The following is a 60,948-nucleotide window of genomic DNA, read 5'->3' on the forward strand; positions in this document are numbered from 1 at the left end:
ACACTGGTAGCAATCCCGAGATTACTACTTTTGGGGTCCTACTTTTTAATTTAGCTCCTAGCTCCTTAAATCCGTTTCGTAGGACCTCATCCCTTTTTTTACTTATGTCGTTGGTACCAATGTGCACCACGACAACTGGCTGTTCTCCCTCCCTTTTTAGAATGTCCTGCACCCGCTCCGAGACATCCTTGACCCTTGCACCAGGGAGGCAATATACCATCCTGGAGTCTCGGTTGCGGCCGCAGAAACGCCTATCTATTCCCCTCACGATTGAATCCCCTATCACTATCGCTCTCCCACTCTTTTTCCTGCCCTCCTGTGCAACAGAGCCAGCCACGGTGCCATGAACTTGGCTGCTGCTGCCCTCCCCTGATGAGTCATCCCCCCCAACAGCACTCAAAGCAGTATATCTGTTTTGCAGGGGGATGACCACAGGGGACCCCTGCACTACCTTCCTTGCACTACTCTTCCTGCTGGTCTTCCATTCCCTATCTGGCTGTGGACCCTTCTCCTGCGGTAAGACCAACTCGCTACACGTGCTACTCACGTCATTCTCAGCATCGTGGATGCTCCAGAGTGAATCCACCCTCAGCTCCAATTCCGCAACGCCGCTACAAAGCCGCTCATCACGCCTCCTGTTGGCCAATAGATCCCGACCACACTCGCTCACAGGGGTTCCACCCGCAGAGCTGTTCATGAAAACGACACTCAAAACCAGGTTATCCCTTATACACTCTACTATGAAAGAAATTTTTGAGAGCAGGTGTCAGTCACAATGTGACTACCATGACAGGAATGCGAGGGCACGATGTATTGATGTCAATGACCCTGGTTTTATCCTTAATTATGTTGCAAGGCCCAAATGGCTTGCAGTCATTGTGATTGCCAAAGAGGGGAATAGGGTTCTGGTAGTTAAACTTACCAATGGACAAATCTGCCGCAAACACGTGGATCAAACTAAAAGGAGGTTCAGCAATCCCATAGAAGAAGCAGAGGAAGAACACGACGTAGAGTTTACTCCACCACAGGTGACCGAACGCCAGAACCAAGTGGAGGAGAGCCCAGTCACTGTGGGCCGTCCGGACAGACCTGAGGCACCGCAAACAGCAGACACTCAGGCCAGCGCCCAACAACCGGAGCCCCAACTCAGGCGCTCTACAAGGGAGCGTAAACCACCAAAGAGACTTAACCTGTGATACCAATAAGACTTTGGGGGCGAGGTGATGTCATGTATTCAACTATCATTGTAACCCATGTATAAGCTGACCTAAGTTGTACACCTTGAGAACATTGACCACAAGGGGGTGAACTTGTGGGAGACACTCCTAACCTGGACTTTCAGGTATAAAAGGGGAAGTTCCACCCACCTTCATCACTTGAGGTCTTGGTAATAAAGGTAATTGGTCACAGAGTGACCTACTTTCAAGTATGGGCCTCGTGTGAATTTATACTGTATCGTAAGGACATATCAGTTTCCTTAAAGGGACCATGCCCAAATTTATTTTGACAGTTGTTCTGTCAGTGTTCTACAGCATTGAGGTGCTCTGCTGCACCCAGGTTCTCCCATGACTCCCGCCATATGCTTATGGAGAGAGTCACAGCATATAGGGAGGTCCTCTTCCCTTCCCAGGAGATAAACGCAGCCTGGTTGCACAATGCATAGGAAGGCACAAGCAGGGATGTGGTCAGGAGGACCTGGGTGCAGTGATGCAAACCTTTCAATGATCTCAGTAGATCCTGAAATATTAGTACAAAGCCACACTCAACTTCATCCTGCTGCGCCACTCATCACATGCCCATCACTCTGCCTTCTCTACCCTAATCCTGCACATCTTTACTCATGCCAACTTACCTTGGACCTCCACCCAACCGTCTCTATCTATATTATCACATCCCTATCTCACTAACCACCCCTCACACTCACCCTCATCCTAATGCAATCATACCAACTAACAATACACAAGGGTAGGCACTTGATTGTTTTATCCAATGTTCATGTAAAGTTTCTGTTCATGTGGTGTCAAACATTTAAACTTTTTTTATCAACACTTTGCGTTCTTGGACAGGTTTGTGTGCACTTTTGGAAGTGGCTTAGTGAGTTGCAATGAATGGTGGGACATAATGGTACTCCCCTAAATGATGAGTGTGAAAGGAATCACTTGGGCATTGTAGGGATGCTTTATGGTGCTTGTGTGGGGTGTTGCCAACCTGGTGCATCATGTGGCAGCAAGGGTGTACAGCATCAAGTGAAGTAAATCTGGCCATGGTGAGGTCATCCCTGGCCTGTGACCTGCGCAGCATCAGTTGATTGCGGAGAAGACTGGTGTTGTTGGTGCTGCTGGTGTGCCTGGTGCTGTTGGTGTTGGGGCTGATTGTGGTGGGATTCTGAGGACCAAGGTGAGACAGTATAAATGACATCCATGCTGATGGAATAGATGGCAAGTGAAGTAGAGATGACAGAAGCGATCTGTCAATGGTGAGAGAGGTAATGAGGTCAAACTAGATGGAGACTTATATAAAGACTTGCAGCATGGTGAATCTGTTGTGAAAATGCAATGAGGAATAGCTTGTGGCTGCGGGAAGATATCTCTGTAAGGTGGGAGCTTTTACTTTACATTTGAAGCTGTCAACTCAACGGCTGATTCAATGGCCACTGAACTCTTTCCTCAGCTTGATGGACATGGTCCATGACCAGCGTGGACCCTGTGGATGAGCTGTTAAATGCAAAAGGTAAGCTGAAAATCATTGTTAAGTGGCTCTAAACACGCCACTAATGACCTGACTTGGGTCACCCGCTGCTGCCTGTCAGGTCTGCTCAGCGCTGACAGACCCGACATTGGGAGCGTTCCTGATCCGTTGTCAGAAATATCAAATTTCCCACCCGACCCACCAGCAATCCTGTCCACTGGCCCCTTGGAAAGTTCTGGCCACTTCGTTCTTCCCAATACTTAGTTGGAGGAAATTTCTGGTCATCTAATACTGGATGTCGGACAAGCAGTGTGACAATTTAGACTCAGTAGAGAGGTCGAGAGAGGTGGTGGTGAGATAGAGCTGGATGTCATCAGCGTACATGTAGAAGCTGACACTGTTTTCAGATGATGGTATAGCATAAGTAATGGCATTACTCACTCACACCATAATTTCCTGGAATTTCAGCACCATAATAATGGCATACGCTGCAGATACGCCATTACTATGGCGCATGTTTCCAGCAGATTATGGCCCACTATAAGTCCTCTTGTTCTCTCCACAGATTCTGATTGTCCTGCCCAGCAGTTTCTGTCTCTGTGCCACCATTTACTGTTTGGAGATCAGAGGGCAAAACACAACCACCACCAGTGTTGGAACCTCAGTACTTCGGATATACATATATCCCCATATCCCTTGATTCCCTTAGTGGCCAAAATTCCAGCGATCTCAGTCTGGAATATATGCAATGATTGAGCATCCATAGCCATCTAGGGGAGAATTCCAAAGATTCACACCCATCTGAGTGATGACATTTCTCCTCATCTCAGTCCTAAATGGCCGACCCCTTATCCTGAGAATATGCCCCCTGGTTCTAGACTCTCCAGTCAGGGGAAATAGCCTGTTAGCATCTATCCTGTCAAGCCCTCTAAGAATGTTATACTTTTCAATGAGGTCACCTCTCCTACTAAACTCCAGCGAATATGGACCCATTCTACTGAATCTCTCCTCATAGGACAACACTATCTTCCCAGGAATCAATCTAGTGAACCTTTGTTGCACCCCTTCTGAGGCAATTTTTATGGTAAGGAGACTAAAACTGTACACAGCACTCCAGGTGTGATCTCACCAAAGCCCTATATAATTGCAGCAAGACTTCCTGGGGCTGAAATTCGGTGCCGACAGAAAGCTGGCAAACTTACCGTCTTTTTACCGTGATTACCGCTGCTATGGATCGACTTTCATCTTTTTTTTAAAAAAAATGTCCTTCAGTGCTAATTGCCCTTCCGAATTGGTATTTTGCAGCGGTGTGGATAGGTTGATTGGGGCGTTATTCACACGGGGAAATTCACCCTTATGGTGATTTCCAGCCAACGAGCCAGTTGCTCCCTGGCCTTCTTAAAGGCCAGGGTTTGCAGCTAGGCCCTGAGGAGGGAAGGCCTTGCAGTGAAGGTCACGGCTGGTGCTGTTGCTGATGTGGGAAGGAAGGCAAGGCAATTTTCTGATGCAGAGCTGAAGACTGTCATTCAGATGTCGAGGGAAGGAAGCGAGTCCTGTATCCGGACTCAAGGAGACCAACTTGCCAAGTCTTCAGTAATGCCTGGAGGGAGATCATAGTAGAGGTGTCGGGGACCTCTAGCTATAATCAGACGGTGACCCAATGCAGGAAAAGGCTGAATGACATAATTCGTTTGATGAAAGTGAGTACCTGTTGCACCAACTGCTTACCTTCCATCAGCCAGCCTGTCTTTCATCCTTCTCTTATTTCCCACCTTCACTGTTTAGTCACTGAAGCAGCATTTCATTGCTGACACCTCTATATATATATATATATATATATGCATGTGTTTGCAAAGGAGGCCCTCTCATCTCACATTGACAGCTGCATGTCACGGACAAACACTTGTGCTCTCATTTTTGATGCGTCATCACAGTGCTACAAACCAACCATTCTTTGTCTTGTAGGCCAAACTAGCTCATAATTGCATGGTGCAAAGGGGGACGGGTGGTGGCGAAGCCGACATTCAAATCCTCAGACCCTTGGAGGCGAGCGTCGAGGCGCTCGTGGGCAGTCATGCTGCCTTCCCTGTGGCCCACAGCACTGCTGATGCCAACGTTCGTAAGTGAAGGCCTCCTTTAATGCCATCTCTCCCTGAATGCTTCAGCTCCTGCTGTGCTTTTGCCTCTGAAAGTGTGCTACTTGCAGGCACCAAACATTAATTCCCCACCTCCGCTCACGGTAGCCTTTCTCCCATTTATGCTTGCAGATGAGCCCCTCCCTGTGGCCTCCGGTACTGGCGATGCCGATGTGGGCAGCATGAGTAAGTGAGGCATTCCTTTAATGCTATCTCTCCCTGAAAGCGAAAGTGCACACTGGACCTTTCCTTCTGTAAGTGTGCTAGTTGCAGGCTCTATGCGTAAATCTCCTACCTCTCTCTCATGGCAGCCCTTCTCCAATTGATGCTTGCAAATGAGAGGCTAATGACAGCCGAGGCAAGGGAGAGGATCCTCCTGAATCACTGTTGCAGGGCCTCGAGGGGACCTTTGCTGACAATGATAGAGATCTGCATCCTGGCAGCATTGCTGACATTGAGGGATCTAGCATTGCTGACACCCTGGATCTCACGCCATCTTTTGGGGACCTGTCCCATGAGGAAGAGGAGGTGGAGGAAACTGCTGGCAGCACCGCGTTACTGCTTCCACTCACACGCGCCAGCTCAGGTACTGGGATTGCGCGGTCCGATCTAGTTCAGATAGTACAGGAGTCTGCACTGGGTGTTGCACCGGGGGTTGCAGCATGGTGACGGGGCTAGGCAACCTCAGGTGCCATCTCTCCGGGGGCCGAGTCCACACCGGAGTTCTGCTGAGGAGGACTCAGACGAGCACAACGATATTGCAGCTTATGAAAGAAGGGTGGAGGCCATGCATTCGCAGATGTTGGGGGCACTGGCAAGGGTGCCCGAGAGCCTGTCGCAGGTGGTGAGGAGTGTGGCGGTCTGCCTCCTGCATTGTCGACAGCTCTGCGCGCACCATGGAGCCCATCATTGCCAATGGGCAGGCGATGGCGGACTCCCAGAGTGACAGTGTGGATCCAGCTGTGAATCCACAACCTCTAGGTGATGTGGCAGCTGCCATTTCAGCACAGGCACAAGGGAATGAGCGTATTGGTGCTGGATTGGAGAGGATGGCTGCGGCCCTGGAAGCTCAGAATGCTCTTATGCACTCTGGGAAACAGGCCACAGAGCGTCTAAGTGTTGTCATACCTGTTGGCTTTGAGACTCTGGCTGCTCCCAAGCAGTCTCAGCTCGATGCCACTGACACCTCAGTGTTGCGTTCACAGCTGGGTCCACCACGGGCCATGGGGAACCGACTGGTGTGGCGCCGCAGCACTGACCTGAGCTCCCTCAGATTGGTGGTGGTGGTATTGTGTCACCCCCGGTGAGTGACTCAGGCTCCTCAGACCAGGATAGGGATGATGTGCTCCCTCAGGATTGCAGCATTCCTGGTCCCAGACCTGTCCCTCTGCCAATGCCTCCACTCATGGCCTCGCCAGAGCCAAGCCAGACTGAACCCTCCCAGGAGGGTGCTGACCAGTCTGCAGCCGAGCTTTCCAGGCCCAAAGCTGCTTGAGGGCGTCCTAGAAGGACATCTGTAGCTTCCACACAGGAAACACAGCAGCCTTCCCAGACCCATGAGGCAGCCACAGGGGAGTCCCTGAGGTGCAGTAGTAGGGTAGGCATGCATAAGAGGGGTAAAATGGAAATGCACAGGGGTGAGAGATGATGTATAGCTGTTTTTTGTTGTGTTAGTTGTTTGTAATGATTTTAATGATGTATTAATCTTTATTTTTTGCACCTGTATCTGGGCAGGTGTATAATGTGATGGTGGGTAATTATCTATCAAGGCACTCATTGGGATGGCCATGGAAAGTAGAAGCTGAAGGCTCATGTGGGGCTGAAGTTATCTGAATCTAGCAGCAATCAGACATGTCTGCACTTCCTTTGCAGGGTTGGGATAGCGACGACGCCTCCTGGTCCTCCTGGTCCTCCTCCTCCTCCTCCTTCTCCTCCTGCTGCTGTGCCTCTTCCTGCAGTGGTACTGCTGGATCGATCCCCGGCTGCTGCCCCTCATGACAGCCAGGTTATGCAGCATGCAGCAGATGACCACAAAGATGGAAACCCGTTCAGGTGAGTACTACAATGCAGCACCAGAGTGGTCCAGGCAATGGAACCTTTGTTTCAGTATGCCAATGCAGTGCTCAATAATGCACCTGGTGCCGGAATGAGCGTCATTATAGGCTTGCTCAGCGACAGTCCTGGGATTGCAAAGTGGAGTGAGCAGCCAAGGGCACAGGGGATATCTCTTATCCCCAAGCAGCCACCCACAAACCTGGTTTAAAACATAGAAACATAGAAAATAGGTGCAGGAGTACGCCATTCGGCCCTTCGAGCCTGCACCACCATTCAATAAGATCATGGCTGATCATTCACCTTAGTACCCCTTTCCTGCTTTCTCTCCATACCCCTTGATCCTTTGAGCCATAAGGGCCATATCTAACTCCCTCTTGAATATATCTAACGAACTGGCATCAACAACTCTCTGTAGTAGAGAATTCCACAGGATCACAACTCTCTGAGTGAAGAAGTTCCTCCTCATCTCAGTCCTAAATGGCTTACCCCATATCCTTAGACTGTGACCCTTGGTTCTGGACTTCCCCAACATCGGGAACATTCTTCCTGCATCTAACCTGTCCAATCCAATCAGAATTTTAAATGTTTCTATGAGGTCCCCTCTCATTCTTCTAAACTCCAGTGAATACAGGCCCAGTCGATCCTGTCTCTCCTCATATGTCAGTCCTGCCATCCATGGAATCAGTCTGGTGAACTTTAGCTGCACTCCCTCAATAGCAAGAACGTCCTTCCTCAGATTAGGAGACCAAAACTGAACACAATATTCCAGGTGAGGCCTCACCAAGGTCCTGTACAACTGCAGTAAGACCTCCCTGCTCCTATACTCAAATCCCCTCGCTATGAAGACCAACATACCATTTGCCTTCTTCACCACCTGCTGTACCTGCATGCCAACTTTCAATGACTGATCTAAGGATAAGGGGTAAGCCATTTAGGACCGAGATGAGGAGAAATTTCTTCACCCAGAGAGTGGTGAACCTGTGGAATTCTCTACCACAGAAAGTTGTTGAGGCCAATTCACTAAATATATTCAAAAGGGAGCTAGATGAAGTCCTTACTACTAGGGAGATCAAGGGGTATGGCGAGAAAGCAGGAAGGGGGTACTGAAGTTGCATGTTCAGCCATGAATTCATTGAATGGCGGTGCAGGCTAGAAGGGCCGAATGGCCTACTCCCGCACCTATTTTCTATGTTTTTATGTTTCTATGTACATGACACCCAGGTCTCATTGCACCTCCCCTTTTCCTAATCTGTCGCCATTCAAGTAATATTCTGTCTTCACGTTTTTGTCCCCAAAGTGGATAAACTCACATTTATCCACATTATACTGCATCTGCCATGCATTTGCCCACTCACCTAACCTGTCCAAGTCACCCTGCAGCCTCTTAGCATCCTCCTCACAGCTCACACCGCCATCCAGCTTAGTGTCATCTGCAAACTTGAAGATATTACACTCAATTCCTTCATCTAAATCATTGTTGTATATTGCAAAGAGCTGGGGTCCCAGCACTGAGTCCTGCGGCACCCCACTAGTCACTGCCTGCCATTCTGAAAAGGACCTGTTTATCCTGACTCTCTGCTTCCTGTCTGCCAACCAGTTCTCTATCCACGTCAATACATTACCCCCAATACCATGTGCTTTAATTTTGCACAACAATCTCTTGTGTGCGACCTTGTCAAAAGCTTTTTGAAAGTCCAAATACACCACATCCACTGGTTCTCACTTGTGCATTCTACTAGTTACATCCTCAAAAAATTCTGGAAGATTTGTCAAGCATGATTTCCCTTTCATAAATCCATGCTGACTTGGACCGATCCTGTCACTGCTTTCCAAATGCGCTGCTATTTCATCTTTAATAATTGATTCCAACCTTTTCCCCACAACCGATGGCAGGCTAACCGATCTATAATTCCCTGTTTTCTCTCTCCCTCCTTTTTTAAAAAGTGGTGTTACATTAGCTACCCTCCAGTCCATAGGAACGGATCCAGAGTCGATAGACTGTTGGAAAATGATCACCAATGCATCCACCATTTCTAGGGCCACTTCCTTAAGTACTCTGTGATGCAGGCTATCAGGCCCTGGGGATTTATCAGCCTTCAATCCCATCAATTTCCCTAACACAATTTCCTGACTAATAAGGATTTCCTTCAGTTCTTCCTTCTCGCTAGATCCTCTGTCCCCTAGTATTTCCGGAAGGTTATTCATGTCTTCCTTCGCGAAGACAGAAAAAAACTATTTGTTCAATTGGTCTGCCATTTCTCTTACCCCATTATAAATTCACCTGATTCTGACTGCAAGGGACCTACGTTTGTCTTCAATAATCTCTTTCTCTTCACATACCTATAGAAGATTTTGCATTCAGTTTTTATGTTCCTGCAAGCTTCCTCTCATACTCTATTTTCCCCCTCCTAATTAAACACTTTGTCCTCCTCTGCTGGATTCTAAATTTCTCCCAGTCCTCAGGTTTTCTGCCTTTTCTGGCCAATTTATATGCCTCTTCCTTGGATTTAACACTATCCCTAATTTCCCTTGTTAGCCACGGTTGCGCCAACTTCTCCATTTTATTTTTACTCCAGACAGGGATGTACAATTGTTGAAGTTCATCCATGTGATATTTAAGTGTCTGCCATTGCCTATCCACCATCAACCATTTAAGTATCATTCGCCAGTCTAATCTCGCCATTTCACGTCTCATACCATCGAAGTTACTTTTCCTTAATTTCAGCACCCTAGTCTCTGAATGAACTGTGTCACTCTCCATCTTAATAAAGAATTCTACCATATTATGGTCACTCTTTGCCAAGGGGCCTCGCACAGCAAGATTGCTAATTAGTCCTTTCTCATTTCACATCACCCAGTCTAGGATGGCCAGCCCTCTAGTTGGTTCCTCGACATATTGGTTTAGAAAATCATCCCTAATACACTCCAGGAAATCCTCCTCCACCGTATTGCTACAGTTTGGTTAGCCCAATCTATATGTAGATTAAAGTCACCCATGATAACTGCTGTACCTTTATTGCATGCATCACTAATTTCTTGTTTGATGCTGTCCCCAACCTCACTACTACTGTCTGGTGGTCTGTACACAACTCTCACTATCGTTTTCTGCCCTTTGGTATCCGCAGCTCCACCCATACAGATTCCACATCATCCAAGCTAATGTCCTTCCTTACTATTGCGTTAATTTCCTCTTTAGCCAGCAACGCTACCCCACCTCCTTTTCCTTTATTTCTATCCTTCCTGAATGTTGAATTACCCCTGGATGTTGAGTTCCCAGCCTTGGTCACCCTGGAGCCATGTCTTCGTAATCCCAATTATATCATATTCATTAATAGCTGCCTGCGCAGTTAATTTGTCCACCTTGTTATGAATACTCCTTGCATTGAGGCACAGAGCCTTCAGGCTTGTCTTTTTAACACACTTTGTCCTTTTAGAATTTTGCTGTAATGTGGCCCTTTTTGATTTTTGCCTTGGGTTTCTCTGCCCACCACTTTTCTTCTTTCTATCTTTTGCTTCTGCCCCCATTTTACTTCCCTCTGTCTCCATGTATAGGTTCCCATCCCCCTGCCTTATTAGTTTATCCCCTCCCCAACAGCACTAGCAAACACTCCCCCTAGGACATTGGTTTCGGTCCTGCCCAGGTGCAGACCGTCCGGTTTGTACTAGTCCCACCTCCCCCAGAACCGGTTCCAATATCCTAGGAATTTGAATCCCTCCCTCCTGCACCACTCCTCAAGCCACGTATTCATCTTAGCTATCCTGCAATTCCTACTCTGACTAGCATGTGGCACTGGTAGCAATTGCAATCCTGAGATTACAACCTTTGAGGTCCTACTTTTTAATTTAACTCCTAACTCCCTAAATTCAGCTTGTAGGACCTCATCCTGTTTTTTACCTATATCGTTGGTACCTATATGCACCACGACAACTGCTGTTCACCCTCCCACTTCAGAATGTCCTGCAGCCGCTCCGAGATATCCTTGACCCTTGCACCAGGGAGGCAACATACCATCCTGGAGTCTTGATTGCGACCGCAGAAACGCCTATCTATTCCCCTTAAAATAGAATCCCCTACCACTATAGCTCTCCCAATCTTTTTCCTGCCCTCCTGTGCAGCAGAGCCACCCATGGTGCCATGAACTTGGCTGCTGCTGCCCTCCCCTGATGAGTCATCTCTCCCAACAGTACCCAAAACGGTGTATCTGTTTTGGAGGGGAATGACCGCAGGGGACCCCTGCACTACCTTCCTTCCACTGTTCTTCCTGCTGGTCACCCATTCCCTCTCTGCCTTTGTAACCTTTGCCTGCCCTGGGACCAACTCACTAAACGTGCTATTCATGATATCCTCAGCATCGCGGATGCTCCAGAGTGAATCCATGTGCAGCTCCAGTGCCGCAATGCAGGATACACTTCCTGCACATATAGTCATCAGGGACACTGGAAGCGTCCCTGAGTTCCCACATAGCACAGGAAGAGTATGACACGTGTCTGAGCTCTCCTGCCATGACTTAACCCTTAACTTAACTTAATTTGGCAACAATGATAAAGATTATCTGCTGATAAAGGAAAAGAATCCAGTTAAATCCAGCCTGGTGCTCCACCTGTTTCTCCCTGGTCAGGGAGACGGAGATATATTGGAGTCTTCTCTTGTATAGCGCATTGGTGACATGTCGGATAGAGCGATGGACAGAGAATTGTGAAATATAGAGTTATCATCAGTTTTGTCTCTACGCTGAGAGCTGTCCTCAGCCTTGTGTGAGGCTCCAGATCTGGCCGCAGGACAGTGCACAGCTCAGTCAGGATGTCCTTCATGAATCTCAGCCTCTGCACACATTGCTCGTTGCTGAGCTGTAGGAAGGAGAACTGATGCCGGTAGACCCATGGACGGTAGGGCCTCCTTGCCAGAGGTATCTGCTGGGCTCCTCCCATGCCAACTGGCTTAACTCCTTCTTCTTCTTCCTGCTGATGTTGTGGAGCCTGTGCAGACTGCTGGTGGCAAGGCTCCTTGCCCAGTATCGGGGAGGGGGGGGGGGGGGGGGCGGGGGAGGGGTCAGTGCACCTCACCCTCCTCTTCACGTCATCTCCCTCCTGGCCAGCCTCTCGACGTTGAGGTCTGCGGCCATCTGCAGGCTCTTCTACATGTTGGGTAGCCATGGCTGCTGCCTCCCTTACCCGCTGCCTCAGGACCCGTTGATGATGGCGACGCCTCCTCCTGCGTGCCTCCCTGACTCTGACAATGTGCAGCAGGCATCCCCTGCCAACGCTGAGCCCTATATGGCTGCAGGCTCGACCCTCACTTGGTGGCCTCTGTGGAGCAGAGAATTACGCCCACCGGCCACGACTAATGAGAGAGAGAGAAAAAGGTTTGCTCACTCAGCCAAAGTTCCCTCAAGGCTGCTGCCATTTTTCCAAAGTTCCACAAACATCCACGAACACCTTGCTCAACAACAACCTGATCGCAACACACCAGCTGGCGGTCTCCAACAATGCACCGACCCAAAAAGCTGTCGGAGGCACTGTCACTGACCAGCCAGCCTTTTTATTGCTGACAATAGGTTTGGGGGCGGAGCGGCAGCAGTGTGCACTTTGATTGCGTCATCACTGCCGCAAGCCCTATACCGTCACGGAAATCGGCCGATCGGGGCGGAAGTGGACAACGCCCCAAAAACTCCCGAGGTCAATTTTGGACACGGCGGCCAGTTGACGCATTCCACCGCATGGCCGCCGCAAACTGGCGTTAATGGGCCTTATCGGGACCCTGAATTTCAGCCCTCCTTATTCTTATATTCCAACCCTCTTGCAATAAGGACTAAAATACCATTTGCCTTCCTAATTGCTTGCTGTACCAGTATGTTCACTTTCTGTGATTCATGTACAAGAACACACAGAATCCTCTGAATACCAACATTTACTAGTCCCTCACCTTTTAAAAAATATTCTGCTTTTTAATTTTTTCTACCAAATTGGATAACTTCACATTTTTCCATGTTATAGTCCATCTGCCATGTTTTTGCCCACTCACTTGCAGGCTTTTGTGTCCTACTCACAGCTTATTTTCCCAAAACGTTTGTAACATCAGCAAAATTGGATACATTACACTCAATCCCCTCATCCAAATCATTGATATAGGTTATAAATAGCTGAGGCCCAAGCACTGATCTTTGTGGTACTCCACTAGTTACAACCTGCTAACCCGAAAATGACCTGTTTATTCCTACTCTCTGTTTTGTGTCCATCAACCAATCTTCAACCCATAGTAAAATATTACCCCAAATCCCATGAGCCTAATCTTGTGTAACAATCTCTTGTGTCTTATTGAATACCTTCTGAAAATCCAAATATACAAAATCTACTGGTTCCCACTTATCTACCCTGTCAGTTACACCCTCAAAAAACGTCAATAGATTTGCCTAATAATTGATTTGAATATTTCCCTACTACTGATGTCAGGCTAACTGACCTGTTCTCTCTCCCTCAATTCTCGAATAGCAGGGTTACATTTGCTACCTTTCAATTCATCGGGTCTGTTCTAGATTCTAGGGAATTCTGGAAGATCAGAACCAATGCATCTACTATCTCTGCAGCCACCTCTTAAACGACCATCAGGTCCAGGGGATTGCCGGCTTATAAATCTGTCACTTCCTTCCCTAAACGGTTAGGACCCTCCCACCTCACAACACAGGAAATAGAGTAAAAGTGAAACTTAAGACAAAGCACATCAGCAGAAGTCTACTTTTAAGGTGCCTCGTTTTGTTTTTATTTGATCCTTATTAGTACAATAGTTGATTTATTGCTGTGGCAATCCTTTGAGTGAAAGGTAAGGTGAACTAACGGAAGTGATGTGACATTGTCTGTGGTGCAATTGAATTGCAGATGGTCTGAAGTCGGCAGGTGCTTTGAAAGCTGGGTGTTGAGGTTTTTGGTGCGGGAGGGAACATTGTTCAATTCTGACTGCAGCAGGCCAGTAATGGGCAGCATCAACATGTTCATTGCAGCAGTGCGCTCTCAGCAGCTGCACACACAAGGGCCGCGATTTTACTCACCGAGGCTAGCTAAGTATGGCTGAGATAAGTGGTAGACTGCGACCCCGTTCCTACTTCCATGGAGCTTTCTTGATTTGATTTTACGTTGATGAGGCTTGTTAAGTCTGCCTTGCGAGGTTCCCGGCCAATTAACAGGAAGCGAGGCTGATGACAAAATCTGATGACGCGTCATCAACCGGTTTCCTTAAAGGGAACTTTTTTTTGACAGCTGGTCTGTCAGTGTTCTACAGCATTGATGTGCTGCAAGCACTGACAAGCACTGTACAAAGGTGAATCCAGGCTCTCCCATGACTCCCTCCAGATGCCGTGAGCGGAGTGAGGCCTGCATCACCCTCGGCGACCTCACGGGGTGCTACCGAATTTTCGCTCAGGGGCGAAAATGTGTCGCTGTGCACTGTACACGTTGTCATCGCTGGTGTAGCGGCCTGGGGCGCTACCAGTTTATGCCTCAGCTAACTGCCACGAATTTTGCGGGAGGCGGTAGCGGCGTCGTGCCCCAGCGAGAAGTCGTTTGCACCCAGGGAGGCGCAAACAATGTGCATTTCTTCTCCTTTATCACTTAAAACTCATCAGTTATCTTTATTTTGTATTTGAATTGTATAAATCTCTTCAGAAACCAAAGACTAACAACCTTTGATTTCACTACTGGACTGTTAGTAAAAGCTACAGAATGTACAGATTAAGAACTATTTTGGTGGCTAAATAAGCAATTAAATTCATGTCCCAAACACACAAGAGTGAGCTAATTAATAACATTTCCCAATGTAACCTAAGCGAGGCCATCCTAATGTTTCTATAGCAGGAATGGGGTACTGAAGTTGCATGTTGAGCCATGAACTCATTGAATGGCGGTGCAGGCTAGAAGGGCCGAATGGCCTACTCCTGCACCTATTTTCTATGTTTCTATGTTCTATGTTTCTAATATAATCCAACCAAATCTTTGAATTTCTTACTTAATACAATCATGAAAGTACCATGAGCATGAGGACTGCAACAGTTCAAAAAGAGGGCCCACTATCACTTTCTCAGGAAATCTAGGGGTGGATAGTAAATGCAGCATTACCAGTGTCTCTACATCCTCAGAACAAATAATAATAAAATAATGAAAAATGGAGGGATCAGTGCACTTTATCCATACTAACTTCTTGTAGATTCATCCCTCCCCAGGATTCACAGCTGTCAGTTCAAGAGCCAATATATGCACTGCTGGAATAGGAAAATTGGTGTATGTTTTTCAGTGCATCTCAGATTGGAGACTGGGCCATGTACCCTCAAAATGGCTGCAGGGCCAGACAAGAATCTTCAACTTGAATATTTTCTTTCAAATAACTTGAAACTGTCATAGAAATATGCATTCGTGTACCATCCACTTCATCACATTTCCACCAAAGGCCTGGTTCCTTCACTCTTACTCTAAATAGCTTCATTGGAATGAAATATTGCATGCACAATTATATCTTAACCGGATGAGAAGGAGTCTGGCATTTGTTAAAGGTACTGTCGATATTTTTGCAAACAAGATGTCATCTAGCCACAGAAATCTTGACATTTAGCTCTAAGGCTATAATTCATTTTATTCCATGACATTCACTTCCCTTCGCAGGCTGAAGAAACTTGCATATTGAGCGACAAAACTTCTTCCTGTTAGTGCCTGTTTTATGAATTTTATCAGAAAAGGGAAATCCTTGTCCTGTACAATCTGAAAAAGCTATTCCTTGTGTACCTGTAATAAAGTAAGACATCCAGGGTGGGTGTTAGCTGATCAAATTTGCTGCTTTCAAAGTTCATATATGATTATTCTAGGGCTTTCCTATGATTAAAAATGTTAATCTCAGTTAATCTTGTTTTAAGCAAGGCAACATTCTAGCCTGCAGGTCATGAATGAAGATTCATGGAACAGGCCTTCAGGGCCCCTTGGCTGATGAGGAGACGGCCTGCAGCTGGTCTCAGGCTCGAACACCACTGACAAGACACTGCAGCAGTCACACTCTACTTTCACCCTGGCAACAGCGCACAGGCACAGGAGGACATAGTGGCCACACATCTGCAGGACAGGACGTCTGCATATGATCAGAGATGAGATAATGTTTGCACATAAAAACAGAAAATGTTGGAAACACGCAGCAGGTTAGACAGAATCTGTGGAAAGAGAAACAGAGGTCATCACTTAGGGCCAGGGAAAAGGGGGCAGAACAAGAACAAAAGGGTGGATAGGGTGGGGCACAGGGGAAATTCAATGACAAAAGGGGTGATAGAGCAAGGCAACACAAGGTGATAACCGGACAAGTATAAAAACAAAAGATTGGTCCAGAGGAGGATTAAATGGCTATAGCTTATCAGAGGGAGAAGTAAACATGGACAATCTGGCAAAGAGGAAAAGCTTTTATGACCCGGGAATGTTTTTTTTTTAATTCGTTCATGGGATGTGGGCATTGCTGGCAAGGCCAGTATTTATTGCCCATCCCTAATTGTCCTTGAGAAGGTGGTGGTCTTTTTTAACCGCTGCAGTCCATGTGGTGAAGGTACTCCCATGGTGCTGTTAGGGAGGGAGTTCCAGGATCTTGACCCAGCGACGATGAAGGAACGGTGATATATTTCCAAGTCAGGATGATGTGTGACTTAGATACTCCCATGGTGCTTTAGGGAGGGAGTTCCAGGATCTTGACTCAGCGACGATGAAGGAATGGCGATATATTTCCAAGTCAGGATGACGTGTGACTTAGAGGGGAACATGGAGGTGGTGGTATTCCCGTGCGCCTGTGCCCTTGTCCTTCTAGGTGGTAGAGGTCATGGGTTTGGGAGGTGCTGCCAAAAAAGCTTTGGCAAGTTGCTGCAGTGCATCTTGTAGATGGTACACACTGCAGCCACGGTACGCTGGTGATGGAGGGAGTGAATGTTTAAGGTGGTGCATGGAGTGCCAATCAAGCAGCTTTGTCCTGGATGGTGTCGAGCTTCTTGAGTGTCGGAGCTGCACTCATCCAGGCAAGTGGAGAGTATTCCATCACACTCCTGACTTGTGCCTTGTAAATGGTGGAAAGGCTTTGCGGAATCAGGAGGTGAGACACTCGCCGCAGAATACCCAGCCTCTGACCTGCTTTTGTTGCCACAGTATTTATGTGGCTGGTTGAGTTAAGTTTCTGGTCAATTGTAACCTCCTGGATGTTGATGGTGGGGGATTCGGCGATGGAATGCCATTGATTTGTCAAGGGGCGGTGGTTAGACTCCCGCTTGTTGGAGATAGTCATTGCCTGGCACTTGTGTGGCACGAATATTACTTGCCACTGATCTACCCAAGCCTGAATGTCGTCCAAGTCTTGCTGCATGCGGGCATGGACTGCTCCATTATCTGAGAAGTTGCAGGTGGAACTGAACACTGTGCAGTCATCAGCGAACATCCCCATCGTATGATCGAAGGAAAGTCATGGATGAAGCAACTGAAGATGGTTGGGCCTAGGACACTGCTCTGAGGAACCCCTGCAGCGATGTCCTGGAGCTGTGATGATTGACCTCCAACCACCACAACTATCTTCCGTTGTGCTAGGTATGACTCCAGCCAGTGTTGAGGTTTCCCCCTGATTCCCATTGACTTCAGTTTTACTAAGACTCCTTGATGCAACACTCAGTCAAATGCTGCCTTGATGTCAAGGGTAATTACTCTCACCTCACCTCTGGAATTCAGCTCTTTTGTCCATGTTTGGACCAAGGCTGTAATGCGGTCTGGAGCCGAGTGGTCCTGGCGGAACCCAAACTGGGCGGCAGTGAACAGGTTATTGGTGAGTAAGTGCCGCTTGATAGCACTGTTGATGACACCTTCCATCACTTTGCTGAAGATTGTGAGTAGACTGATGGGGCGGTAATTAGCCGGATTGGATTTGTCCTACATTTTGTGGATCTGACATATCTGGGCAGCTTTCCAAATTGTCGGATAGATGCCAGTGTTGTAGCTGTACTGAAACAGCTTGGCCAGAGGCGTCGCTAGTTCTTGAGCACGTCTTCAGCACAACAGCCGGATGTTGTCGGGGCCCATAGCCTTTGCTGCATCCAGTGTGCTCAGCCATTTCTTGATATCACGTGGAGTGGATTGAATTGGCTGAAGACTGGCTTCTGTGATGGTGGGGACGTCAGGAGGAGGCCAAGATGAATCATCTACTCAGCACTTCTGGCTGAAGATGGCCGTAAACGCTTCAGTCTTGTCTTTAGCACTCATGTGCTGGGCTCCGCCATCATTGAGGAAGTAGATTCATGGAGCCTCCTCCTCTCATTAGTTGTTTAATGTTCTACCACCATTCACAATTGGATGTGGCAGGACTACAGAGCATTAATCAGATACATTGTTGTGGGATCGCTTAGCCTTGTCTATAGCATGCTGCTTCCGCTTTTGAGCATGCATGTAGTCCTGTGTTGCAGTTTCCCCAGATTGGCACCTTATTTTTAGGTACGACTGGTGCTGCTCCTGGCATGCTATTCTATACACTTCATTGAACCAGGGTTAGTCCCCTGGCTTGATAGTGATGGCAGAGTGAGGGCTATGCCGGGCCATGAGGTTACGGATTGTGGTGGAATACAATTCTGTTGCTGCTAATGGCTCACAGCGCCTCATAGATGTCTAGTTTTGAGCTGCTAGATCTGTTCTGAATCTATCCCATTTAGTACGATGGTAGTGTCACGCAACACGATGGATGGTGTGAAGCTGGGACTTTGTCTACACAATGACTGTGCGGTGGTCGCTGTTACCAATGCTGTCATGGAGAGATGCATCTATGACAGGTAGATTGTTGAGGACGCAGTCAAGTGATGGAAGAAAGGCAGGTAGATGTCAGGGGTCCGGACCATACCACCGGCTGTGTGCTGATTAGGCATCCCTACCCCAAGTACAAGGCCATACCGCCTCCACTACCACTCTGGGGCAGCCATTCTTGACTATCAGCACCTGATGTCCAAGAAAATGGGAGCAAATGGCCATTCAGCCTGTTATGTATGCAACCCTCTGTAACCTGTATCATACGACTACCAGAGGGCAGACCTGTTGGAGTCCCAAGGGATCCCAGCGTCCCTTGGGAGCACTGTATATAAGCAGGCCTCCCATGATGTACCAATACTCTGGAGTTCAAATAAAGGAGCTAAGGTCACACTTACTCATGTCTACAGTACTCAGTTATATTGCTTTATTCAAGACATTACAACTGGCGATGAGATAACGAACAATCACACGAAAATGCAGAGAACTGTTGGTATCCTGGAGAAATTCTTTGAAGGGGACGATTGAGAGGCCTTCGTGGAGCAACTCGACCAATACTTCATGGCCAATGAGCTGGAAAGGGATGAGAATGCTGCCAAATGAAGGGCGATCCTCCTCACCGTCTGTGGGGCAACAACCTATGGCCTCATGAAGAATCTTCTAGCTCCGGTGAAACCAACAACCAAATCAAATGAAGAACTGTGTATGCTGGTCCAGGAGCACCTAAATCCGAAGGAAAGTGTTCTGATGGCAATGTATCGATTTTACACATGTCAACAGTCTGAAGGCCAGGAAGGGGCCAGCTTCGTCGCTGAACTAAGGCGCCTTGCAGGACATTGCGATTTTGATGGATTCCTTGAGCAAATGTGAAGAGACTTCTTTGTATTTGGCATTGACCATGAGGTTATCCTTCACAAACTATTGACTGTTGAAATGCTGAACCTGAGCAAAGCCATAACGATAGCCATAATATTTATGTCCACCAGCCTGATGGACTGCATCCCAGAGTACTTAAGGAGGTGTACTTGGAAATAGCGGATGCATTGACAGTCATTTTCCAACATTCCATAGATTCTGGATCAGTTCCGATGGAGTGGAGGGTAGCCAATGTAACCCCACTTTTTAAAAAAGGAGGGAGAGAGAAAACAGGGAATTATAGCCTGACATCGATCGTGGGTAAAATGATGGAACAATTATTAAGGATGTCATAGCAGCGCAATTGGAAAGAGGTGACATGATAGGTCCAAGTCAGCATGGATTTGTGAAAGGGAAATCATGCTTGACAAATCTTCTGGAATTTTTTGAGGATGTTTCCAGTAGAGTGGACAAGGGAGAACCAGTTGATGTGGTGTATTTGGACTTTCAGAAGGCTTTCGACAAGGTCCCACACAAGAGATTAATGTGCAAAGTTAAAGCACATGGGATTGGGGGTAGTGTGCTGACATGGATTGAGAACTGGTTGGCAGACAGGAAGCAAAGACTAGGAGTAAATGGGTACTTTTCAGAATGGCAGGCAGTGACTAGTGGAGTACCGCAAGGTTCTGTGCTGGGGCCCCAGCTGTTTACATTGTACATTAATGATTTAGACGAGGGGATTAAATGTAGTATCTCCAAATTTGCGGATGACACTAAGTTGGGTGGCAATGTGAGCTGCGAGGAGGATGCTATGAGGCTGCAGAGTGACTTGGATAGGTTAGGTGAGTGAGCAAATGCATGGCAGATGAAGAATAATGTGGATAACTGTGAAGTTATCCACTTTGGTGGTAAAAACAGAGAGACAGATTATTATCTGAATGGTGACAGATTAGGAAAAGGGGAGGTGCAACGAGACCTGGGTGTCATGGTACATCAGTCATTGAAGGTTGGCATGCAGGTACAGCAGGCGGTTAAGAAAGCAAATGGCATGTTGGCCTTCATAGCGAGTGGATTTGAGTACAGGGGCAGGGAGGTGTTGCTACAGTTGTACAGGGCCTTGGTGAGGCCACACCTGGAGTATTGTGTACAGTTTTGGTCTCCTAACTTGAGGAAGGACATTCTTGCTATTGAGGGAGTGCAGCAAAGGTTCACCAGACTGATTTCCGGGATGACGGGACTGACATATCAAGAAAGACTGGATCAACTGGGCTTGTATTCACTGGAGTTCAGAAGAATGAGAGGGGATCTCATAGAAATGTTTAAAATTCTGATGGGTTTAGACAGGTTAGATGCAGGAAGAATGTTCCCAATGTTGGGGAAGTCCAGAACCATGGGTCACAGTCTAAGGATAAGGGGTAAGCCATTTCGGACCGAGATGAGGAGAAACTTCTTCACCCAGAGAGTGGTGAACCTGTGGAATTCTCTACCACAGAAAGTTGTTGAGGCCAATTCACTAAATATATTCAAAAAGGAGTTAGATATAGTCCTTACTACTAGGGGTATGGTGAGAAAGCAGGAATAGGGTACTGAAGTTGTATGTTCAGCCATGAACTCATTGAATACTGGTGCAGGCTCGAAGGGCCGAATGGCCAACTCCTGCAACTATTTTCGATGTTTCTATGTTTCTATGTTTCTATAACACCAAACAAATTTTGCAGCATAAAGAGGTTTCGGCAAGTACTGTACACAAAGTAACATTATTTACAGGCAGGAATGCATATGGCAGAATGTGCACGCCTGCAACTGCATGACCTCAGATGACCCAGAGTCTGCCATCAAATGGCGAGGCAGTTAACACCTTGTTGGCGTTGCGGAGGTGATCATCGAGCCCATCAATGCCGCTTCAAACATTATATGTGCAAAGGCTGTGGAACAATGGGACACCTCCAGCCAATGTGCAGATGAGCTGCAAACCCTGCAAACCACCATGTTGCAGAGGAGGATCGATCCATGGCAGATCAGGCTGAACTAGAGACTTGAACCGAGGAGGCAGAAGTGTACGGGGTACACACTTCACCACGAAATGTCCACCGATCATGCTAAAAGTCGAACTGGACGGAATTCCACTATCCATGGAACTGGACACGGGTGCGAGTCATGAACAAAAAGGTCTTCGACAGGTTGTGGTGCAACAAGGCACATAGGCCCAAGCTTAGCCCCATTCATACCAAGCTAAGAACTTACATTAAAGAGCTGATCCCTGTCATTGGCATCGCAGCAGTAAAAGTCTCCTATGATGGAGCAGTGCACGAACTCCCACTATGGATTGTACCAGGAGATGGCCCCACACTGTTCGGCAGAAGCTGGCTGGGAAAAATCCGCTGGAACTGGGATGACATCCGAAAGCTTTCGTCCGTCGACGACGCCTCAGGTGCCCTGGTTCTGAGCAAGTTCCCGTCGTTGTTTGAGCCAGGCATCGGAGGTTTCTCGGGGGCGAAGGTGCAGATCCACTTGGTTCCCGGTAAACGACCCATCCACCACAAGGCACGGGTGGTGCCAGAAATGATGTGAGAGAAAGTGGAAATTGAGCTGGACAGGCTGCAGCGAGGAGGCATCATCGGGCCGGTGAAGTTCAATGAATGGGCCGGTCCGATTGTTCCGGTTCTCAAAGGCGATGGCACAGTCAGAATTTGTGGGGACTATAAAGTAACGATTAACCGTTTTTCACTACAGGACCAGTACCTGCTACCCAAGGCAGATGACTTATTGCGACCCTGGCTGGAGGAAAGACGTTCACCAAGTTGGACCTGACCTCGTCCTACATGCCGCAGGAGCTGGCGGAATCTTCGAAAGGCCTCACTTGCATCAACACGCACAAAGGTCTGTTCATCTACAATAGATGCCCGTTTAGGATTCGATCGACCGTCGCAATCTTTCAAAGGAACATGGAGAGCCTGCTAAAGTCGGTTCCACGCACCGTGGTTTTCCAGGACGACATACTGGTCACAGGTTGGGACACCATCGAAGACTTGAAGAACCTGGAAGAGGTCCTAAGTCGGCTAGATCGGGTGGGACTCAGGTTGCAATGCTCGAAGTGTTTTTTCCTGGCGCCAGAGGTCGAGTTCTTAGGGGAAAAAATCGTGGCAGACGGCATCAGACCCACCGACGCCAAGATGGAGGCCATCAAGAACGCGCCGAGACCACAGAATGTGACAGAGCTGCGGTCGTTCCTGGGACTCCTCAACTATTTTGGTAATTTCCTACCTGGGTTAAGCACCTTGCTAGAACCCCTACATGTACTGCTTAGCAAGGGAGATGCCTGGGTACGTGGGAAATCACAAGAGGCTGCTTTTGAGAAAGCCAGAAATCTGTTATGTTTCAACAAACTGCTTGTTCTGTATAACCCGTGTAAACGTTTAGTGCTAGCTTGCAATGCATCTTCGTCCGGGGTCGGGTGTGTGTTACAAAAAGCAAACAAATCGGGAACATTGCAACCGGTCGCCTATGCGTCCAGGAGTTTGTCCAAGGCTGAAAGGGCCTGCAGCATGATTGAAAAAGAAGCTCTGGCATGCGTTTTTGGGGTGAAAAAAAAGCACCAGTATTTGTTTGGTCTCAAGTTTGAGTTAGTAACTGACCGCTCATATTGCTATTATCAAACAGCAAAGGGATTAATACCAATGCTTCTGCCCGCATCCAAAGATAGGCACTTACGCTATCTGCATATAACTATGTAATCCGCCACAGACCAGGCACAGAGAATTGCGCTGATGCTCTCAGTCGGCTACCATTGCCCACCACCGGGGTGGAAATGGCACAGTCTGCAGACTTGCTCTCGGTGATGGATGCATTTGAAAATGAAAAGTCACCTGGACCAGCCAGGATCCTTTACTGTCCCTTGTAAAAAATTGTGTCCTCCATGGGAGCTTGTCCAGCGTCCCAGCGGAGATGCATGAAGAGATCAAGCCGTTACAGCGGCGCAAAGATGAAATGTCCATACAGGCGGACTGTCTTTTGTGGGGCAATCGCGTGGTTTTGCCTTAAGAAAGGCAGGGAAAGGTTCATACCCGACCTACACAGTACTCACCCAGGCATAGTAATGATGAAAGCTATAGCCAGATCCCATGTGTGGTGGCCCGGGATCGACTCAGATTTGGAGTCATGCGTGTGCCAATGCAACACTTGCTCTCAACTGAGCAATGCACCCAGGGAGGCACCGCTAAGTTTGTGGTCATGGCCCTCCAAACCGTGGTCTAGGATCCACATCGACTTTGCGGGCCCGTTTCTAGGCAAAATGTTTTTGGTTGTTGTGGATGCTTATTCAAAATAGATTGAGTGTGTAATAATGTCTATAAACACGTCCACTGCCACCGCCACCATCGAAACTGATATGTCCTTACTATACAGTATAAATGCACACGAGGCCCATGCTTGAGAGAAGGTCACCTTTATTACCAAGACCTCAAGTGATGAAGGTGGGTGGAGCTTCCCCTTTTATACCTGAAAGTCCCACAAGTTTACCCTCTTGTGGTCAATGTTCTCAAAGTGCACAACTTAGGTCAGCTTATACATGGGTTACAATGACAGTTGAATACATGACATCACCTCCCCCGCAAAGTCTTATTGGGATCACAGATTGAGTCTCTCTGGTGGTTTACACTCCCTTGTAGAGCGCCTGAGTTGGGGCTCCGGTTGTTGGGCGCTGGCCTGAGTGTCTGCTGTTTGCGGTGCCTCAGGCCTGTCCGGACTGCCCACAGTGACTGGGCTCTCCTCCACTTGGTTCTGGTGTTTGGTCACCTGTGGTGGAGTAAACTCTACATCGTGTTCTTCTTCTGCTTCTTCTATGGGGCTGCTGAACCTCCTTTTAGTTTGATCCATGTGTTTGCGGCAGATTTGTCCATTGGTAAGTTTAACTACCAAAACCCTATTCCCCTATTTGGCAATCACAGTGCCTGCAAGCTATTTGCGCCCTGCAGCGTAATTAAGGACAAAAACAGAGTCATTGACATCAATACATCACGCCCTTGCATTCCTGTCATGGTAGTCACATTGTGAATGACGCCTGCTCTCAAGAATTTCTTTCATAGCAGGGTGTATAAGGGATAACCTGATTTTGAGCGTCCTTTTCATTAGCAGCTCTGTGGGTGGAACCCCTGTGAGCGAGTGTGGTTGGGATCTGTAGGTCAACAGTAGGCGTGATAAGCGGCTTTGTAGGGAACCCCCTTGGAATCTGAGCATCCCCTGTTTGATTATTTACACTGCTCGTTCCGCCTGGCCGTTTGAGGCCGGCTTGAACGGTGCCGTTCTGACATGGTTGATTCCATTGCCTGCCATGAAGTCCTGGAATTCAGTGCTTGTGAAGCACGGGCCATTGTCACAGATCAAGACATCCGGTAGACCATGGGCGGCGAACATTGCCTGTAGACTGTCTACCATGGCAGAGGATGTGCTTGAATTTAAAATGGCACACTCAATCCATTTGGAGTAGGCGTCTACTACAACCAAAAACATTTTTCCCATGAAAGGACATGCGTAGTCCACATGGATGTGTGACCATGGCTTCGCGGGCCAGGACCAGGGGCTAAGGGGGGCTTCCCTGGGTGCGTTGCCCAGCTGAGCACACGTGTTGCACCTGCGAACACAAAGTTCCAGGTCTGCATCTAGCCCTGGCCACCAAACGTGTGACCTGGCAATTGCCTTCATCATGACAATGCCCGGGTGCTCATTGTGAAGTTCTCTGATAAACACCTCTCTGCCCATCTGGGGCATGACTACTCAGTTTCCCCATAGTAGGCAATCGGCCTGAATCGAGAGTTCATCCTTGCGCCTATGAAACGGTTTAAATTCCTCAGGGCATGACCCGTATGTGGCTGCCCAGTCCCCATTCAGGACACATTTCTTAACTAAAGACAGTAGCGGGTCTTTATTTGTCCAGACTTTAATCTGACGGGCGGTCACAGGTGAGCCTTCGCTTTCAAAAGCTTCAACAGCCATGACCATCTCAGCATCATGCTCAGTTGCCCCCTCAGTGGTGGCTAGTGGGAGCCTGCTGAGTGCATTGGCGCAGTTTTCAGTGTCCGGCCTGTGCCGAATTGTGTAGTCATAGGCAGCTAACGTAAGTCCCCACCTCTGTATGCGGGCCGATGCATTCGCAATAATGGCCTTGTTGTCAGCCAAAAGGGACGTTTGAAGTTTGTTATCTGTCTCCAGCTCAAATTTCCTGCCAAACAGGTGCTGGTGCATTTTTTTTACTGCATATACACATGCTAGCGCTTCCTTTTCTACCATCGCATAGCCCCTTTCTACCTGGTACAGACTTCTGGAGGCATAAGCTACCAGCTGTAACTGACCATTGGCATACACTTGCTGCAACACACACCCGACCGCATAGGATGATGCATCGCACGTTAAAACAAGATTCTTACAAGGATCATATAACGATAACAGTTTGTTGGAGCATAACAAGTTGCGTGCTCTATCAAAAGCCCTTTCCTTGCTGTTCCCCCAAGACCCAATCATGACCTTTGCGTAGGAGCACATATAGCGGCTCTAACAGCGTGCTCAATTTGGGAAGAAAGTTACCAAAACAGTTCAGGAACCCCAGGAACGAACGCAGCTTCGTGTTACGGGGTCTGGGTGCTCTCTGGATCACTTCCGTTTTGGACGCAGTAGGGCTGATCCCGTCTGCTGCTACCCTCCTCCTCAGGAATTCTTTTTCAGTCGCAGCCCTACCCGGTCCAGTCTGCGTAGCACCTCCTCCAGGTTGTGGAGGTGTTCTTCAGTATCGTGACCCGTGATGAGGACGTCATCTTGAAAAACCACCGTCCTTGGAATCGACTTGAGGAGGCTTTCCATATTTCGCTGAAAGATCACGGCGGCCGAACGAGTCCCGAATGGACATCCGTTATACTCAAACAACCCCTTGTGTGTCGTGATGGTGGTCAGCTTCTTCGACTCACTCGCCAGCTCCTGGGTCATGTAAGCTGAGGTCAGTTCAAATTTTGAAAAAAGTTTGCCACCGGATAGCGTCGCAAAGAGGTCCTCCGCTCTCGGTAGCAGGTACTGGTCTTGGAGTGACACCCGATTGATGATGGCCTTGTAATCGCCACATATCCTGACCGACCCATCCGCCTTCAGCACCGGCACGATCGGGCTCGCCCAGTCACTGAATTCGACTGGCGAGATGATGCCTTCCCTCAGCAGGCGGTCCAATTCATATTCTATTTATTCCCGCATCACGTACGGCACCGCTCTGGCCTTGTGGTGTACTGGCCTGGTGTCCGGGTTTATGTGAGTCACTACCTTGGCCCCCATGAAAGTGCCGATGCTGGGTTGAAATAATGAGTCAAATTTGTCCAGGAGCTGTGAGTATGATACTCGCTCCACAGAAGAAATTGCATTGACATCGCCCCTTTTCCAGTTCATGACAGCAAGCCAACTCCTCCCCAGTAGTGCGGGACCGTCCCCCAGGACAATCCAGAGTGGTAGTCTGTTCTCCGAATCTTTGTGGGGCACGATTACCGTGGCGCTGCCTAGCACCGGAATGATCTCCTTTGTATATGTCCGTAGCTGTGCGGCAATCGGCAATAATTTTGGCCTCCTGGCCTTGGACACCCACAACCTTTCGAACTGTTTGATACTCATCAGGGACTGGCTGGCCCCCGTGTCTAGCTCCATTAATACTGGGATACCATTGAGGAGCACTTTCATTATTATCGGTGGCGTTCTGGTATATGAACTGTATACGTGCTCCACATGAACTCGCTGAACTTCAGCTTTCAGCGATTTCCCCCAGTATTCATTTGGTCTCGTAGGGCTTACATTGGGCCCGTCCTCCTCGTACATCAACCTGGCTGTAGGATCCTGCATATACGCGCCAAGTGACCGGTGACGTTGTAGTTTCTGCAGATATATTGCTGATACCTGCAAGCTCTGGCTGGGTGTTTGCCTCCACACCTCCAGCATGAGCTGGAGGCCCCGTTGTTGGAAACAAAAGGTCCATTACCAGTCGATCATCTCTGACTGTCTCTGTAACTGTCCTTGAACGCACCATTAACAGGTGTTGATGTGCCCCATTACTGGCCGCATTGTCCATTGCAATGGCATGAATCGCCGTTCAGCTAGCCATTGTCTCTGTTGAATTCCCCCTTTGGGTTCGACTACATGCTGGGGCATGTCCGATTGCCCTTGTCTGCCTAGAGAACTGTGTACCGTGTTAACAATGTTGACTCCCTGGTCGTTTGCCGCATTTGAGCCAAGATTTTTGTCATACATCATTCTGGTCTCTTCCTCCCCTGAGATAAATGTCTGGGCTATCAGAGCTGCCGTTTCCAAGCTCTCAATCAGTTTCCTGAAAACCCCAGCATGCTCGATGCCCTCAATAAAAAGGTCTCGCAGCATCTCCGCTCTGCATGCATCTGGGAACTTACATCGGCTCGCCAGTCGCCGGAGATCTGCCATGAAGTCTAGAATTCTTTGCCCTTCTTGCCGCTGGTGTGTGTAAAACCTGTGTCTCACCATGTGCATGCTGCTCACCGGGTGTTCCCCGATCAACTTACTGAGCTCTTCGAACGTCTTCTCCGCCGGCTTCTCTGGCGCTAGAAGGTCCTTCATCAGGGAGTACGTTCTGGATCCACAAACCGTGAGGAGATGAGCCCTGCATTTGTCGGCCGAATCCTGTCCCAACCATTCCTTAGTGACAAAACTTTGCTGTAGTCTCTCAATAAAGTTGTACCAATCATCACCAACACAGTACCTCTCTTCTGTGCTGCTGGTGGCCATGCTCGCGTGGTTTAAATCCCAGTTTCTCGTCGCCAATGATATGTCCTTACTATACAGTATAAATGCACACGAGGCCCATGCTTGAGAGAAGGTCACTCTGTGACCAATTACCTTTATTACCAAGACCTCAAGTGATGAAGGTGGGTGGAGCTTCCCCTTTTATACCTGAAGGTCCAGGTTCGGAGTGTCTCCCACAAGTTCACCCCTTTGTGGTCAATGTTCTCAAGGTGTACAACTTCGGTCAGCTTATACATGGGTTACAATGATAGTTGAATACATGACAGGAACTCTACGAGCCATGTTCACTATGCACGGCCTGCCTGATGTCCTTGTCAGCGACAATGGGCCCTGTTTCACCAGTGCTGAATTCAAGGAATTCATGACACGCAATTGGATCAAGCATGTCACATCTGCCCCGTTCAAGCCCGCATCCAATGGCCAGGCAGAACGGGCAGTGCAAACCATCAAACAAAGCTTGAAACGTGTGTCTGAAGGCTCCCAGCAGACCCACCTGTCCCAAGTCCTGTTCAGCTACCGCACCAGTCCCGACTCGCTCACCGGGGTTCCCCCAGCCGAGCTGCTCATGAAAAGGACGCTCAAAACAAGGCTCTCTCTTGCCCACCCTAATCTCCATAATCATGTCGAGGGCAGCCAGCATCAACAAAGCATGTACCATGATCGCGCAAACTTGTCACGCGATATTGAAGTTAATGACCCTGTATTTGTGCTCAACTATGGACATGATCCGAATTGGTTTGCTTGCACTATCATAGCCAAAGAAGGGACAGGGTGTTTCAGGTCAAACTTGCTAATAGACTAACTTGCAGAAAGCATTTGGACCGAACCAAACTGCGATTCACCAACCCGAAGAGGACACCACCTACTTCATAGAAACATAGAAACATAGAAAATAGGTGCAGGAGTAGGCCATTCAGCCCTTTGAGCCTGCACCGCCATTCAATGAGTTCATTGCTGAACATGCAACTTCAGTACCCCATTCCTGCTTTCTCGCCACACCCCTTGAACCCCCTAGTCGTAAGGACTATATCTAACTCCTTTTTGAATATATTTAGTGAATTGGCCTCAACAACTTTCTGTGGTAGAGAATTCCACAGGTTCACCACTCTCTGGGTGAAGAAGTTTCTCCTCATCTCGGTCCGAAATGGCTTACCCCTTATCCTTAGACTGTGACCCATGGTTCTGGACTTCCCCAACATTGGGAACAATGTTCCTGCATCTAACCTGTCTAAACCCGTCAGAATTTTAAACGTTTCTGTGAGATCCCCTCTCATTCTTCTGAACTCCAGTGTATACAAGCCCAGTTGATCCTGTCTTTCTTGATAGGTCAGTCCTGCCATCCCGGGAATCAGTCTGGTGAACCTTCGCTGCACTCCCTCAATAGCAAGAATGTCCTTCCTCAAGTTAGGAGACCAAAACTGAACACAATACTCCAGGTGTGGCCTCACCAAGGCCCTGTACAACTGTAGTAATACCTCCCTGCCCCCCATTTGCTTTCTTAACCGCCTGCTGTACCTGCATGCCAACCTTCAATGACTGACGTACCATGACATCCAGGTCTCGTTGCACCTCCCCTTTTCCTAATCTGTCACCATTCAGGTAATAATATGTCTCTCCGTTTTTACAACCAAAGTGGACAACCTCACATTTATCCACATTATACTTCATCTGCCATACATTTGCCCACTCACCTAACATATCCAAGTCACTCTGTACCCTCATAGCATCCTCCTCGCAGCTCACACTGCCACCCAACTTAGTGTCATCTGCAAATTTGGAGATACTACATTTAATCCCCTCGTCTAAATCATTAATGTACAGTGTATACAGCTGGGGCCCCAGCACAGAACCTTGCGGTACCCCACTAGTCACTGCCTGCCATTCTGAAAAGTACCCATTTACTCCTACTCTTTGCTTCCTGTCTGCCAACCAGTTCTCAATCCACGTCAGCACACTACCCCCAATCCCAAGTGCTTTAACTTTGCACTTTAATCTCTTGTGTGGGACCTTGTCGAAAGACTTCTGAAAGTCCAAATACACCACATCAACTGGTTCTCCCTTGTCCACTCTACTGGAAACATCCTCAAAAAATTCCAGAAGATTTGTCAAGCATGATTTCCCTTTCACAAATCCATGCTGACTTGGACCTATCATGTCACCTCTTTCCAAATGCGCTGCTATGACATCCTTAATAATTGATTCCATCATTTTACCCACTACCAATGTCAGGCTGACCGGTCTATAATTCCCTGTTTTCTCTCTCCCTCCTTTTTTAAAAAGTGGGGTTACATTGGCTACCCTCCACTCCATAGAACTGATCCAGAGTCTATGGAATGTTGGAAAATGACTGTCAATGCATCTGCTATTTCCAAGGTCACCTACTTAAGTACTCTGGGATGCAGACCATCAGGCCCTGGGGATTTATCGGCCTTCAATCCCATCAATTTCCTCAACACAATTTCCCGCCTAATAAGGATTTCCCTCATTTCCTCCTTCTTACTAGACCCTCTGACCCCTTTTATATCCGGAAGGTTTGTGTCCTCCTCAGTGAAAACCGAACCAAATTACTTGTTCAATTGGTCTGCCATTTCTTTGTTCCCAGTTATGACTTCCCCTGATTCTGACTGCAGGGGACCTACGTTTGTCTTTACTAACCTTTTTGTCTTTACATATCTATAGAAGCTCTTGCAGTCCATTTTAATGTTCCCTGCATGCTTCCTCTTGTACTCCATTTTCCCTGCCCTAATCAAACGCTTTGTCCTCCTCTGCTGAGTTCTACATTTCTCCCAGTCCCTGGGTTCGCTGCTATTTCTGGCCAATTTGCATGCCACTTCCTTGGCTTTAATACTATCCCTGATTTTACTTGATAGCCACGGTTCAGCCAGCTTCCCTTTTTTATTTTTACGCCAGACAGGGATGTATAATTGTTGCAGTTCATCCATGCGGTCTCTAAATGTCTGCCATTGCCCATCCACTGTCAACCCCTTAAGTATCATTCGCCAATCTATCCTAGCCAATTCACGCCTCATACCTTCAAAGTTACCCTTCTTTGAGTTCTGGACCATGGTCTCTGAATTAACTGTTTCCTTCTCCATCCTAACGTAGAATTCCAGCATATTATGGTCACTCTTCTCCAAGGGCCCTCGCACAACGAGATTGTTAATTAATCCTCTCTCATTACACAACACCCAGTCTAAGATGGCCTCCCCCCTAGTTGGTTCCTCAACATATTGGTCTAGAAAACCAATCCTTATGCAGTCCAGGAAATCCTCCTCCACCGTATTGTTTCTAGTTTGGTTAGCCCAATCTATATGCATATTAAAGTCACCCATGATAACTGCTGCACCTTTATTGCATGCACCCCTAATTTCCTGTTTGATGCCCTCCCCAACATCACTACTACTGTTTGGAAGATGGTACACAACTCCCACTAGCGTTTTCTGCCCTTTGGTATTCCATAGCTCCACCCATACCGATTCCACATCATCCAAGTTAATGTTTTTCCTTACAATTGCATTAATTTCCTCTTTAACCAGCAATGCCGCCCCGCCTCCTTTTCCTTTCTGTCTATCTTTCCTAAATGTTGAATACTCTTGGATGTTGAGTTCCCAGCCTTGGTCACCCTGGAGCCATGTCTCCGTGATGCCAACCACATCGTATCCGTTAACTGCTATCTGCACAGTTAATTCGTCCACCTTATTCCGAATACTCCTCACATTGAGGCATAGAGCTTTCAGACATGCCTTATCATTACACTTTGACCCTTTAGAATTATGCTGTAAAGTGGCCCTTTTTGTTTTTTGCCTTGGGTTTCTCTGCCCTCCACTTTTACTCATCGCCTCTCTGTCTTTTGCTTCTGTCTCCATTTTGTTTCCCTCTGTCTCCCTGCATTGGTTTCCATCCCCCTGCCATATTAGTTTAACTCCTCCCCAACAGCACTAGCAAACACTCCCCCGAGGACATTGGTTCCGGTCCTGCCGAGGTGCAGACCGTCCAGTTTGTACTGGTCCCACCTCCCCCAGAACCAGTTCCAATGCCCCAGGAATTTGTATCCCTCCCTGCTGCACCACTGCTCAAGCCACGTATTCATCTGCACTATCCTGTGATTCCTACTCTGACTAGCCCGTGGCACTGGTAGCAATCCCGAGATTACTACTTTTGAGGTCCTACTTTTTAATTTAGCTCCTAGCTCCTTAAATTCATCTCATAGGACCACATCCCGTTTTTTACCTATATCTTTGGTATCAATGTGCACCATGACAACTGGCTGTTCACCATCCCTTTTCAGGATGTCCTGCAGCTGCTCCGAGACATCCTTGACTCTTGCACCACGGAGGCAACATACCATCCTGGAGTCTCGGTTGCGGCCACAGAAACGCCTATCTATTCCCCTTATAATTGAATCCCCTATGACTATCACTCTCCCACTCTTTTTCCTGCCCTCTTGTGCAGCAGAGCCAGCCATGGTGCCTTGAACTTGGCTGCTGCTGCCCTCCTCTGCAACACACACACAGGTGGTAACCGACATCATGGTTGACCACGAAGCTGAACTCACCATCCCCAGCAGCCCAGCAAGGCCAGCTGTGCAGCAGCCCAGCGAAGAACCAAGCAATTCACCCACACCTGCATTTGTACCGAGACGATCGACAAGAGAGCGAAAAGCCCCAGATCATCTCACCCTGGAAATAAGTGTACTATTGACTTTGGGAGGGAGTGATGTTATGTATGCAACCCTGTGTAACCTGTATCATACCGCCACCAGAGAGCATACCTGTTGGAGTCCCAAGGGATCCATCCCAGCATCCCTTGGGAGCACTGTATATAAGCAGGCTTTCCATGCTGTCCTAACACTCTGGAGTTTGAATAAAGGAGCTAAAGTCGCACTTACTCATGTCTAGAGTACTCAGTTAAATTACTTTATTATGAACGTAACACAGCCCATCAAGCTTTTTAATTTCACAGATCATACATTCAACTTCTTACCCAGGCCTCCATCAACTCACTAAACCACGACACACGGAATGTTAAATTCCATGGGATATTTGATCACCTTTATCCTTTTCTTTATATCTTTAAATCCTATTCTAAAATTAGTGCTTTATTTAGTTGTTTTTTAAAAAGTATTTAACAAATGCGTTGACTGCTTTTGGTGGGAATCTGTTCCAGTAATCTACTTCCCTATGGAAGCTGAAGCGTTTATTGCTGTACCTTCGAAGTTTCTCTGAATCAACCAATGTTTCTCTCAATGTAAAGCATTACAAAACGTCACAAACATCTAATACTCGATAACTAAGGTTCTTGTTCCAGCTATAGGCAATCAACATGGAGGATATTCGAAGATCAAAAATCAGTCTTGCTGAATGGTTATCCAATGATCCTGATTTTATTCTGCAAGTGGTACAAGAAGCTGCTCTCATTACTCAGCGAGAGTATCTAAAACTGAAGGCAGAAAATGATCCTGAAAAAAGAATCATAAATCTTCTTGATACTATAAGGGGGAAAGGCCATTCTTTCTGTGAGCAATTCATCTGTGTTCTGCAGAAAGATAAAGTTAAAGAGACCTATCCAAACCTGATAGAATGGCTTTCAGGTCGACAACAAGGTAAATTCTTCCAACTATTATCTAATATTTGCTAAAATTTTCCATGTTAGATTTTTACCATACTGTGCTTTTGTTTAAAACAATGTGAGTACAATTATCATTGTGTGAATATTCCTGCAAAACTTTATTGTTCCAGCTGTTCATTTGATTTTGTTACTCTAACATTTAGATAACCTGTTTAACTTGGAGTCTTAATAAATTATGCAACAGGTTAATTATTTAAGTAGCATAGCAATTCTCTACTACTGTGAGGAGCAGGACCCGGCAGAGTATTCCTCTCAATTACCTGTATTATAGGCTGCTTATTGGAACAGAAGATGTACTTCTAATGTTAATCAGTGGAACTTGGTGAATATTCCCTGCCTCTGTGCCTGTCTCCTGAAGGATTAATATCAATACAGTCCCACTTTAGGGTTTCTTTCCTGCTGATGAAACCCATGCTATTTCCTGCTAGTGTCCAAAGGTTATCTTTTGTTCTCTGCTGTGATTGCCTGGCGACTAATGGCCACTGGTGGTGCTTCACGGTGTTCAAACTCTTGCTGGCTGAATGTACCTCCACTGTGAATCGAACAGCTACACAAAATATAATGAAAATCATATTATCTTATGTCTGATAAGGCCCACACATGTCCAAAGAAGCTTAAAATGGCAAGAATGTTCAGCATGTGGAGTTCCTTAATTTACAAAAAGAGCCAAATCATATGTAAATCAGAAAAGATTTGAATTTGGCTCAGTTCAGTCAATTTCGCCCCCTCCTAAAAATAATTGTGATGAAGTCAGATTTTGGATACCATATTCCATCCAACAACCCACTGACTTTGAAGTCTTCCGCGTGCTTGTCCACTCAGAGTTTTAAATTAACCGTTTAAACAGAAAAAAATGAGTTCTCATAAAATCCAGACCCTCATTCTAATATTAAGTTATTTGAGCAGTTTACTGTGGACTGAAAGTAGCCAGAGTTTAAGGAAGACAATCGCCATCAATCTGAACACCTCACACTCTGGTCTCAAACTGCTTACAGTATACAATAGGAAGTTTTATACACTTTTGCTGCACTAATCACATGCATGACCAGCATTTGATGATTTCCTCTCAGTTGATTCCCACATAGGTCTTGTGACAGCGCTAAGACAGATGATTATTGCTGAGTTGCTGTGTGAGTTCCCTCTACAGTACCTTTAATATTATTTTTCAAAGCATTTTCTCAGCATTCAAGACATAGCAGCTGAAACAAAGGGTGCATTCACGCAGAATTTTGGAGTGTTAAGAAAACAATTAATACTTACATTTACCAACATTCTAACTTCAAGGCAGTCTCCTTTAAAGTCACACACCCACACGATAAAGAAGAGAACTCTTTAATGAAATATGTCACGGTGCATTCTAAAAAAAATTTTAAAAAGATGTGAGTACATTGATGATATTGCCATTACTTTTACTTGCAGACTTGTGCAGTAACAATACAGAAAAACACATTAATAGGTCTTTGCAATAAGTATTTAATATTTGAATGGACTAGAATCCTGTTGCATAGACCAGGTAAAAAATAGATATACTTAAATATGTTTGTAGTTTGACCATTGTATTTCTAATTAAAATAATTGCACGTTCATTTGAATAAATATGCAGAATAACTATAAAGAAATTCTATTTACAATTTTCCCAATCTTTCATTAAAGCTCCTTCAGATGCTAATCTCAGTGGAGGGCAGGTTATTACTGCTGATGTGCACGCTGCTGGAGGTTCCTTTGTGGTGTGTCCCATTATCCAAACTGATGGAAACTCAAACATCAGCATACCTGTAAATGTAAACTCATCCAGGCTGAACAAGAGTGCAGGAAAGGATCTGTCTTTAGGTAAATAATTATAGAGAAGCCGTTCCCTGTCTTACAAATGATTATCTGTTAATTATTTACTATCACTCAGTGTTGTGCATTGTTTGTGGCAATACCTTGGACACCTCTTGCTTGTAACATTGCATTTCTTAATTACATGGATGGCAAGCTTTATCCTTTTTGATGTTTATCTGATTACTCGTGATTGGGTTTCCTTGTCGAAATGGTTGGATAGATGGTTTGGAGCATTGGGTTCCATCACAATGAAGATAGTGTGTATCACCAGAGAGCCACCTTCACAAATCTGGCCACAGCATTGCTAAGATTCAGGCAGAAGGAAAATAAATCGTCACCACCCTTGCAATGTGAAAATGCAATAAGCCAGCTTTCTCCATAGCAACACTAGCTTTTATCGTTGATATTTATGGCCTCTTAAATAGGGCTGAAATACCCTTAAAATAATCTGATCAATATAACTCTTGTGTAATCTAAGTTTCGACCACTGGTTTAAGACTGTAAAATATTGTGAATGGAAAAGGAGGGCCGGGCATAAGCATTCCATTGTAAACCCTCCAGGATTGTCCTATAGTCTCTAGGAATTAAAGATGAATTTCACGGCCACTACTTTGAGCAACCCAATGAGTGAAAAATTGAAAGTAGAGAATGAAATACAGTCCCCATTGATGATTTTGTTTGCAGTTACTGCAACAGAAATGTAGTATAATACTTATGTTGAATTAAAAAAGTTGGTGTAAATAAATAAGGACAAATTTAGCCCTGGAAAAACATATCCAGAATAGTGTTTACATTTTTACATCTGATATTCAATTTCCTTAATGCATTAGTAATAAATGGAGACAGTTCTAATCTAAATAGTTTTAAGATTAAAATGACCCAGTATGAAATAATGGGTGAATACAGGCCTAAAAGGTAAATAAGCTGTCTAAATATATTATAGAAATTGAATGCTGAAACTATGAAATGTTTAGTGTGTAACTAAAATCACTGAAGGGATAAAATTGTTTTATATTATATTTTGTTTGTAGGTTCCACAAAGGAAATAAGCGTCAAAGAGCTAGAGGACAAAGTGACAGGTAATTAATATTACTGTTAATTAAAAGCAGCTATTATATATGACCATACAGAAGAACACAATGTTAATGTTGCCAACCCTCCAGGAATGTCCTGGAGTCTCCAGGAATTAAGGATTAATCTCACGGACAATGCTGTGAACAACCCAGGAGAAAAATCATAGAGGCATTAAAAAAAGGGTGTTATTTTAAATTCATCGAACACTTTTGTTTGCTAGTTATACAAATATTGGCAATGGGAAAAAAGGCTGTTTGACTGAGCGGGGCGGTTGGGGGCAGATCATGCAATCAAACCTCCAGGAATATGTCCAACCAGAGTTACAAACCCTACATAATGGATGTATGTCCGTATTCTGTATAACATGATACTCAGTATAGCAGGTCGAAGTGAAAGAATAACAGATATTAAAACACTCTATTCTGTACATAAATACTGATTTCAAACTCTATCGCATAGTGTCTCAGAAGACCCCATATTTTTCCATTCCATGTGATGCCTACTGTAACTACTATCAAAGTATTCTGTAAGCTTTTAGCTGTGGTACTGGACTAACCAAACAGATTTGGTGTAGGTATAGAAATGTTGAAACTGTTGGTTGCTTCACTTATTCATTCTTGCCACATAGCATAATAACAAGTGGGGGGGAGGTAAGTCCAGGTCAGGTGAGTGAGGCGACAGAAAGTGATCAAAGCCTCCTGCTAGGCAGTAAAAGGTATTCATTTAGATACGGAAATTCACTGTGGTTAGTGTTTAAAATCATAGTCTAGCTGGGAATGAAGGTGAGAGATGACATTCAGCCTTGGTAAACCAGTGATGATTATTTTACATATTGTCCTAAACTATATGCAAAACATAAACTTGGGCTGGAATTTTAATTTGGAGGTGGATAGGGAGCTATGGCGCATGAAAGCAGTCAGGAAATCCGGAAGAACGGGTTTCCCCCAGGCCATACCGAAGTTAATGATAGGAACTGATTAGCATTTCAAAGCTCCATTTCCTGCCTGCAGCCAGCCAAATGGCAAGGATGTTTGGCTGTCAGGTGGGTAGGCCTGTGGCACTAAGCTGCAGAGAGGAGAGGGGGAGGGCTGGGGACAAAGGATTGGGGCCGGAGGAGGATCAGGGGGATTTGGTTGGGGACTGGAGGAGGATTGGTGTTGGAAGAGGATTTGGGCCGGAGGGGGAGGGGGAGGGGGGGAGGGGGGGAGGCCGGGGGAAATCGGAGGCCATAGGGCGGGAGGGAGGTTGGGGTGGGGGGGGGAATCGGAAGGGTCGGATGATTTTTATTTTATTTTTTTTAATTCGTAGCCAATCTTTCCAATTCTTTGTCAAATCACAAACGCCAGAGGTCACCTTGCACACATCAAGGATCACTCTGCGCCAATGCTCTTAGCCAAAAGGCCGAGAGCCACTGCACCGTTCCTGGAAGTACTGCAATACCAGGTTCGTGCCATGGAGGTGGATGGGTCAGGTCCCCCACACACCTCCTATTTCCAAAAAAGCAAGCATATACCTTCCTGATCCAGGGAGAACCACCTTGGGGTTATGGTGGTTACACCCCTGTCAGGTCAGTTACGCATGATCTTAGCCAAAAGGCCGAGAAGCGGCCACCTCCTTGGGTGATTTTTTTTTTTTGTTTGGAAATTCGTAGCCAATCGTTCCAATTCTTTGTCAAATCACAAACGCCAGAGGTCACCTTGCACACGCCAAGGATCACTCTGCGCCAATGCTCTTAGCCAAAAGGCCTAGAGCCACTGCACCGTTCCTGGAAGTACTGCAATACCAGGTTCGTGCCATGGAGGTGGATGGGTCAGGCCCCCCACACACCTCCATGGAGGTGGATGGGTCAAGCCACGCCACCCCACCCACCCACCTCCCTCCCAATCGCAGGGGATTGGTGAGGCAGGAATGCTGGATGTAAGTGGAAAGGCGTTTACCTTTTGAATCCAGCAGTCCTCACCTCCCTTTAACTGGCAGGTTCCCGAGGTCAGGGAAACCCACCTGCCCACAGTTAAATTTGAAATGGTGAATCATCAGGAGGCACGCCAGCCTCATTATGTTTTATTTCATGTATAATATTTAAATTCTTGATCCACTGCAATAATCTACATATTGATTACATAGCACAGCTAGCCTTTTTAACTCTGAGTGGGTACTTGCATGCTGATGGAGGGCTCTAATGGGATGATGGATTCAATACCCTAATATGGTGCTATATTCGCTGCGCATACGTACATAGCTCTCCATGAGTTGTCCCGTTCAGCATATAGTATAACTACAGGACTAGTGCAGGCCAGCAGTGTCATCAGCACAAAATACAAAACAGCTGCTATATTATTGACAGCCCAGAAAATGGCATTATAACATGCCTAAGTTGAATGAATCCAAAGCAGTCTTCCATCGTAGTTAAGCATGATTTGTTCTGAACCTATATTGCTTGGGTTCAAGAAAGAATTAGATAACAAATACCAAGATGTCAAAGTACTGCACTGGCCAGTCCTAAACTTCAGTTAATTTGAGTCCTCTGGCTGACACAGATTTACTGCTTTTAAAAATCCATTAGTTTGGCCCTTGGTTCTCACAGAGCAGTGTTATTAGGCTAAATTAAAAGGTGGAATGTATTCTGCATCTTTCCCAATGTGTTTCACAATAACAGCTGGAAGACTTTCTTTTGATTCCCTGACAAGATAAGAGTACACTACTTTTTCCAAACACCAGGAACGGTAGCATTGTAGTTATGTTACTGGACTAGTAATTCAGAGGCCTGAACTAATATCCAGAGGCAGGAGTTCAAAATCCCACCACGGCTGCAGTGTATACCATCTACAAGATGCACTGCAGCAACTCGCCAAGGTTTCTTCAAAAGCACCTCCCAAACCTGACATGGGACCACCATCACTTGCAAGTTCCCCTCCAAGTTACACACCATTCTGACATGGAAATATATCACCATTCTTTCATCGTCGCTGGGTCAAAATCCTAGAACTCCCTTCCTAACAGCATTGTAGGAATACCTTCACCACACAGACTGCAGCAGTTCAAGAAGGCGGCTCAGCACCACCTTCTCAAGGGCAATTAGGAATGGGCAATAAATGCTGCCTTGCCAATGATGCCCACATCCCAGAAATGAATAATAAAAAAAAGAAAAAGAGGTATTATATCCCAATTTCGTGACAATAGAATCATACTTTGTCAAATCAAATTTTAAACTGAGTATTTTTTTAAAATCTGTCTTTGAAAGTCTTACGTTTAGGTATGACATTAATTTCTACATTCTTTTGTTTGTCTCCATCTTCTGCAACAACAGACAAGAAATCCTTTCTGAAACGGAACTGGGCAAATCTGGTTCAGAAAGTAAAGAAAGTTGATGAACTTGCAGATCAAATGATGGGTTACGGCCTCACTATTGAAATGTATTCCGTAATCATGTCTTGTCAAACATCTGAACAGAAGATGAGAAAACTTCTAGAATACACAACAACAACTGATATGGCTTCAGGTCATCTGTTTACAGCACTATGCACCTTGCATAATTATGTCATACAAGAGCTCATTCAATAAGGCCAACAACTCCTCTTATCTGTGGCTATTCTTTTTTTATGTAGCTGAATGTTGTGGCTTGTTTTTAACCATGTTTGAATCTTAAATGATAAAGAATGCATTATTAAAATTCAATTTTCCTGTCCCAAGAAAACCTATCTTTTTCAGCATATATCAGAAATAAAATGCTCTGTCTCCATCTGTATTATACTCCACCTTGAATAAAGATATGTTGTGCATTTTTTCTATCTTTTATTATTGGTTATTAGTGTTTGGGGGGGGGGGGGTCACGTTCATAATAATGGGAACTCCAACTTACAGAGTTCCCATTATTATGAATGACAATATATTACACCTGATTGGCTGCCCAGAGCCATGTGACTCCATCTCCAGGCCTGCGCACGTCCCAACGTGCATGCGCTGCGACGCAAAGTCAGGAGAAGCCTCAGGATCGGGATCTCGCATGTGTGCAACAGCTTCAGGTAGGCGGGCATCCTTTTTCTAAAATCCATTTGAACGCCCGTGGGAAGGAAAAACCGGGATTTCTGGGCCTTCAATGATGTGATTTGAGTGTGTTGGAGGTTTGAAGAACTCTAACCCTGTTATTGCATAGTTCAGTAGCTGGCCATTTCCTGAATACCACCTGAATTGTCTAAAATTGAGGGAGCTCATGTTGGAGAATGGGATAACATTTGGGCGGTGAGGCTTATCACTACCTCAGTGCCCCGGCTAGGATTGCCCACTGTTGTGTCCTTACACACTACAGCAAATCAACACATTGCACATACTGGAGACAAGGTCACTCTGTGACCTGTACCTTTATTCACAGGACCAAGAAGTGATGACCCTGCGTGGGATCTCCCTTTATATACCTGGATGACCAGGTGAGGAGTGTCTCCCACAAATTCACCCCCTGTGGTCAAGGTGTGCATTTCTCAGGTGTATACAGTGTACAGTGTTGTTAAATAAAGGTTACAGTTATGTGAAGGTTACAACATGACATCACCTCCCCCCAACGTCTTTGGGTCAAAGATTGAGTCTTTCAGGCGGTCGACGCTCTCTCGTGGAGCGCCGCAGTTGGGGCTCTGGTTGTTGAGCCTTGGCATGCGTCTCTGTCACCTGTAGTGATTCCGGCTCGTCTGGGCTGACCGCAGGGACTGTGCATGCTGCTGACGGTTCTTGTTGCTCGTTCACTGGCGGTGGTGTGGGCAGCATCTCATGATTTTCCTCAGGTTCCTCAGTGTCCATGCTGAACTTTTTTTTTACTTGGTCCAGATGCTTACGGCATATCTGTCCATTGTTGAGTCTGACCACTATGACCCTATTTCCCTCTTTACCAATTACAGTACCCTCGAGCCACTTGGGCCCCACAGCGTGATTTAGGACAAATACAGGGTCATCGATTTCTATCCATTTCCCCTTTGAGTTACGGTCGTGGCACTCATTTTGGAACTGGCGCTTGCTCTCAATAATGTCTGACAAGACTGGATGAATGAGGGACAGCCGAGTTTTTACTGTACGTTTCATGAGTAGTTCCACTGACGGGACTCCTGTGAGCGAGTGTAGGCCAGCAGGAGGCGCGATAGGCGGCATTGAAGGGAGGGTCCTTGAATCCGGAGCAAGCCTTGCTTTATGATTTGGACCGCACGTTCCGCCTGGCTATTGGAAGCCAGCTTGAATGGCGCTGCCTGACATGTTTAATGCCGTTACCCGACATGAACTCCCGGAATTCATTGTTAGTGAAACACGGGCCGTTGTCGCTAACTAGGATGTCTGGCAAGCCGTGGGTTGCAAAGACCGCACGCAGACTCTACACTGTGGTGGATGTCGTGCACGAATTCAATATGATGTACTCGATCCATTTCGAGTATGCATCAACAACAATGAGGAACATTTTTCCCATGAACGGGCCCGCGTAGTCTACGTGAATATGTGACCATGGCGTCAAGGTGTGCATTTCTCAGGTGTATGCAGTGTACAGTGTTGTTACATAAAGGTTACAGTTATGTGAAGGTTACAAACATGACACCCACCACTGCAACAGCTGCTGGCTGCTTCCTCCCCACTTGCCACATGCAAATGGTGTTGGAGCCTAATTCTCCAGAGGATTTTACTTGTGTTTCTCCCACTTACCACCACTTGCAGGGTCACTGTGGCGAAGGTGACAGTAGGTCCAGAGGTGACCTTTGGGACACATGGTCCTTTAAAGTCCATCACCGTCTTTTCTGGTGCTGCAGCATCATCCCCACTGCAGCACTGTTGATGTTCTCCTCCATACTGATGGGCTGACTCTTGGCCGCAGGATTCCAGACATGCATTAGAAATGAGCTGGACCCAGGGAAATGGGTTGGAAGGTTAGGGCAGATTCAACGGGGTGGGCAGAAACTCTATCTCACAGCTACAAAAAGGATAATTCTGGCCCATATCTGAAAGGGTATCCAGTTTGGTTAGATGTCTGCCATCAAAATTTGAATATAACCAATATTTCCATTCATTATGTCACTGGTGCAGACCTCCAGGATATCTCATCAAGGAGAATTATAATCAAAAAGCCTGAAAATCTGCAGGCCTTGTGACATGCTCCAGTTGTAAGTAAGGCAGGAGTGTGGTGGAAGGCCCATGAATTAGGCTAGGACCTAGATCCGCCGGGTTCTGGCCTCTGCGGCTAATTTCCTCTGGGCTGTCTGCCAAATCTACGACAACCTTGTGGCGGCAGGAGGGAATTCACAGGCTCGGGGTTTCCTTGGCCCATGCCTGGAATCCAGAGGTGGCTTGTACACTGGGATACATGAGGAATATTGGCCTCCTGAACCCCTGAAGACAAAGGTTCAAAACACTGGAGAATCTTCCCCTTTTACAAGACCCCAGCGAAAAGCAAGGGGTGGGGTGTTGGGGTTACCAGCGCATATTCCAGCTGGAGCCGCCACCATAATACCCATCCCCTCTGCTATGGTGGCCACCTGAGATGGCCCCATTGTGGTGTGGATTCCTGCTGGGAATATTTAAAATAGGGAACCTCCTCCTGGCCCCTGCAGACTCTCAGAGGCTCTTTGAGGGCAGATTCCAGCACTTATCTTAGGATTGACTGCCTGTGGATTTTTGGGCCAAAATGTCTGCTTTCTCAGTCCAACAACTATAAAAAATAAAATAAAGTAAAAATGAATTACTGAGAAACATTACTAAATGTACAAATGTCTCCATATATAATACTCAGCTGACAATTCATTACAATTCATATTTACCCTTTAATTAAAAAAAGGGAAGTGACATGAAGAGGTTACGAATACTAAGAAAGAGGGAAGAAGTAAGAAACATATATATAGCCTGTTTCACATACTCAGGATGTCCCAAAGCGCTTTACAATCAATGATTTACTTTTGAATTGTAGCCACAGTTATGTAAGCAAATGCGGCAGCCAATTTGTGCACAGCAAAGTCCTGCACAAACATAGAAATATAGAAAATAGGTGCAGGAGTAGGCCATTCGGCCCTTCGAGCCTGCACCACCATTCAATAAGATCATGGCTGATCATTCAACTCAGTACCCCTTTCCTGCTTTCTCTTCATACCCCTTGATCCCTTTAGCCGTAAGGGCCATATCTAACTCCCTCTTGAATATATCTAATGAACTGGCATCAATAACTCTCTGCGGTAGGGAATTCCACAGGTTAACAACTCTCTGAGTGAAGAAGTTTCTCCTCATCTCAGTCCTAAATGGCCTACCCCTTATCCTAAGATTGTGTCCCCTGGTTCTGGACTTTCCCAACATCGGGAACATTCTTCCCACATCTAACCTGTCCCGTCCCGTCAGAATCTTATACGTTTCAATGAGATCCCCTCTCATCCTTCCAAACTCCAGTATATAAAGGCCCAGTTGATCCAGTCTCTCCTCATATGTCAGTGCAGCCATCCCTGGAATCAGTCTGGCGAACCTACGCTGCACTCCCTCAATAGCAAGAACGTCCTTCCTCAGGTTAGGAGACCAAAACTGAATACAATATTCCAGGTGAGGCCTCAACAAGGCCCTGTACAATTGCTCCTATACTCAAATCTCCTAGCTATGAAGGCCAACATGCCATTTGCCTTCTTCACCACCTGCTGTACCTGCATGCCTATTTTTAATGACTGATGAACCATGACACCCAGGTCTCGTTGCACCTCCCCTTTTCCTAATCTGCCGCCATTCAAATAATAATCTGCCTTTGTGTTTTTGCCCCCAAAGTGGATAAGCTCACATTTATCCACATTATACTACATCTGCCATGCATTTGCCCACTCATCTAACCTGTCCAAATCACCCTACAGCCTCTTAGCATCCTCCTCACAGCTCACACCGCCACCCAGTTTAGTGTCATCTGCAAACTTGGAGATATTACACTCAATTCCTTCATCCAAATCATTAATGTATATTGTAAAGAGCTGGGGTCCCAACACGGAGTTCTGCGGCACTCCACTAGTCACTGCCTCCCATTCTGAAAAGGACCCGTTTATCCCAACTCTCTGCTTCCTGTCTGCCAACCAATTTTCTATCCACGCCAGTACATTACCCCCAATACCATGTGTTTTGATTTTGCACACCAACCTCTTATGTGGGACCTTGTCAAAGGCCTTTTAAAAGTCCAAATACATCACATCTACTGGTTCTCCCTTGCCCACTCTACTAGTTACTTCCTCAAAAAATTCCAGAAGTTCAGTCAAGCATGATTTCCCTTTCATAAATCCATGCTGACTTGGACCGATCCTGTCACTGCTTTCCAAATGTGCTGCTATTTCATCCTTAATAATTGATTCCAACATTTTCCCCACTACTGATGTTAAGCTAACTGGTCTATAATTACCCATTTTCTCTCTCCCTCCTTTTTAAAAAAGTGGTGTTATATTAGCTACCCTCCAGTCCATAGGAACTGATCCAGAGTCAATAGACTGTTGGAAAATGATCACCAATGCATCCACTATTTCTAGGGCTATTTCCTTAAGTACTCTGAGATGCAGACAATCAGGCCCCGGGGATTTATTAGCCTTCAATCCCATCAATTTCCCCAACACAATTTCCCGCCTAATAAGGATATCCTTCAGTTCCTCCTTCTCACCAGACCCTCGGTCCTCTAGTACATCCGGAAGGTTATTTGTGCCTTCCTTCGTGAAGGCAGAACCAAAGTATTTGTTCAATTGGTCTGCCATTTCTTTGTTCCCCATTATAAATTCACCTGAGTCTGACTGCAAGGGACCTATGTTTGTCTTCACTAATCTTTTTCTCTTCACATATTTATAGAAGCTTTTGCAGTCAGTTTTTATGTTCCCGGCATGCTTCCTCTCATACTATATTTTCCCCCTCCTTTGTCCTCCTCTGCTGAATTCTAAATTTCTCCCAGTCTTCCGGTTTGCTGCTTTTTCTGACCAATTTATATGCCTCTTCCTTGGATCTAACACTATCCTTACAATAAGATAAATGGCCAGCTAATCACATCTGGCGATGTTGGTTGAGGGAAGAATGTTTCCCAAGATACCAGTGGAACTCTCCTGCTTTTTCTTGAATAATGAGACCACACCTTGAGTATTGTGTACAGTTTTGTTCTTCTAATCTGAGGAAGGACATTCTTGCTATTGAGGGAGTGCAGCGAAGGTTCATCAGACTGATTCCCGGGATGGCGGGACTGACATATGAAGAAAGACTGGATCGACTAGGCTTATATTCAGCAGTTGGGTACCAGCGAGGAGTGTGCAGCTCACCATTACGGTTGTCTCGAGCTGATCCCCCTCCCCCACTCACCCTGCCAAATCCAGCAGCAACAGATTCCTCTAAGTTGGAGCTCAAGACACAGTGCGGTTAGAAAATGGCCTGTGCCTTCTCCCACTGACCTTGGGGTCTCTCCTGCAGATGTTCTTGAATTTACCGTGATGCATTACAGTTGTGAAAACCCTCCACATGTTGCTGTAGAGAATTTGAAGGTGCAGTGCTATCCTAGCCAGTGCTCTTTCTGAATGTTATTCTGCACTGGGAGTGCCCGCCTGCAGAATCATTCTCATGTTTCCATAGGAATGGCTGACGAGCAGCATCTTGCAATGCCTGAGGCTGTGGCCCTTACAAATCACATGACACAGCATCACTCACTCTACCTACAGCAAGCAACAATCCAGGAATATCTACTCCCAGAAAGATGTAACATTGAAGTTAGACCAGAGAGCAATGCATGAAACATACACCATAACTGAGGTGGAGCAAGTGCAGATGGCATCAGATGGACAGGAAAAAGTTGGCCAGAGCAACAGTTCCAAACCAATTTCTGAACTGGTAGCTGTTATATATGTGGACTTGTATTTACTCTGTACAGCCACCAGAGGGCTCATTCCCTAGAGTTTCAAGGGAGCCCATAATCCCTTGGGAGCACAGATATTTGGCTTCACAGGTTGGAGAGGCACTCTAGAGACCTTCAATAAAAGACTAAGGTCACACTTTACTTTGAGCTCACAGTGTTCAGTCTGACTCTTTCTCCATACACTACAACTGATGATGAGATACAGGTAGCGAACCCAAATATGCAGTGAACAGTGGGCATCCTGCAGAAATTCTTGGAGGGAGATGATTGGGAAACCTTCGTGGAGCGACTCGACCAATACTTCATGGCCAACGAGCTAGATGGGGAAGAGAGCGCTGCTAAATGAAGGGCAATCCTCCTCACCGTCTGTAGGGCACCAAATATAGCCTCATGAAGAATCTGCTCACTCCAGCAAAACCCACGGAGAAATCATACGATGATTTGTGCACACTGGTCCGAGAGCATTTGAACCCAAAGGAAAGCATTCTAATGCGAGGCACCGGTTCTACACCTACAAAAGATCTGAAGGCTAGGAAGTGGCGAGTTATGTCGCCGAGCTAAGACATTGCGAATTTGAAGGACATTTGGAGCACATGCTCAGAGACTTTTTCATACCTGGCATTGGCCACGAAACCATACTTCGCAAACTTTTGACTGTAGCGACCCCAACCTTGAGTAAGGCCATAGCGATAGCCCAGGCGTTCATTGTCACCAGTGACAATACGAAGCAAATCTCTCAGCACACAAGTGCTGCTACAAGTACTGTGAACAAAGTGATGTTGTTTTTGAATCGTAACATACAGGACAGGTCATACATACCTGCAGCTACACGTCCGTAGATATCTCAGAGTCCACCATCAAGGGTGATGAATGCAAGGCCATTAACACCTTGTTGGCGCTGTGGGGGAGATCATCGTTTCCATTCATGCCGATTCAAAGGATACGTTTGCAAGGGCTGTGGAACAATGGGACACCTCCAATGAGTGTGCAGGCGAGCTGCTAAGCCTGTTAAACCTGTAAACCACCAGGTTGCAGAGGAGGATCACGACGAAACAGAGCCTCAGATGGAGGAGGCAGAGGTACATGGGGTGCACACATTCACCACTGAATTGTCCCCCAATAATGCTGAATGTTGAACTAAATGGACTCCCGGTCTCAATGGAGCTGGACACGGGCGCAAGCCAGTCCATCATGGGCAAAAAGACTTTCGAAAGATTGTGGTACAATAAGGCCTCAAGGCCAGTTTTAACTCCAATTCGCACAAAACTAAGAACTTACACAAAAGAACTGATTCCTGTAATCGGCAGTGCTACCATAAAGGTCTCCTATGATGGAGCGGTGCACAAGCTATCACTCTGGGTGGTATCGGGCGATGGTCCCACGCTGCTCGGCAGGAGCTGGCTGGGAAAGGTACGCTGGAACTGGGACGACATCTGAGCGCTGTCACCCGCTGACGACACTTCGTGTTCCCAAGCCTTAAACAAATTTCCTTCGCTGCTTGAACCAGGTATCGGGAAATTCCAAGGAGCAAAAGTGCAGATCCACCTAATTCTGGGGGCGCGACCCATCCATCACAAGGCGAGAGCAGTACCGTACATGATGAGAGAAAGAGTAGAGATCGTGCTAGACCGGCTACAAAGAGAGGGCATCATCTCGCCGAGTTCAGCGAGCAGGACAGTCCTATTGTCCCAGTCCTCAAGGGAGACGGCACCATCAGAATCTGTGGTGATTACAAAGTAACTATCAATCGTTTCTCCCTGCAGGACCAATACCCACTACCAAAAGCCGACGACCGCTTTGCAACGTTGGCGGGAGGAAAGACGTTCATGAAGCTGGATCTGACTTCAGCCTACATGACGCAGGAACTGGAGGAATCATCGAACGGCCTCACCTGCATCAACATGCACAAAGGTCTTTTTGTTTATAACAGATGTCCATTTGGAATCCGATCAGTGGCGGCGATATTCCAGAGAAACATGGAAAGTTTACTGAAATCAGTCCTGCACACCGTGGTCTTCCAGGACGACATCTTGGTCACAGGTTGGAACACAGTCGAGCATCTGCAGAACCTGCAGGAGGTTCTTAGTCAACTCAACTGCGTGGGACTCAGGTTAAGGCACTCGAAGTGCATTCTCCTGGTGCCTGAAGTGGAGTACCTGGGAAGGAGGATTGCAGTGGACGGCATCAGGCCCACCAACGCGAAGACGGAGGCAATCGAGAATGCACCGAGCCCACAGAACGTGACAGAGCTGCGGTCGTTTCTGGGACTCTTGAACTACTTTGGTAACTTCTTACCGGGTCTCAGCACCCTGCTAGAACCACTACATGTCTTACTATGAAAAGGGGGCGAATGGGTTTGGGGCAAAAGCCAAGAAAATGCCATTGTAAAAGCGAGAAAATTGTTATGCTCAAACAAATTGCTTGTGTTGTATGATCCATGTAAGCGGTTGGTACTAACATGTGATGTGTGATCATATGGTGTCGGGTGTGTATTGCAACAAGCTAATAGAAACATAGAAACATAGAAACATAGAAAATAGGTGCAGGAGTAGGCCATTTGGCCCTTTGAGCCTGCATCACCAATCAATAAGATCATGGCTGATCATTCCTTCAGTACCCCGTTCCTGCTTTCTCTCGAAACCCCTTGATCCCTTAAGCAGCAAGGGCCATATCTAACCCCTCTTGAATATATCCAATGAACTGGCATCAACAACTCTCTGCGGTAGGGAATTCCACAGGTTAACAACTCTCTGAGTGAAGAAGTTCCTCCTCATCTCAGTCCTAAATGGCTTACCCCTTATCCTTAGACTGTGACCCCTGGTTCTGGACTTCCCCAACATCGGGAACATTCTTCCTGCATCTAACCTGTCCAATCCCGTCAGAATTTTATATGTTTCTATGAGATCCCCTCTCATCCTTCTAAACTCCAGTGAATACAGACCCAGTTGATCCAGTCTCTCCTCATATGTCAGTCCTGCCATCCCGGGAATCAGTCTGGTGAACCTTTGCTGCACTCCCTCAATAGCAAGAACGTCCTTCCTCAGATTAGGAGACCAAAACTGAACACAATATTCCAGGTGGGGCCTCACCAAGGCCCTGTACAACTGCAGTAAGACTTCCCTGCTCCTATACTCAAATCCCCTTGCTATGAAGACCAACATACCATTTACCTTCTTCACCGCCTGCTGTAACTGCATGCCAACCTTCAATGACTGATGAACCATGACACCCACCTCCCCTTTTACTAATCTGCCACCATTCAGATAATATTCTGCCTTCGTGTTTTTGCCCCCAAAGTGGATAACCTCACATTTATCCACATTATACTGCATCTGCCATGTATTTGCCCACTCGCCTAATCTGTCCAATCATCCTGCAGCCTCTTAGCATCCTCCTCACAGCTCACACCGCCACCCAGTTTCGTGTCATCCGCAAACTTGGAGATATTACACTCAATTCCATCATCTAAATCATTAATATATATTGTAAAGAGCTGGGGTCCCAGCACTGAGCGTTGTGGCACTCCACTAGTCATTGCCTGCCATTCTGAAAAGGACCCGTTAATCCCAACTCTCTGCTTCCTGTCTGCCAACCAGTTCTCTATCCACGTCAGTGCATTACCCCCAATACCATGTGCTTTGATTTTGCACACCGATCTCTTGTGTGGGACCTTGTCAAAAGCCTTTTGAAAGTCCAAATACACCACATCCACTGGTTCTCCCCTGTCCACTCTACTAGTTACATCCTCAAAAAATTCCAGAAGATTCGTCAAGCATGATTTCCCCTTCATAAATCCATGCTGACTTGGACCGATCCTGACACAGCTTTCCAAATGCGTTGCTATTTCATCCTTGTTGATTGTTTCCAACATTTTCCCCACTACTGATGTCAGGCTAACCTGTCTATAATTACCCATTTTCTCTCTTCCTCCTTTTTTAAAAAGTGGTGTTACATTAGAAACCCTCCAGTCCATAGGAACTGATCCAGAGTCAATAGACTGTTGGAAAATGATCACCAATGCATCCACTATTTCTAGGGCCACTTCCTTAAGTACTCTGGGATGCAGACTATCAGGCCCCGGGGATTTATCGGCCTTCAATCCAATCAATTTCCCGAACACAAATTCCCACCTAATATGGATATCCTTCAGATCCTCCTTCTCACTAGACCTTCGGTCCCCTAGTACATCCGTAAGGTTATTTGTGTCTTCCTTTGTGAAGACAGAACCAAAGTACGTGTTCAATTGGTCTGCCATTTCTTTGTTCCCCATAATAAATTCACCCGAATCCGACTGCAAGGGACCTCCGTTTGTCTTCACTAATCTTTTTCTCTTCACATATCTATAGAAGCTTTTGCAGTCATTTTTTATGTTTCCGGCAAGCTTCCTCTCGTACTCTATTTTCCTCCTCTTAATTAAACCCTTTGTCTTCCTCTGCTGTATTTTAAATTTCTCCCAGCCCTCCAGCTTGCTACTTTTTCTGGCTAATTTGTATGCTCTTCCTTTGATTTAACACGATCCTTAATTTCCCTTGTTAGCCACGGTTGAGCCACCTTCCCTGTTTATTTTTACTCCAGACCGTGATGTACAATTGTTGCAATTCGTCCATATGATCTTTAAAGGTTTGCCATTGCCTATCCACCGTCAACACTTTAAGTATCATTTGCCAGTGTAATCTAGCCAATTCGCGCCTCAAACCATCAAAGTTACCTTTCCTTAAGTTCAGGACCCTCTCCATCTTAATAAAGAATTCTACCATATTATGGTCACTCTTCCCCAAGGGGCCTCGCACAACAAGATTGCTAATTAGTCCCTTCTCATTACACTTCATGCAGTCTAGGATGGCCTGCTCTCTGGTTGGGTTCCTCGACATATTGGTCTAGAAAACCATCCCTAATACACTCAAAGAAATCCTCCTCCACCGAATTGCTATCAGTTAGGTTAGCCCAATCAATATGTAGATTAAGTCGCCCATGATTACTGCTGTACCTTTATTGCACGCATCCCTTATTTCTTGTTTGATGCTGTCTCTAACCTCACGACTACAATTTGGTGGCCTGTACACAATTCCCACTAGCGTTTTCTGCCCTTTGGTATTCTGTAGCTCCACCCATACCGATTCCACATCCACCATAGGTCTGGTACAGAAAACTGTGCCGATGCTCTCAGTAGGCTGCCATTGCCCACCACGGGGATGGAAATGGTGCAGCCCGCAGATCTAGCCATGGTTATGGAAGCATTTGAGAGTGAGCAATCACTCGTCACTGCCTGGCAGATCAAAACCTGGACAAGCCAGGACCCCTTATTATCTCGAGTAAAAAGCTGTGTGCTTCACAGGAGCTGGTCCAGTGTCCCAGTGGAAATGCAGGAAGAGTTAAAGCTGTTCCAGCAGCGCAAAGATGACATATCTATATAGGCAGACTGCCTTCTGTGGGGCAATCGAGTAGTGGTCCCCAAGAAGGGCAGAGATACTTTCATCAATGACCTCCACAGTACCCACCCAGACATTGTAATGATGAAAGCGATAGCCAGATCCCACGTGTGGTGGCCCGGTATCGATGCGGACTTAGAGTTCTGTGTTCACAGATGTAATACATGCTCGCAGTTAAGCAATGTTCCCAGGGAGGCGCCACTAAGTTTATGGTCTTGGCCCTCCAAACCGCGGCCTAGGGTACACGTCGACTATGCAGGCCCGTTCTTGGGTAAAATCTTCCTTGTGGTTGTAGACGCATACTCCAAGTGGATTGAATGTGAGATAATGTTGGCTAGCACGTCCACTGCCACTACTAAAAGCCTGCGGGCCATGTTTTCCACACACGGCCTATCCGATGTCCTGGTGAGCGACAACGGGCCATGTTTTACCAGTGCTGAGTTCAAAGAATTCATGATCCGTAATGGGATCAAACATGTCACATCTGCCCCGATTAAACCAGCGTCCAATGGTCAGGCAGAGAGAGCAGTGTGAACCATCAAGCAAGGCTTGAAGAGGATAACTGAAGGCTCACTGCAGACTCGACTATCCCGAGTCCTGCTTAGCTACCCCATGAGACCCCACTCACTCACTTGGATCCCACCTGCTGAACTGCTCATGAAAAGAGCACTTAGGACAAGGCTCTCATTAGTTCACCCTGATCTACATGAACAGGTAGAGAGCAGGCAGCTTCAACAAAGTGCATACCATGATAGCGCAAATGTTTCACGCGAGATTGAAATCAATGATCCTGTATTTGTATTAAGTTATGGACAAGGTCCCAAGTGGCTTCCCGGCACTGTCGTGGCCAAAGAGGGGAGCAGGGTGTTTTGGGTCAAACTTTCAAATGGACTCATTCACCAGGAGCACTTGGACCAAATCAAACTCAGATTCACGGACTATCCTGAGCAACCCACCTTGGACCCTACCTTTTTTTATACCCCAACATACACACCAGTGGCAACCGACACCACGGTTGACCACGAAGCAGAACCCATCATCCACAGCAGCCCTGCAGGGCCCAACACACCAGGCAGCCCAGCAAGGCCAGCTGCACAGCAGCCCAGCGAGGGCCCAACAAATGATTCAACAACACCAGCTTTCACACTGAGACGATCAACAAGGGCAAGAAGGGCTCCAGATCGATTCACATTGTAAGTAGTTACCCTATTGACTTTGGGCAGGAATGTTGTTATAAATGTGGACTTGTATTTACTCTGTACAACCACCAAATGGCTCATTCCCCGGAGTCCCAAGGGATCTCATAATCCCTTGGGAGCATAGGTATTTAAGAAGGTTTCACATGTTGGAGAGGCACTCTGGAGACCTGCAATAAAAGATTAAGGTCACACTTTACTTTGAGCTCACAGTGTTCAGTCTGACTCTTTCTCCATACACTACTGTAATATTCAAGACCTGCCTATCAAGGAAGACTGTTTTCTGAGCACCATCAATTCAGTGAGTACTTTGAGAGTGTGCACAGAACCCTGCAAAGTTTGTTGGCTAGTATGGAGGACTCCTTTCTTAATATCTCTGCAGTGATATTTGACTTCACTGAACAGCAAGCCGTTATGGAGCATATGGAATCTCAAATGCCTAACTGTATCACAAACAATAACAGAAAATGCTGGAAATACACAGCAGGCCAGTCAGCAGTTGTAAAGAGAATAGATACATTTCCTACATTACAATATTAACTACACTTCAAAAAGTACTTAATTGGCTGTAAAGCGTGTGGGACATCCTGAGGTTGTGAAAGGTGCTATATAAATGCAAGGCTTTCTTTTCCTTTCCTTTCCATTTCCTTTCCCTTTCCCTTCCAGGCAGAACTTTTCTCCAGAATTGAAAACTGGAAGAAAAACAAACATATTAATAGAATTTGGAAAAAGGGAAGGTGAGAGGAAAATGGATGAAGGAAGTTAATGGCCTGGAATTTCTTCTGAGTTACAGTCCATTTTCAAATTCTTGCCCCAGAAACTGATGAGACAATTTAACGGCATCCCTGCTTTCCCACTTTTATCCCCTGGAATGATTAGTGACATTATAAAGCAGCCTGTTTGCTACTGACTGGATGAAATTGCTCATTCTAGGCAGAATGTTTGGTGACTGGTGTCCATTTGCACTTCCCACTTCTTTATGGTGTCTGTATACCTGTACATTCAAGGACATGGTGTTGCCCATAGATATATTCCCTTACTTTAATGGGCCAGATGATGCCTTTAGTTAGACTTTTCTCTGTACCCTTTGTCATGTAGGTAAGCTTGGGGTTACTAGCCACCAGGTGGCGCCACTGTCGGAGGTCATTAGGCTGTACACACGTGTGTGTGGTCTCGATATAAAAGGCAAGCCATCATGTAATATAATCACTTTGGGCCCTAATAAAGCAGAGCCAGGTTTGTACCTGTTTGCTGTATTCAGTCTATCGAGTTATTACATACATAACATTTGGCGATGAGATAACTTAAGAACCTTCGCATGCAAAAATGAGCACAATTGGAATTCTGGAGATTCGTGGAGGGAGAGGAGTGGGCAGATTTTGTAGCTTGCCTGGACCAGTACTTCATGGCCAACAAAATGGAGGAACCCACTGACGCAGTTAGGCGCAGGGCGGTCTTCCTCACTCTTTGTGGTCCGAAAATCTATGGACTCAAAAAGAATCTTCCTCGCCTGCAAGTCCAATGGACAAGGACTATGAGGAATTGTGTGCTCTGGTACGTGACCATCTCAAACCAGCAGAAGGCATCATCATCTCACGATATCGATTCTACACGCACGTTCGTTTGAGGGCCAGGATGTGTCAGAATTTTTTGCCGACCTAAGACATCTAGCTGAGCCATGTAAGTTCGAAAACACGTTGGGAGACATGCTGCGGGACTTCTTTGTAATTGGCATCAACCACAAAGTGATCCTGCGTAAGCTACTGGCGGCGGAGACGCTGGATTTGAGCAAGGCCATCATGATTGCCCAATCATGCATGACGACGGACAAAAATTTAAAGCAGATATCATCGAAAAATCGGAGCTTGGCAAGTACTGTAAACAGGATTGTGTCGTTGTTTGGCAGAGCTGCATATGACAGGGCCTATTCGACTGCGTATGCGAGACCTGTGGTTGCCCAAGTTCCGCCAACAGGAGTGAATCCGATTTCACCGTGTTGGTGTTGTGGGGGCAATCATTGGTCGCATCAGTGTCGGTTTAAGCAGTACATTTGTAAAGGCTGTTCAAGACTGGGGCATCTCCAGCGCATGTGTCCGCAACTGAGCAAGCGTGTTGCGACACACCACGTGGAGGATGATGACCAGTATAGCGTGGATCCGGATATGCAATCCGAAATACCAGAGGAGGAAGTGTATGGACTGTATGCGTTCCGAACAAAGAGCCAACCGATAATGATTAACGTGAAACTTAACGGTGTGCCGGTACCGATGGAATTGGGCACGGGTGCGAGTCAATTAATAATGAGCCAGACGACATTTGACAAGCTGTGGGATACTAAGGCTGTGAGGCCTAAGCTGAGTCCAGTCAATGCCAAGTTGCGTATGTACACTAAAGAACTCATAACGGTGATTGGCAGTGCAGTAGTCAAGGTGTCGTATGATGGTGTGGTTCATGATTTACCGTTATGGATTGTTCCAGGCAATGGTCCAACGCTGTTCGGCTAGAAAATTGGCTAGAAAAAATCAAATGGAATTGGGACGATATCAAAGCGTTGTCATCGGAGGATGATACTACAAGTGCTCAAGTGCTGAGCAAGTTCCCCTCCTGTTTGAATCATGCATCGGCAGATCCACATGGACTCAGATGCAAGACTCGTCCATCATATAGCTCGGGCGGTTCTGGACATGATGAGGGAGAAGGTCGAAATCGAACTGGACAGAGTCCAGTGTGAAGGGGTCATATCACCAGTCGAATTTATCTAATGGGCCAGCTCCATTGTTCCTGTGTTGAAGAGTAATGGTACTGTCAGGATTTGTGGAGATTACAAAGTTACGATCAACCGAGTTTCGAAACAGGATCAATACCTGTTACCGAAGGCTGATGACCTGTTTGCAACGCTAGCCGGGGGGAAGTCGTTCACTAAACTGGATCTGACGTTGGCCTACATGACACAGGAGCTGGTCAAGCTGTCGAAGAAACTCACGTGCATCAACACTCATAAAGGACGGCTTATCTATAACAGGTGTCCTTTCGGAATTCGCTCGGCTGCAGCCATATTTCAGAGGAACATGGAGAGTCTACTGAAGTCTGCCCCTAGAACCGCCGTGTTCCAAGATGACATCCTGGTCACAGATCATGACACCGCCGAACATCTGATCAACCTGGAAGAGGTTCTACATCGTCTGGACAAAGTGGGACTCAGACTGAAACCTTTGAAGTGCGTCTTCATGGCACCAGAAGTCGAATTCCTGGGGAAGAAAATTGCTGCTGACGGCATCAGACCTACAGATTTGGAAACCAAGGCCATCAAATATGCACCCAAGCCTCAGAATGTGATGGAGCTGTGTTCGTTCCTTGGTCTACTCAACTACTTCGGTAATTTCCTACCTAGATTGAGCACTTCATTAGAGCCACTGCTAAGAAAAGACAACAACTGGGTTTGGGGTGCATCTCAAGATAGAGCTTTTAAGAAAGCTACTAATCTGCTTTGCTCTAACAAGCTGCTGGTACATTATGATCCATGTAAGCGTCTAGTATTGGCCTGTGATGCTTCGTCATATGGAGTTGGTTGTGTGCTCCTACAAACAAATGAGTCGGGTAAACTACCACCTGTTGCGTATGTTTATAAAAGTTTGTCAAAGGCAGAAAGAGCCTACGGCATAGTAGAAAAAGAAGCATCAGCCTGTGTGTATGGGGTTAAAAAGATGCATCAGTGCCTGTTTGGTCTTCGGTTTGAACTGGAAACAGATCACAAGCCACTCATTTCATTGTGTTAAGAAAACAAAGATATAAATACCAATGCATCGTCCCACATCTAGAGGTGGGCGCTGACATTATCTGCCTATAATTATGTCATTCGCCATAGACCTGGCACCGAGAATTGTGCCGATGCACTGAGCCGTCTGCCTTTGCCCACACCGGAGGTGGAGACGCCACAACCTGCAGATCTACTGTTAGTTATGGATGCTTTTGAAAGTGAAGGAACCCCTGTCACAGCTCACAAATTAAGACCTGGACCAGCCAGGACCTGATATTATCGGTTGTGAAACATTGTGTCCTTAATGCTGATTGGTCTGCCATACCCAAGCAAATGGGTGATGAGACCAAACCTTACAACCGTCGCAAAGCTGAACTATCCATTCAATCAGATTGTTTATTATGGGGTAATCATCTTGTTATGCCTAAGAAAGACAGAGAGAAATTTGTACATGATCTCCATAGCGCTCAGCTCGGTATTGTCATGATGAAAGCCATTGCCAGGTTTCATGTATGGTGGCCTGGGATTGACTCTGATCTGGAATCATGTGTGCATCAGTGCAACACTTGCATGCAGCTAAGTAAAGCACCAGCGGAATCACCGCTGAGTCTGTGGTTGTGGCCATCTAAACCATGGTCCAGGATCCACATCAACTTTGCAGGTCCCTTCCTGAGAAAGATGTTTTTAGTTGTGGTGGATGCACATTCCAAATGGATAGAGTGTATAATCATGACATACAGTATATCCACAGCTACTATTGAGAGCCTTCGTGTCATGTTTGCCACTCATGGTCTATGTTAGCGCGAATGTTTTCCCGGAAGAATCACTCGACACTCTGGGTCGGTTCTAACATCAAAACGGCCTTTATTACACCGGTGGGGAGAGAGACTCTGGTCCAACTCCAGGCACTCCACTCCACCGAACAAAGAAATTCATTGATATTTATATGTTTTACAAAAGTTCATTACAATTACTCAGCCCATGTCGGCTGGACACAATCCAATCATAACGATTATAGATTACATACATGTTTCTTTGGGCCAATAGGATTGACCCCTACATATTAGGGGGGCTGCATGCTTGGTTCATGTCAGCTGGGGCTGATTCATGTCCTTGTGATGTTCTCCAGACCCCCTTATCAGTACTGCTCGTTGGGTTCTGGTGGTGCCTAGCTTTCTTATCTTAACATAGTTGCTTGGTGTCATATCTTGAGTCATTGATTTAAGGACATTCCGTACTAGGTACTGCAGTGTTCTGTTAGGGTATCTTGTCTCAAGTTGTTGATTCAAGACATTCCTGATACCAGGCACTGCAGTGTCAGCATTTAGCCAGCAATTTAGCTAACTTGGCTAACTGAATTCCCATCATGCTTTGCGAAACCCCCTGACAGCCATTTTACTGTTACATATACATATTTTTTAATGCAGTTGCCTTTGCCTTAAAAATAGCGCTGCAACATTCTGCCCGACATCGTTGTAAGCGACAACGGACTTTGCTTCTCTAGTCTAGAGTTTTAAGAGTTCATGAAACTCAATGGTATTAAACATGTGAGGTCAGCACCATTCAAACCCGCAACTAACGGTCAAGCAGAACGTGCTGTCCAAATCATCAAGCAGAGTATGAAACTTGTAACTTAAGGTTCACTGCAGACTCGCTTGTCATGCATATTGCTTAGTTACAGGACAAGACCCCACAAGCTTACCGGGGTCCCCCCTGCTGAACTATTGATGAAGAGATGTCTCAAGACCAAGCTCTCTCTTGTCCACCCTGACTTGAACGATCATGTTGAATACAGACCTCAAAGTGAGCAGTGGTGTCATGATCGCGCTACTGTGTCATGCGACATTTCTGTTAACGATCCTGTGTATGTACTAAATTATAGTCAAGGTCCCAAATGGATCGCCGGTACTGTTATGGCCAAGGAGGGTAACAGAGTGTTTATTGTCAAGCTCAAGAATGGGCAAATATGCAGGAAATGTGTTAATCAGATAAAGCTGCGGCACACAGATGAACCAGAACAGTCTGAGGAAGACACAATCAGTGACCAACCAACCTACCCTCAGTCATCAGAGGACTCCGCTGGCATCAATGAAGCTGGACTTTCAATCCCTAACATGGTCATTGTCACTCCCATCAGATCGGCTACCCAGCCCCCAGTCATAACAGACTCAGAACGCTTGCCCAAGGCTGGAGTTGAACTGAGACAATCAACTCGGGAGCGGAAAGCCCCGGACCGTATCATTTTGTAAACAGACTGTTACTAAATCTTAAAGGGGGATATTGTCATGAATGTATGCTTGGAGTTACTAGCCACCAGGTGGCGCCACTGTCGGAGGTCATTGGGCTGTGTGCACGTGTGTGCGGCCCAGGTATAAAAGGCAAGCCATCATGTAATTTAATCACTTTGGGCCCTAATAAAGCAGAGCCAGGTGTTAGTTTACAGTATTCAGTCTATCGAGTTATTACATACATAACACCCTTCAGCTCGGAAAATTTTTGTGCTGTAGCTTTCTAGAAGTCTGAGCTGATATCGACATCTGGGCCTTTAGTGAATGATGGAATAAACAGTGTCTCTCCTTTAACAATGAGATTTAAGGATTGAAAAAGAAACAGAAAAAGGACAAGAAAAAGGGTTAAATTAGAGTCAAATTGGGTTCAGAAAAAGCAATAAAGAGAGGGAACGAAAGATTAGATTAAGAGAGAGAAAAAAGAGACATAAAGGTAAGAAAAAGTTGTCAAATTTATAATTTGCCTTTTTAAAAATCGCTAACAGCAATTTACTGCATGCAGGAAAGGGGTTGAACAGTTGAAATTGTTCCCTTCTGGGCCAGAGAGGTTGTTTGGCATTGTATTAACAATTACAACGTCATTAAAAAGGTACTTGCCCTATTAAGTTCCATCCTTATTTTTCTGAGGGCAAGTAATGTACAAATCCAGCAAGTTTTTAATAATAACAGGGAAGCTAAGGGTGAGATGTCGATTGTATGATGCAAGTGGCATAAATCGACCAGCAGGTTTTGGAGATTCGCAACTCATGGTGAGTCCCCTAATCTTTCTGGACAATTTGCGCATAAATAACTTTGTTAACATGCTGTTATTTTTCCAGCAAGATCCGACCCACTGGAGGGAATTTTAACTTTTTGACCTGCCCGGTACCAAACAGGAAACCCAGAAGTCCAACCTGGAAGTCTGGGTTTCCTGCCCGTTGTGGTGTTTTAAATCCACAGCATGTGTCTGACGTCACTGACAGGTTCCCCGCTTGGAGGTCAGCCTGATTGATAGGCTTGGCTTCTAGTCAGGTGGGGAATGCTGGAGAAGAGGCTGTAGGACCGTTAGGAGGATCTGCTCCTTCTGCCCCACAAGGAGTGATCCCTGATGCTTTCCTCACCTTGCTGCAGCTGCTGGGTTTCCTGAGGCCCAGGAAACATAGTCAGCCGCAATTAAAGCTGTAAAGCAGGTTAACATATATAAAATGCCAACTCGCCTCATAGGAGATGATTGGCTGCCCATCACTGAGTAAAAGCCGGAAGTCGGCAGGTTGGAGCCGGCTTTCTAGCACGTTTCTATTTTTGGCCATTTTATGCCTCCCCCTGCCACCCCCAGCCCCCCCCCCCCTTGCCCCCCCAACCCATCCCCAGTTTTCAGTTCTGAAGAAGAGTTTAAACTGAAACTTTAACTTTTTTTTTCTCTGCAAATGCTAACTGACCAACATATTTCCAAATGTTTTGAAATTTTGGTTCAGATTTTCAGCATTTCTTGGGCTGGATTTTCCGCCAATTTGCCTCCCTTTCACACCTCGATAGGGCGGAAAAAGGTGTTTCTAGACATTCAGGATTTAGCGCCCGGCCGGAAGTTTCGGCAATGGTTTTCTGGC

General features: G+C 46.3%; 1 protein-coding gene and 1 pseudogene across 1 annotated transcript; one reads left to right on the plus strand and one right to left on the minus strand.

The window, feature by feature from the left end:
* The first annotated feature begins 33,632 nt into the window (after window positions 1–33,632).
* Window positions 33,633–40,397, plus strand: LOC139254414 (uncharacterized). Its single transcript, XM_070873663.1, has 5 exons — window positions 33,633–33,912; window positions 35,592–35,768; window positions 36,017–36,023; window positions 36,813–36,841; window positions 40,144–40,397. Exons 1-5 carry the CDS (start codon window positions 33,633–33,635, stop codon window positions 40,395–40,397), a joined length of 747 nt encoding a protein of 248 aa, XP_070729764.1.
* LOC139260505 (U2 spliceosomal RNA) lies at window positions 38,243–38,444 on the minus strand (annotated as a pseudogene).
* Window positions 40,398–60,948: the final 20,551 nt, after the last annotated feature.

This window comes from Pristiophorus japonicus, chromosome 3 (genome assembly GCF_044704955.1).
Source record: "Pristiophorus japonicus isolate sPriJap1 chromosome 3, sPriJap1.hap1, whole genome shotgun sequence".
In the NCBI taxonomy this organism is placed as follows: domain Eukaryota; kingdom Metazoa; phylum Chordata; class Chondrichthyes; family Pristiophoridae; genus Pristiophorus; species Pristiophorus japonicus.

Bases quoted from the DNA above. Each gene is read 5' to 3' on its own strand.
- LOC139254414 (XM_070873663.1), top strand. From the start codon at position 33,633: ATGGAGGATATTCGAAGATCAAAAATCAGTCTTGCTGAATGGTTATCC. The intron at 33,913-35,591 runs GTAAATTCTTCC...CTTTCATTAAAG, and splicing joins GCTTTCAGGTCGACAACAAG to CTCCTTCAGATGCTAATCTC. The intron at 36,842-40,143 runs GTAATTAATATT...CTGCAACAACAG, and splicing joins GCTAGAGGACAAAGTGACAG to ACAAGAAATCCTTTCTGAAA.